This window comes from Manihot esculenta, chromosome 14 (assembly GCF_001659605.2).
Source record: "Manihot esculenta cultivar AM560-2 chromosome 14, M.esculenta_v8, whole genome shotgun sequence".
Lineage (NCBI taxonomy): Eukaryota > Viridiplantae > Streptophyta > Magnoliopsida > Malpighiales > Euphorbiaceae > Manihot > Manihot esculenta.
In genome coordinates, this window is record NC_035174.2 from 6677577 (window position 1) to 6748343 (window position 70767).

Consider the following 70767-nt stretch of genomic DNA (forward strand, 5'->3'; position numbering starts at 1 on the left):
ACATTTGATGACCGCCGGGTCTTACACGTCTAGGAAAGAGACCAGGCTTACAAAGGTTATCCCAACTCAAGACCCGATGAATTTCTCTATTGGGCCAGTCTGACTCCTTCAAGTCAGGCTCACAAAGGTTATCCCAACCCAAGATCTTAGGAATTTCTCTATTGGGCCAGTCCGACTCCTTCAGGTTAGACATAGTCTCAGAGGGCGGACCGGATTATCCACCAACCCAGAAACACCAACCACGAGCTTAGTCCAATGACGTGACATAAGGAAGGACAACAGGCTCCATCATCTCACAGCTCTGTCTGCATGAACACCAAGGAAATTAAATGGCCGCCTGACGTGGAGAGGACATCTAACACTGTCCATACGTACGGACATGTCCAACAGAGACAGATGATACTGTAACAGAAAAGCCGTTAGGAATAACTAGTAGATAAGCAGAAAAAGAATAAGAAGGGGAATACCTTCTAAAAAGACTAAACTTAAACAACCATAAATCTTATCGTATAGATCTCAAAACATCAACATTTAAATAAATAGTGATTATTTACTATTAAATTAATGATTATCAACTATATATTTAAATTTAAAGTGTTAAAAAATTTAATTTTTAAATATTACAAATATTACTTAATTTAATGTTAAAATGTAGGTTTTTTCTATTAAAAAAAATTAAGTTTACATCAACTTGAAAGCTTTTAAGCGATTCTAAATTTATTTTTAATAATTTTAATTAAAATAAAATAATTAATAAAAACAAACAATTTATCATATAACTTTAACATTTTTAAATACAAATTTATAATTATAATTGAATTAGAAATCATAATAAATTCCTTTATATTAATTAAGATAATAATACAAATTTAGCTATAGTGATATTTTTTATTTTTTTATTAAAAAATTAATTCACATCCATCATTAATTTAAAATTATTTTTATATTTTTATATGTATTTTTTTATTTAATTCATTATTTTTTTACAAAATACTTTAATTTATAATAAATTTCAATAAATAAAATTTAAATATAAAAAATTATAACAAAATTTAATAAAAAATATCTTCAATTAATTTAGATTTAAATAGACTAATAATATAATTAAATAATTAAATTAAAATTTTTTAACTAATAATAGAACATAATTGTTTTTTAAAAAATATAGTTTAACTTATGATAAAATTCGAATACAAGTAATTTAAATATTAAGAGATTTTTTTTTTAAAATTAAATAATTAAATTAAAAAATTCAAATAATAATAAATTTATAATTAATAAAATATAAATATATGTATGCATATATTCATGATATTTCATTCTGCCACACATATATATAATGTAGCTAATAAAAAGACACGTGTAGAAATCTAAATGAATAGAGTAGGTGTGAAAATTAAATTTATTTTTAAATTTAATTAAAAATTAATATAAATTATCTAAATTTATTCAAATTCGATTAATAATTTATATAAAAATATTTTTTATTTAAAAATTTTAATATTTTTTAAAAATATTTAAATTTAAAATTTTAAATAAAAAATATAAAAAATTTTATAAGTATTATTATAAAATATATATTTTTATATTAAATAAATTATTTATATAAATAAATTTAAATAGTGAATATCTTATAAATAAAACTTAAATTCGATCCGAACCCATCATAAATATTACTTTTCATATTCGAATTTATTTTAAATCTAATCATAACTATATAAATCTATCTTATCGAATATCCAAAAATATCAAACTAAAAATATTCAACTGTCTCAATGAATTAAAACTGTGGAGATATTAAAAATTTATCTCAATAAACTCCTTATTTAAAGGTATTTTATCCCAAGATAGCAATGAATGATCTTCGTCCATATCATTCTTTGTAACTCATCGCAAGAGAGATAAGGATAGAGAAAAAAATCATATAGTAAGTTCTTAAGCCACAGATTTTAAAAGAACTTCTTTTTCGTCTGAGATTAAAACTTTCCTTATTTGTAGAGACTCTCTTCCAAATCTGATTCGATAAGAGATGGATGTCTCAAATACCTACAATGATTAAAGGGAGAAAAAACACCCAGATGATGATAAGCCATATTCTTATCCTCCTTAAAAATTTTGACACTAAAGCAAATTTCTGATTTTAAAAGTTAATAGCTTGCCCATAAGCAAACTCATAAGTTTGCAAAATATTTTATATAGTTCTACACTCATTCACACTAGCTTTGAAGAAAAATAAACTATCATTTGTGAGGAGCAAGTCAGATATACTAGGAACCTGTCTATAAATTTTATAATTATGAATATTTATTCTGAAATCTAATAAAAAAGATTAGACAAGCTTTTTGTTTTGAAATCTACTGTTGAATTCTATATCGGTTGGAGTAATGTGCCATTTATAAAGATATTAGACACTCCTCCCTTTGAACAGGCTTTTGGAGTGAGTTAAGTTTTTTTTTTTTTTTATTTTATTTTATTTATGTTGGTGTAACCGTGCACAAATGCACCCATACAAGTCCTTTCCTCTAGTGAGGTTTTGAAGTAAACAAAGGAAGCTAGAAATGGAATGGAGCACAACTAAAAATGGATAGGCCAATTAAAAACCTACCTCTTGCTTAAACAAGACTACCAACAATCAGCCTCTTGTATTTACTAGGGACCAGACCCTAGTCAAGCTAAACTAAGAAGGATTACAATGAATTCCTACTTAAGAGATTTTCATCAACTTATTGGGATTAACCATCCAACACATGGGTTATTGTATATGGATATTAATTTATGTCTATAAATAATACTCTAAAATTATTATTTATATTTGTTCTCTAATATAATAACATGTATTTAACATGAAATATATTAAAAATTTATAATTTAAATATACATTTTATTTCACGGTTACAAAACAAATTTAAAGCAATAACTCTAATTTGTTATGTTATATATTTTAACTGTAATTATAGGTTAATAATAATAGTTTGAGAACCGCTGTATCTATTTTTATTGCAAAATATAAAATAATAGTTTAATTACTTTTTTGCAGCAAATAAAAATCGCAGCTAAAATAATGATTTTATTAAAGATAAAATAAACTTTTTATAAAAGTATGTTATTATACATAGTTAAAAAAATAAATTTACTTTATAACAGTTTTAATTTGGTGTTGAACTATTATTTTAGTAGTATTAAAGTAATAATTTCATAATTATTGCGAAAATGTAGCTGCCTAAATACTAAAATGTAGTAGTGTTTATAAAACTAAAATGTTTCACAATGAACTAAATAAGAGTCTACCAAAAAATAAAGATCAAAATGCACACGCTTTTATTTCTTGGTATATCCCTTAATATGTTTTATTGCTTATTGCAATTTCTATTTAAGAAATGGCTTCATGTCTTCTTATATATAAAAAAATACTAAGGGATTTGTCCTTTAACTATATGATGCGTCTATTCAATATGACATTTAATGGTTAGGAGATATATCTTTAGGATGGACACTTTTTTGACGGTTTGGAATTGTGTTAACTCATATGGATGATCCATTCCAATTTTCAAATATTATAGACATAAAATACATAAAAATAAATTTCAATTTATTTTTTTATAGTAACTCTCAAATTTAAAAATTAGCAAGACTGAGATATGCAGATAAATATCCGTTTGAAGATAATAAATGAACTGATTTAGTAAATGATGGTAGTAATCAGAGTAGTAATAATTTTGGGTATGAAATTTTCAAATGTTTTAAGATTTTAATTAAAACGAGTTATTAGGTTGAAAAAGACAGTAAATTTACATGCTCGATGATGGGAGGGGTATATATGCCTGATGTATGTCTTCTCATAGTAGATCATTCTATGTTTAACATAGATTTTTTTATATTAATATTCTTTATTTTATAAATTACAAGTAAAAAATAAGAAATAAATTATTTTTTAGAAAATATTTTCTAAATATAAATTATTTTTTAAACATAAATGGAAACTTTATTTAAATAGTAAATCTAGATCATGAAAATTAATTATATGTAATTAGATAAAGTTGTAATTTTAACTAAAATAACTTGGTAGAAATAATAAAGCCGCACATGTATTTGCTGATAAAACTATTATTGAAAAATACCATCATACTATTTTAGATATTATTTAAAAAAATAAATTGTATCATTTAAACATTTTTATAATTAAAACTCATTAAATTATTTATAATCATCGGATAATATGGCCAGAAAGTGCCATCTCTACCCAATATCAATGACCAGTATATATAGCCCTTGCCCATCACCACCACCACCATATCTCTAAGTAAGAAATAATATGTTCTTGATGAAAACTAATGAATCCATGAGTTTTCTTGGAATGATGTTGCTGCTCCAATTCATTCTTGTTTTTCTTATCAGAATTCCTCGAGTTTGAAGTAGTTTATATATCTAACCAATACAAGCTTCAATTCTTATATTATATTTGGCTTCTTCCAGTTTTAGCATCAGAAATTATGGGAAGGACTCCATGCTGCAATGCAGACGGTTTAAAGAAAGGTGCTTGGACAGCTGATGAGGACCAGAAACTCATCGCTTACATTAAAGAACACGGGGAAGGAGGCTGGCGAACCTTGCCTCAGAAAGCTGGTACCATCAGATTCTTAAATAATCTTTTTTGTGTTCTTGGAGCTAGGCATAATGTGACCAACACAGCAGACAAGGTTCTTGAGGATCTGTCTCAGAATGTTGATTGTGTTCTAACTTGTACTGCTGGTTTGTTGTTTTACATGAAATAGGTCTTCAGAGATGTGGAAAGAGCTGCAGACTTAGGTGGGCTAATTATCTTAGGCCTGATATTAAGAGAGGAGAGTTCAGTAAAGAAGAGGAGCAGAAGATCATTGAACTCCATGCTTCTCTGGGGAACAGGTGAATAAATCCATCCATCTACACCTTTCCTTTCTCTGCTTCACTTTTGATTGCATTCTCTTCAATAATTGACTTCCCATAAAGTTATCAAGATCCTGAATCAGCTTTATTTTTCATTCCCACTTCAATTCCATTTTCACGTTCTACTATATATATATAATCAATACCACTTAACTTTCATTTTCGTGGAAAAAAATTTAAATTTTAGTTTCTTTATGTATTTAATACAAATTCAATCTTATAATATGAAAATAGATTTTACAAATTAAATTAAGTGGTAAACTATTAATACAATTAGAAAAAGCATTTATAATTTTCAAATCTTATTTAATTAGAGTTACTCAATTATGAAACTTGAAGTTTTCAGAAAATAAATTAATAAATATATTTACATGGCTAACCAAATCTGATTTGTTTGGAAAATGACTTTAAAGTAACTGGTTTTATTCATGTCCTTGGTCGGGTATGTGCTATGACTTTTTCAATTTTAAATTAAAAATCATAATAACCAACCACACCATAACACTTCATATTTTCTTTATAATAAATATATTACATCAAAAAATTCATAACAAATATCTTAACTCTGTATAATACATGTAAAATATTTTGACCCTTTGAAAATTTCACTTGGAAGTATTTTCTTTATTCTTGTATTATTTTTTTATATTTAACATGTAGATTACAAAAATACAATACTTTGCCTCCTTTGAAAAAGAAAAAAAAAAAGTGTATTGTACTATTTTTGAAAAGGGTACTTAACCCATAGTGCTATCTTATGGCCAGGTGGTCCGCCATAGCCAGGCATCTCCCAAAGCGAACCGACAACGAGATCAAGAATTATTGGAACACACATCTCAAGAAGCGACAAGCCGAGAAGGGTAATGATCATGTGTGTTACAATCCAGATGATCCTTCTTCTGCTCCCTCCAACACGTCTCCTGTCTGTGAAACTGAACTTGCACCTGCCCAGCCTACCCCTTTAAGGCCTAGTTCGGCTTCAGTCCACCTGCTCAACAAAATAGCCGCTAAGCTTGCGCCATCAACTTGCCTCGAGACGCTAAAAACAAGCCAGAGTATTGCAACAGAAGCTGATACAGATGTTGTGGACGTTAGTATTATGAACACACGTCACTCGGAGTCTCCTCCTTCCTTAGCTATGAGGTGCCCAGATATGCTGAGGCCTGCTTCCACTTCTGCTAGACTCCTAAACAAAATGGCCAGTAGACTTACCAACCGTTTACACTGCATCGACACTATAAAATCTATCTTGTCAGGCTCTTCAGATAATCATGATATTATGCATCGTTCTACATCTGTATCCAGCCTTTCAGAGACTGCCTCTGATATGTCAAGATCCATTTCCACTTCCAATGGAGGGATACACGATCAAATGACTACCCATGATCTTTCGTCATTAATGGACTCTTTTGATCTTGACCTGCTTAATAATTGGAATGGGGTGAGCGACGGCGGCGTTTCGAGTGGTAGCATGTGTGATACCTATAGTGGCTGGGAATCTCCAGCTTCTCCTCTCTATGATTTTAGCAAGAATAATAATAATAATAATAATTATAATGATAGACTGACATTTTCTGGTTGCGAATCAATGGGGACGTGCAGTGTTGGTGAAGTTAAGGATGCATTGACGACGACAACAACCACCTTTGAGAGTGAGATGACAACTGGTTCCCGAGATGCCACCAATCAGTTGGAGAAATATTTCGCCGATGGGTTCTCAGATTTTTTTATTGGCGATTCACATGTCGTGTCTGCTTTCAGTGCAGATTCAAAGGATGGCGGTGAAAGTAAAGCCGAGGTATTTGAAGAAGGTACATATTCCTGGGAGGACCCCCTTTTTGAGAATTATCAACCGTCGGATTCCTATTTCTTTTGATTTTCTATAATAATATTTGTTATCATATGTATATTAGGTTCTCTCTTAGTCCGATTTTGTAAATATATAAACGCATAAATATCTTATATCTTTTTTAAATATAAATATATGTAAAGATTAATATGTATTGCCATCTCAGCTGAGAAAATAAATATATGTCATCAATGTATAATAAATTAATTTTTACCTATTAGCCATGGGAGCAATGTTGTTTTCATTTAACTGGAACACTGAGGGATCGAATGTTCCTATTCGCATTTTGGATATTCTGAGAAGAAATAATAGTCATAAGTTCCAAAAGACATGTACATGTAAATTAAACATAATAATTTTTCTGAGGATTTTCTTGTTTGGATTGTATTGCTGTCTGTCACAATGTTAGTTTCTTTTATTCGGAAAATGTACTGGAGTAATAATTGAATGCATTATTAAGTTATTGTTATGTTGTATACCAAATGTGTAGGCTTGTTTTTTCTGGGCTTCGCGTGAACTCTTTTTTATATGTTATTCTGTACTACGTTTTCGATTTATATTGATTTAATGTGAATTTTATTATTATTTTTTTATGTAAACTTATTTAATACTTAATATATATATTTGATTTATTAAAAAATTTAAATTAAATTTAAATTAAAGTATGGATTTCTCCGATGAAGATTGTCAGAGCAATGCTCTCAAATTGAGGCTATAAAATGGTTTCATGTAAGAATCATCTCTTGTCCTTGTTATAATGAAATCGGACCGAGTTCAAAGCTGCTCACTCGACTGGTTTTCATTGCTTTGTATTACACTTCCGACAAAATCCTTTAAAGTTGATTTCGGTCCCTTGTATAATTCAGTCGGTTATATATATATATATATACGGACACAATATATATTCAATAATATTAGATAATTTCTTAATAATTGTAACGTCAAATTGCGGCATGTCTTTTCCTCTGAAATAACAACTCTCATCTGTCACCTTTTTTGACATCACGTTCTTGTGATATATTTCCCCGATTTATTTTTAAAAAATTTATTATTTAATCTATATATTATAAAAGAATTATTAATTAATCTTTTATTTAATTTTAATTATTTTATAATTTAATTTCGTAATTTAAAAAATTTATTAATTATTTTTTTAATTATGTGAGAAGTTTATGAATTAATTTATTCATATTAAAATTAATAAAAATATTAATTAATAATTTTTTTTATAATTCGAATTAAGATCTCATAATGTCCTCTTTCTCGACTTTTCTTTTGTTTTTTCTTTTAACTGACAAACTAAAGCTTGTCAACTGATCACACGTATCTTCTTTTATTTATTTAATTAATTATTTTTAAAATAAACATAAACATTGAATTATAACATTTCATGAGATAATTTTTTTTAATTTTTTTTAAATTAAAAATTAAAAAAATATAATTTGAGACCTCTCAAATTTATTCAAATTTCTTTACCATTATACTAAATTTGTGAGTAATTCTTTCTTTGATTTCTATAATTTCTTTTATCAAAATAATTATGCTTGCTAGAAAGAAATTAGGAAAGTCATTTTATAAAAGAAAATGCATTTGAATTTGATTGATAAGGCATATGTTTAGTATATGTAATGCAATTATAAGTTTTGTATCAATCTGCCAAATATGCTAATTTAAAAAGTTTTTCTAAAAGAAAACAAAGAATATTTTCTATTATAAAAAGCTCCTTCAAATAATAATAATAATAATAATAAGTCTTTTAAGGACTATCTCTGATAATATTAATTATTATAATAACTGTAAATGGGTGTGAAGTCTATAATTATTTAGATATTAATTAATTAAATATTAAATACTATTTTCAAAAAACAGAATTTAAGATAAAAAAATTAGCTCAAAATTTATATATTTGAGAGATTTAATTTAATTTTTTAAAATAACGTATAATTATATCATATTAAATTATAAATAATATATATTATAATTAATTAATAAGTTGGGTGGTTACGACATATTTTCCCTAAAGGTGAATTTATTAGGTCATAGGTAAAGAATCTAATTAATAAAGCTTTGAATGCATAAAGTGAATATGCATGCTTAAGAAGTGATTGAGCTGCCTACATATTCTTGTACTACATAATTAGATTTGTCGATTACGCTTTACATGATTAATAAAATAATAAATTTTATGAAATATATGTTATTTAATTTAAAATAATAATATATATAAAAAATAATTAATAATAATATATCTGTAATAAAATTTTTATAATCACTAATATAATAATTTTAATTAATTTATTTAAAATTTAAAATTAATATAAATTTACATATTTTTTAGTTATTTAGCTTAATAATAATAATAATAATAATAATTAATTGGACTGTTCATTTGGCGGCTACCACATTATTCACGAGCGCGGCTCCTATAATTTCATCTTTCCCTTTTGTTTGGATGATTAACGTGTACGTGTTTGAGGCATTTTGTTTTTTGTTATGTTAGGAGGAATTGCAACAGGACACCTCATGCCTTAATAAAACATACCTTCAAAAAAATTTTGCCTTTTCCTCGACTTTGTGGCTCAACGTTCCTTTGGAAGGGAGCTTGTTTCCCTATCATTTTCAGTAATGATTCTTCTCTCTTCCGAAAAACAAAAAAAAAATCCTTCATTTTCAGTTGAAAATTTAAATAACAAATTATCAGTCTATTATTTTATCTTATTTTTTTTCTTAAAAATATAGATTTCATTAAAGAAAAAAAAAAAACAAAACTCTAAACTGAATACAATGAAACAATAGGAATGAAGCCCATTTTAAGAACCCTACATCTGTTGCAGGTGACCCAACCTAAATTCTATTAGAATCAAAACATCATTGACGCCTCCTCCCTTGAAATCTAGGGCAACTAAGGGAAATAGAACCTAGAGAAGTGAGAAGAAGGTCCAGATGGTTTGGACTTGCAATTAACCAACCACAAGAAGAATATCTGGTAATCGAGCATGTGCAATCCCCTTTAATTGAGCATCTGTTTTAATATATTATTAAAAATTAAACAGTAATTTTTATTTAAATAAAATGCGGAGGACAGTCTTAGCTCATAATAGAAGAACAAGGGACAAAGTACATTGATCCTTTCAATGTCATGTGAATCTGCAGCCTTACCCACCCATTTCACTATGATTTTGTTTCCGAAACAGATGGATCTGCTTTTGCAATAATTCAAAAATTAACTGAGCATCAATTGTACAAAATGCCACTTATTGTCCAAAAATCAATAATATTATCAGAAGACCAGCTTTCAATAATAGTTGGTTAATCTGTTGGTGAATTATGAAGCCCACCTTTTTTTATGGATCTCCATTTAAATGTTCACACCTACATCTCTCATTGAATTTCTATAGAAAATATTCTAGAATTATAATTTTCAAAGTCACCCAATCCTAATTATTTTGAAACTCATTTTTTAAATAATTTCATTTTACTATCATGATAAAAATGCCAATTGAATGGCAAATAAATTTAAATTTAAACTAATTGGAATGAATCAATTTATATAATTCGTCTCTAAAAATAAATTAAATTTATTGAGTGAAAAGTGAAATTGATTCAGAAATGATTTTTTTTTAGGAGGGAAACCATTATATTATCAAACGAAATCAATAAAGCCCTAATACATTTGCATCCAGTAATCATTTCACATCCCTATATGGTGTATTTAACTAGATAATGTTGTATTCAACAGCAGAAAACTTGGTAGCAAGCAATCAGCTACCATGTTTGCTTCTTGAAAAAATTTCACCACTTCAATGTTTCACTTCCTCTTTAACATCTCTATTATATTCTTCACTAAGTTTGCAATACAGAATGCACTTTGTCCTTGGCCGAACAATCTGTTTGGATCAGCAACTTCCTCCAACCTCTATTCCAAGCTATCCTCAAAGCACTTACACTTCGAAAGAACCACAAACCCTCAAAGTGAGCTTAAAACCACCCATCCAATGACTCACATGATCACGGACAACACCTGCACAACCCGCAGATCCTCCCTTGACACTTCCATCCGTGTTAATTATTAACCAGCCAACGGTTTAGGTTGCCAACTAATCAATGTTAAGTGTCTGACAGAATTATTACCAATTCCCATGCACTTTATAATTCTTTAGCTTCCCTCAAAATGAAATCAGTAGAAAGCAAAGGAATAACCTCGCCAGGATTAACAACTCGAAAATTTCGATGCTTCCATATCCACCAAACACAAATTGTGAATAAGATGTCCCATGCTACTCCATTGAATTGGCCATCGAAAATCTGCAAATTTGAGGTCAACCAATCGACCACGTTATCAACTCTATAAAAATCCTCATTCAAGCAACTCACTTTAAATTTATCTTAGACTTAGTTTCACAAAATAGCAGTCTCTTGAAGTATGGATGATCGTTTCTGCTACGAGATACAAAGCCCACATGTATCAATATTTGTGAAAGTTCTCATTTTCCTCTCAACATTACTCATAATTTTGCCATAAGCAACTTCCCACAGAAAAACCCTCATATGTTTAGTTCTTCTAGCCTTCCATGTGAGCTTCCATATTAGTTGGTTGGGATCTCTGTATTGATTAGTTAAGACCTTAAAACCCAATTTAATTTAATAAATACCTGAAAGTGTCTTGCTCCAAACCATGCTATCTCAATCTGAAACTATTTCCAAAAGAACCATTGGCCATAAAAATTCAAGCACATAATTCGGGAGATAACGATGTAGTTCCATCCAATTCCACCCTTCTCCATTATCTCTCCAAATTGTCCACTTTTACCATGAAGCTTTTGGACCCCCCAGATATCTATCCAAATTGTCCACTTTTACCATCCTGGACATAGACACCAATGAATTTGCCAGGCCAATATCAACATTAGGAGATACATACAGAGAAGAATTTGAGAAGTTGATACGTTGCCCATATGTAAGAGAGAAACAATTAAGAATTTGCATAATAATAATCAACTGTTCAATCGAGACTTCCGCAAATAATACCATGTCATCTGCGAATATAAGGTGAGACACGAAAGGACCTCTTCTCGACAACGACACAGGATTCTACTGCCCATCATTCACTGAAGCCCATATCATATTACTCAATTGCTCAATACATAAAACGAATAAGTAAGAGGACAAAGCATCCCCTTGTCTTACTCCCCGGGTTGGACTAAAGCTCTCTAGTTTCTGTCTATTCTACAAAATTCTCATAGAAGCTGAATTGACACACTTCATAATATTTGAAACCTATAAATTCGAAAAACCTGACTTAACCTGTACTTATTCAATGAAATCCCAATGTAATCTATCGTATGCATTCTCTAAATCGATCTTCAAAGTCATAAATCCTCTGTGCCCTGTTGTTTTATTCATGGTATGAATAACCTCTTGGTAGATAACAATATTGTCAACAATTTTTCGACCAGGAACAAAACTACATTCTTCCTGACCAACCAACTTCGGCATAACATCCTTCAACATGTTAACCTTGGTCTTTGTTATAAGCTTATACAATACGTTGCATAAACTTATGGGTCAAAACTGAGCAATAGAAGTCAGAAATGAAGGACCCCACTACAAAATCATATACATCCTGACCCAATACACTCCAAGTACGCTGGAAAAAACCGGCGGTTTATCCATCTTCACTAGCTGCTTTATGCGGAGCCATCTGAAACAAAGCTTTGGCAACCTCTTTATTAGCAAATGGTTTCTCTAAATCAGTCCTCATATCCTCAGGCACTCTTAAATAAGAAACACTATTCAATACAGAAAATCAAGGTTCAGCCTTTGCAGAAAAGAGCCCTTTATAGTACTTGAGAACCAAGTCCTAGAGAAGAGCATCATCAATAACCCAATGACCCTCCAGATCTGGTAGTGCCGTTATTGCCTTTTTCCTTCACTTTAGCGGCTAAAGGGTAATACTTAGTATTTCTCTCCCCATAAACAATTCAATCTTTCTTAGAGCATTGAAACCATAATAATTCTTCCTGTTGTAGAATAACTTCAAGCTTTTTTTTTAGTATAGCCTCAAGCCTTACTAAATTAGGGGCCCTACCCCAGTACGTAGAGAGAATATATTGCACACCGCCAATACGTCCAAGAAGCCTGTTCTTTTGCTAAAAAATATTACCAAATTCCTTTTTACTCCACTTTTTCAATCCTTCTTGCAAAAGATTAAGGTTCTGCCATAATCTCTTAGACTGACCCCACAAACTCCGAACCGAACTCAAAAACCTGGAATGAGCAAACCATGCCGCTTGACAACAGAAAAAATCACTTCTCATAAATATTTGCTTAGTCACTTCAAGCACTAAATGACAATGATCCGAGTAAAATTTTGGAGGGTGGATGATTCTAGCATCAAAGACCCTCACCCTCCAATTAGAGGAACAAACCCCTCTATCTAATCGAGCCATTTTATAGCTGCTAGCTTCATTAACACGACTCCAAGTAAAAGGAAGCCTTTAAATCCAACATCAATTAAAGCTGAATCGAAAAGCTAATTCTAAAAGTCCATGGATCCAGTAGTATTAAAAGACCGATAACCAGCTTGCTCTTCCTTTGAGATTACTGCATTGAAATCTCCTAAAACAACCCACTCCTCTCCAGCATCCAAATCAGTAATCTTTAAATCCTCCCATAAATAACGGCTTAGAGTATTATTGGGACTTCCATACATAAAACTTACAACCTAAGAAATCCCCTGGGAAGGAGTAATTTTACAAGTAACAAATTGTGTATGAGTTGCCAAAATATCCATGACAAAGCTATTATCATTCCAACAAATCCAAATACCACCACTAAAACCAAATGTCTCAATCCTAATCCAATTGATCAAATTCGAGCTTCTTACAAATATTGTGAGCTTGAGACCCAGAAACACGAGTTTTCATTAAGGCTAATACATCAGGTTTATAACGCCTCCTATATTCTTTAAGTGCTCTCCAAAAATTAGATGACACAACACCTTGATAATTTCAAGACAAAATTATCATAAAATAATTAAAAAAGAAAAGAAAAAATCGACCAACAACTAGAAATCGACTTAGTTACATTAACTTCTCATAGGATCAGCGCCCTCCCTATCATCACCATTCGTAATGCCATTAAAAGCATCTATAAATGTTCGAGCCATAAGCAGAATAACATCGGTATTATCTCCTCCCATTAAGTTATTATCTGGAGCAGTAGGATGAGGAAATTACTGGTTATTATGGTCAACTAATCTTTGGTCAAGATTATCAAAATTAACAATGCCAATCGTCTCATTATTATGGGCCACAACCCATTTATTAACCTCATTTGACCCCTTATGACCACTAACCACCATATGCTCATTTTCTGCCACAGCTTGTCTCAGCCCATTAGGCAAATCTCTACACTGCTCCAAATTAACTGCAGTATTCAAAGAAGAGGGCATATCCCTCGTAGAAGTAGCACTCTTTGTTCTAGGAGTAAAATTTGTCTTACTCATTTTAATGTTATCCACTCTTATACCATTTTCTTTAGGCCCACTTTTACTAGTAATTGACCCAATTGTTGCATGGGAAAGGACATGCACGTGATTGGCATCATTAACAACATCTGTATCTTCCTCATACAAATCATTTAAGGAATAAAACCTATTCCCTCCTATTGCAAAATTAGCATTATCCCTATTTCCCTGCTGATTAGAATAATCCTTTCGATTCGGTTGCCTTCCCTGTCCACGCGGTTTCTTCTTTTCTCCTTGTGAGCAATCGTCTACCCTCCATAATCTTCCAATATTTTCGGGTTAATATGCTCAAATCTCGAAGCACTTTCCTTGTCAATTCTTGCCTCCTCTGCACACTGACCCACTCCAACTTCTTGAGCATTATCATTGGCCTGATTTATCACTGGACAATGGTCGGAAACATGACTAAATTTCCCACTTTTAAAACAAATCATGTGAAGCCCTTCATACTCAATCCGTCGAACTCTCTTCTGCAGGTTAAATTTTGAAAGGAGAGTGGCTTCGAAAGATCAACTTCCACACACATTCTCGCAAAATGGCTGCTAGTAACAAGACTAGTCTTAGTATCAACTTTAAAAGGTTTACTCACTTTAGCTCCAATCTTCAGAAGAAAACTATTATCATAATACCCGATTGGTAAATAAGAGAAACAAATCCACACCGTAAGAGTATCAATGGTGGCTTCAAAGGGGTCAAAATCGGGATACCATCTGCGGACCGTAAGATAATGATTCGAAATAATCCACGGACCCTCCTCAAGAGCATGATCATAATCATCTGCACTATTAAACTTAACAAGATAATAATCATTCTCAATCAAAATGACTTCAATAAGGGACACAGGTTTACACATTTCCTCACTAAATAAGTATAGCCTATCGTTCTACCTATTAGTTTGATAATTAGGACACGAATCCAAGGCTTGTGGAGCCACCTTCTCTCCTCCTTAGTTAAATGAATAACAAGGCAATGGTCATCTTCTTCCTCCTCAGCCTCGAAATCAGATAGGACATCATCTCCCTCAACACCATCATTCACCTCCACACTATCAGGGACCATCGACTCCTTCCCCACGCTACCATTAACTAACATGTCTCAAAACGATGATAGCACACCAAAATTTCCAGTTTGACCTTCCTCTATATCCTCTATAGCATCATCTAGCGAGATAATACCATCCTGCTCTTTACTTCTCTTTCTAGTGCTCCGGTGAACCAAATCATCCTCTTCCATCGATAGAGGTTGGCCATTAGGGTTTTCGCTCGAGAGCGCCATCGAGTCGCAATTGCATTAAAAAATGACTTCAATATGGATGAATAAAATGATTTTATTTAAAAAATATATAGTTAATTGCCAAACAAGAAACAACTGCAATTTATTTTCAAATTATAGCCACTTGAATATTTGCTGAGAAAATTATGTAATTAGAATCGCCTTTAAAATTAAAAAATCTCAAATTTAAATTTCAGTAAAAGTTATATGTTGAAACTGTTTTGATATGGTTTTATCTCAATTTTTTTTAGTAGAAGGTGAATGCTAGTGGCTCATTAAGCAAAAGCTTCATAATTACATTTTTTTGGCAAATATAATATTTCGTATAAAACATATTATAGAACGGTAATTTAATAATAGAGACATACATTCACGTACATATTTATTTATCTGTACTTAAGTTTTCATATGAACTATATTCTTTTGTGATTTGTCCAAATGCTAAAATTATTAGGTGGCCCACTGCAGATGGGGTTGATTGGGTTTACGACCAAAAACCCAATCATGCAATTTGATTTTATTTACTTTTTTAAAAAAAAAAAAAATTATAAAGACAATAATTAATTATAAAAAATTTTATATTTATGATTTTATTATAATTATATTATGTATTTTTTTAATTAATTAAATTTTAATATATTTCAAATATACTTAACCGTTATAAAATTATTATGCAATGTCGTTACGTGACATCAGCAAAATTTATAATTAATTACTAGAAAAATCTTCATTGCAATTTTATTTTATTTTTTTTTTATTTTTTATCAATTCGTTTAATATTAAACTAAATACACAGACTAAATACATTCTGTAATTATTTCTACAAGTATAAATTTATAAAATTATTAAGTTATTTTTTGTTAAATATATTTAAAAATTATTATTTATATTATTTTTTTATTTTTTATCAATAATTTTATAATAATAATAATTTATTTTGATATTATTTTGATTAAAATTATTATCACTTAATTTTTTTTAAATTTATTTAATATCCTTACTATTTAGTATTACTTTTTAAAATTATAGTTAAAAATATAATTTTATTAAATATATTAATTATAAATTATTAAAAAGTAATTTAAAGTAATATTTAACATGATTCAGTTAAAAATATTAAAAATAATAAAATATTTTTTTAAATATTTTTTTAAATTATTTTTTTAACTCTTACATATAATACTAATCTACTATTTTTTAAAAAATTATTCTAATATTTAGAGTGAATTTAAAAAATTAATAATATATAGATTAAATATTTGGTTAAAAAAAATATATACATTATCTAATTTTATATAATTTAATTTATTTTGATGTTGAGTGATACATTACGTCACCAGGCCAACGCAGGGTTAAAATAATTTTATAAAATTAGAATTTAGTTAAAAAATATAAGATATAATTATAATAAAATTAAAAATATAAAAAAATTTTATCATTAACTTTAAAAGTAAATTTTTTTAATAATTTAATTTTAACGAAATTAAAATTTAAAGATAAAAATATTAAATTTTAAAAATAATAAAATAAATTTATTAATTATATTATATTTTAAAAATTAAAAAATAATTTTATCTTTTGATGTTATGTGATACATTACGTCACGAGGCTAACGCAGGGTTTTGATTGATAACACATTCGTGTAACGCGTGGGGGTGGGTGTCAGTGAAAAAGGCCATAATCCTTTTTGTGTTCTTTATTAAAAGTAAAAAATAAAAAATATCAGTTTTGCTTAGATTTTTCTTGGTTGCTATTATGGACATTATTTATTTTAGACTAAAAATTGACATGATGGCTATGAATGGAGAGTGCACTTCCATCAAATATCTTCCTCATGGATTAAAAATTCCAAACTTTTTGATGCTGTGTGATTTAAAAATCATAATATAATAAATTAGGAGGACTGACTAAAAGTTTCCATTTTTCCACTAATGGTTCCTTACGAAGGTTTCTCTTAACTTTAATTCTACACTGTTAGCAATCCAAAAAATACAAAAAGGTGAAAGCTAAATATTGTTATTTAAATTGATGTATTTATTTGTTTTAACAATAATTTTATATTTTATATTTTTTTAACAAGATAAAGATTGCATTTGTTAAAGGTAAAAAATATTAAAAAATACAAAGAATTAGTCCAAATTAAAATAAAAGGCAAAATACAATAAAATTAATCCAAAATTAATCTTAAATCAGTTCAAAATTCACTCAATCCGACTATAGAGGAAATACCGATAGTCATCGTCACGGAAAATTGAAACCCATCAATAGCATCACCAATCAAAATGGAGAACTAACCAAGCGTGAGCAACAAAAATCATCAACAACGAAAGGACAAAAGGTCAAGAAGCAACCACGCATATCCAAACTGAAATCGCTGAGATGAACACAGATCTAAAGCTGCCCATACCAGAACTATATTGTACAAAGAAATGCCACAGAGTCTATGGCCAACATCGATCAATCGGAATGTGATTTTTCGAGTATAGCGGGCAATGCCAGGATACCAGCACCACAACAACGAGATTCTTCTCCGACATTAAAAGAAGTTCTACTAACTCTAAACAGGTCTGATAGAGAAATCAATTCTCACTCAGAAAATAACCTGAACCTGTAGTAAAATCACAAAAACAAAAACAAAGATAAAATAAACCGGCGTCAAGACGAGGGAAATCAAGAATGACAGATCGCCATCCTTATTCGAAGGTAAGGAAAATCAAAATGATCTAAAAAAAATCAAGACGAAAAGAAACAGAGAATAAAACCATGGGTTAACCTTTTATGCATTTTTATTTTGAAAATTTTATTTTTTTTTTTTTAATAAATGATTGAGAGGTAGAAACTCAAATATAAATCTACAAAGTAAGTTATATAGATTTAACTATTAAATTAAATCAAGTTAGTAATATCAAATCTGACTTCTTTATTTTTTATCATATAATTAGAATTGCATTAAAAAGTACAAAAAGTAAAAAATATAGAAAGCTATATAAAAATATCAAATGTCTAAAAAAATATAAAAAAATAAATCAAAACTGAATAAATCAAATCAAACAAATTCAAATCATAATAAAAAATCCAACTAAACAATCAAACAGAAAAAAAATAAATAACTACATAATAGAAGCCAAGCACTCAAATAAAAAAGTCACATCATCACACCGCTATATTGTCGGAACACCACACCGTCAAGAACATCATCATCCTTTCATTCTAGTTGCCAACGAGACAAGAAAAAATTAAAAGCGTAGAGTCCAGTCGAAGAAGGCCAACGGCTATAATAGCTACTAAACGTATTTGTGTAGTTTCGAGTTATTGATGTGCATGTATAAATTTTTTATTTTGATAATTTAAGATGGATTTGATAATATCTTTCTCGATAACTTTAATATGGACAATTTAAAAAATACAGATCAACGGATATAATAAATAAAAAAAATCGGTATAACCATATACGACGAGAGAGAACCGAAATGGATAACTATACTCACACTAAAGGGTAAGTAACACAAAACAATACAAACCAATCAAACTAATAAAGAAAAGTAAAAGTAAAAGCAAAGACAAAGATGCGGCAACCGCTCCTTTGAAATGGACTTCCAGTTGAAATTAAATATATAAAAAAATATTAATATTTTTTATTTTGTAATTATATAACAACTTGCTAATAGTTATAACCAAATAAAGTGAACCTAAAGTTGAGTATCACTAATGGAGGTAGTTACAAGGTTTAAAATTCGTATCCTAGAAAAAAATTATTTTAAAATTTTAAAGATAAAAACTAAGAACCGCACTTTGATTTCTTTATCCATTTTACTGTGGAACATTTAGTAAATTACTGTAGAAAAAGTAACAACCTTTTAAAAATAAAATGATATGTGCATTCTTGCTATTATTATAGTTATGTATTTTCAATTACTTTATTTTTTTTTGAATTAGTATATTGACATAGTAATAAATTTATAAATATTGTAATTAAATTTTATTTAAAAAATATTTTATTATATGATTAATCGGTAATTACTCTATCGAAATAAGTTTTTTCTTTTTTTTTTAATAAATTTCACTATTTTTTTAAACAGTTTTATATTAATTTATAGATAAAATTAAAAAAAACCTTAATCTTATCAAAAAAGATGATAGCTTTTGCTGTTTTTGTTTTATTTTCCTAATTCTTTTTTATATTTTCATTTATCCGCTTTATTAATTTAATAATCAAATCAAATCAAATCATTTTTTCTTTTATCCGCTTTATTAGTTTAATAATCAAATCAAATCATTCAAACGAATTATTTCGGTTTGTAATACCGACTATGTGCAATTAAGGGTCAAAAATAATTTTTTTTTTTTAAATGGAGCCAAAAATAATTATCTTTACATCTAAAGTTAATTTTTTTTAAAGAAAAAAATATATTGAACCCCATCATTTCTTTTTAGACAAACGTCAATTAACTTTTTCAACTCTCACACGTGCTTCACGATAACGGGAATCGAACCGGGCAGATGCAAAAATCTAAGTGTGCTTATAGCCTGGAATCAAACCAGATAGATGCAAAAATTTAATTTGAAACCTTACTTTGAGCAATAAAGTTTGAATTATATTTGTAATAAATTAGTTTAAATATTGATTGTGGTAAAATTATTATTCTGAAGAAGTTCTAGAAATAAATTAATAAAATTAAGCACTAAATACAATTTTAATCATTTAAATAAGTATAAAATTCTTAAATTTTTATTTTTATTTTTTAAAAGAATTTAATGTACTTTAAAAAAATCTCTCTCCGTGAACATATAATCTTTGTTTCGTGTACATTGCTCTTAAGAAAAAAAAATTGAATTTTATTAATAAAATTTAATTTATTTTTATTTAAAAAATTTATTAATTTGAAATCAATTTAAATATAATAAAATTTAAATAAACTCTTTTATATTAAAAAATTAATAATAGATTCAAATTGATTTAATTTTCATCATTTTTATTATTTTTAAACTAAACATAAATATTTATTCTTATAAAAAAATAATTTTTATCACATTCATTTAAAAATTATTATTATTATTTTTATAATATCTAAAATCTGATTTTTACATAATTTTATCATTAAAAATATAAAAATTATTTTTTAAATTAACAAAATAATATAATAAATTTTTTAATATAATTATAAATGTATTAAATATTAATAGTTAATATTAAATTAAATAATTTTTTAAAGATTAATTATTAATTAAAAATAAAAAATAAATTTAAAATAAAAAAAATAAAAAATAAAAGATAAAAAATTTCAAGAACTAATTAAATAATCTTGATATAAATAACATTAAATAAAATCACTTTTTATAAAAATTTTAGTAAATTTTACTTTTAATTCAAAATTAATTCTCATAAAATTAATTTAAATTATTCAAAAAGATTAACTTTTTATATTATTAATTTTATCAAACACAATAATTTTAAAAAATAAATTATTTTCTTTTGATTTATTTTAAAAATAACCCTTCCTAACAAATGGCATATGCTCAGAGCTTGGGGATTAACACTCTATAATCAATCTATAATTATTTTATATTACATTAATACTGTTATATATAAATTTAATATTTTTATTTTTTAAATTATACTAAAAAATAATTATTTTATTAGAAAATATTTTTATTAAAAAATATTTTTATAGATAACATTTTCTATAAGAAATAATTTTCATATATAACTTTATTTTTTTATTATTCTGTAAATAAATAAAGTCTTAAAAGAGAATTTAAAAAAAAAAAAAGCTAATACATGGATAGAGGAATTCTACAGATTAAAGTTCATATCCAAATGAAAAAGAAAATCATTATTATTAGTTAATGAGATTTGTATATAAGTGAGAATTAAATTAATCGATTGAATTAAAAATTTAATTATTAAATAAGAAATTTATAGATATAAGAATTGTTTATATTTTAGCTATCAAATATTTATTATTCAATACGTTTATATAAATAATTAATTTAAAAATATTTATAATTTTTATATTAAAATTTAAATATTTTTTTAAAATTTACAATTTTTAAATAAAAATTATTAATAAAAAATATTTTTATATAAATTATTAATTAAAATATATGAGATTAAAAAAGAAGTCAAAGGATGCATCGATAATAAATTAATATAAAAAACAAACAAGGATTCTCTGTTCGTTCTAATTTTTTATAAAATTTAATATATTTTCAATTTTATTTGAAATTAAAAAAAAATTACAGTCGAGCAATGTGGCATCTCTTTGGGAGGATTGACACTGATTATTGCAGGTAAAAAAGTATTACATACTACTGTTGCATTTACGAGCATTAAATATTAATTATAATAAAATTATACTAACTTTAAAATTGAGGTTTTTAATTTAAATTTACCAAAATTATTTTAAGAAAAAAATATATAAGTGAGATAATGCAGCACGTGGTGCATGTCATTGTAGCAGGAGTGCAAAATAGATTAGACTGTTAATAAGCTACACGTGGTACATGTCCTTGTAGGGGCTGGAGGTAACAAGGCTCAAACAGGGCTAGACATGTGGACTAGTGATGAAAATGTGAGGCAATAAGTTCAGTGTTAATAGTTTTTGCTAGTCTTAGCTAATAGGCTTAACTAAGTGCTTCACAACTTGAGTAAATTCTTGAGTTAGAATTACTGTTATCGTAACATATTTTTACATAAATTATATGAATAAACAAATTATTTTTTTTAAAAGAAATATTTTCGTATGATAAAGGTGATTTTTAATATATAATGTTTAAGTGTTATTGTATGTGTTATATTGCATGTGTATTGATAATAATGAATTTCAAATATTCAGGCTGTTGGACTCACGAAAAAGATCGGTCTGAGTCTTGTAATAGTTAAATACGCCAGTCCACTTTCAAAAATATGGTCTGAATCTCATGCCAATCAGTCTGATCGAATAGGGTCGGAGCACAATAAAAAGAAATCCAATTCAGCTAACTTAATAAATTGATGAGACAACAGACTACATAGGTTTAGGATCGTATTAAGGTAGACAATAAAAAAAATTAAATAGTCACGTAACAATTGAGAAAAGGACAGTGTATATGTATGTATGATTTTATATGATAACGACATATGTAGCAATTACACATAATAAAACGATAGAAAAAAAGATAAAAAACAAAAAAAATAAATTATTTAAATCAAACTCACACATGAACTCTAGTCCTATACTTTATTGGATCCGAGATCATTGTACATGGAGCTCAACTATTGCTCCTAGAGACAGCTTCCTACACGCACCAAGACAAAGAGGGTGGTTTTGTTAGGACACCCCTATTATGCCGCTTGCTTATATTTTTTTGCCTTGATTTCCTTTTGGATCTATTAGTTTTTCAATATGCGTTCTCTTTTCTTTCTTAGTGACTGACTAACCTCCCTTTTTGATTTTCTACTGTTTTATAATATAATAAATACCATTTTTATTACATTTATTGTTATTATTATATGATATTTTGATATCTAATACTTTTTAATATATTATATTATTAATATTATACTAAAAATTTTATTATTAAATAATTTTATTGTATATTTTTTATTTTAATAATAAATAAAATATTAAAAATATATTTATAAAATTTGAGTTAGCACGGTATAAAAAATTCACATTTACCCTGTAGCAATAATTTTATAATAAAAGACCATATACAAAGTTTTTATATCTCATAGAATTATTGTCTATTTATTAGATAATTTTATAAAATCATAACTAATATAATTTAATTATAAATATTCTGTCAATAATTATATAAAATAAATATATATAATTGAGTAAAATTATTATAAAAATATTAATTATGATAAAAATATAAAATAATTAAAAAATTAATAGAATTAATTGTATAAAATATTATTAAATCAAAATTTTATTCCATTTAAATAATTATAAAAAAGTTAATAAATATAAATAATTAAAGTATAATAAAAAATAAAATTGTAATTCTAAGACTTATTTGTTTTATGAAAAATATTTTTTAAAAAATATTTATATTAAAAAATTTAATCAACAGAAAATATTTATCTAATCATATTTATGTGATTAGATGAAAAATAAATCATTTTAAAAAAATAATTTTCTTGTTTTTTTTTAAAATATTTTCTACACCTTAACATTTTTATTGAAGTATTTATATATAAATTTTTTTAATAAATTTTATTTTTAAAATTAAAAATAAAAAATAAAAAATAAGTTATTTTATTAAAAAATATTTTTTATTTTTTCAATATAAATTATTTTCTGTAAATAAATAATCACTAATATTCTAAATCAATTGTTATAAGAATTAAACTTAAATTATTATAATTTATTATATTAATAATTAGAAATAATTTATCTATTCACTTTCTATAAAAATATAACTTTTATTATCCATTTTATATAAAATGCATGAGAACAATCTCCATTTTATATATTTCTTGACATCTCTCTATTTTCAAATAGCTCTTATTTTAAATTTTTTTAATTATTTTTTTAATATCTAACCTGAAATATGTATGATTGCACTACATGTAACAACCAACTCAATTCTATTAGCTAAATTGTAATTGGACGATGACTCTGGAGAAATTATATTATTATTTTTTAATGGTGAAATATATTTATATTATGATTGTTGTAAGTCATTCGTATTATTATAAAATAATATTCATCTAATATAATTGATATATTTAAATATTGAGCTCCTCTCCGCAGCCATTACTGTCAATGTTATCTATGATGGTTAGAGTTTAATAAATTTTATTTTTTAAAAAATATGAAAATTATTATTATATATTAATAATATATAATAATAAGTAATTTTTTTATTATAATTGGATTTGTATGAATTTATATTTATTATTATTTTGAATTTGAAATTTTAAAGAAAATATTTTACTCTCAGAATGAATTTATATTAAAAATAATATTATTTTATAAAATAATATCTGAATATCAAAATTTGTAATAATTGTGGGCAAACCACTAGTTATTCACAAATTTCATTTACTATCAAAATAATAACTACAAATAATACAAATGACTAATATATATGCAAAACTGAATTTAGAAAAATTACTTAAACAACAGCCTATAATTAAGTTATTAATATACCAAAAATCAATAATTGTGGCCTTTGAAACTATATAAATATAAAATTATTATCCACAAGATTTCCTTCCGATAATATAATATTATTAACCCCAAGAATTATTTCCGATGATGTAGTGCAAAGAAAAGAGAGATGATGGCGACGAAAAAAGAAAAATAAATAAATAAATAAAATAAAATGACACGGGAGGTAGTGATTGAATCGACCCCATCTCCTTCAAATATTTATATGCAGGTTGGTGTCTCCTTTCAGTGACGAAAATGAGCAAAATCGTCACATCTCTGTCAATGTAAACAGGACTCATATCATCTTCTGCCGGAATTAATAAGAATGATCGATTTCAAAACTCGTCTACTTTAGGTTTCTAATTCATCAGCACCACAATTCAGATTTTGTTTCAAATTCCATCTTTAGTTTACAAGTATGGGAAGAACTCCATGCTGCAACGAAGCTGGGTTAAAGAAAGGTGCATGGACGGCTGACGAAGACCAGAAACTCATCGCTTATATTCAAGAACACGGCGTAGGAGGGTGGCGGACCTTGCCTCAGAAAGCAGGTTAGATTAATTCTTTACTCATCATTAATTGTTATTCTTCATTTCAAAATCAAAAACTGTTTTCTGGGAAATGTAATGTGATCTGCGGACACACAAATCTTCAGGATGTGAATGTGAGATCTCAACAGTGAGAGCTTTCTGATTTCTTGAGTTGGTTTCTTGGTGATATTAATGACAGGTCTCCAGAGATGCGGAAAGAGCTGCCGATTGAGATGGGCTAATTATCTTAGGCCTGATATCAAAAGAGGAGAGTTTAGTACAGAGGAGGAGCAGCAGATCATTCAACTTCATGCTTCTCTAGGCAACAGGTAAAAAAGTAACATGCCATCAAGCTTAGGATCACTTGAACATAATTCAATTTCTGGGTAGAATTTTAATTTTCAATTTGAACCACGATATAGTTTTCTTTGTTAAAATTCTCTGTAATTTCATTTTATGGAAAAAAAAAAAAGAAATTGTAATTACATATACAAGTTGGCAAGTGAGTTTATTCTCCATTTTTATTGATTATGATTGAAATTCTGATATGGGAATTCTTAGATTAAAAAAATAATTAAGTGCATGAAAATTGACGCATGATATTATTAATATGAATAAATAAATAAATGCAAGATTCATGAAAGAGGATGGATGATCATGTATAATGGTGAGAGCTTACGTCTATCTTGGGAAAAAAGACACAGCCTCTTCTGCATAACATTGGTACTTGAAATAAGTGGAGAAAGATTGCTGTGACGACTTAAGTAATTTGATTTTTTTTAAAAAAAATGTTTTTGTCTAGGTGGTCTGCAATTGCGAGGCACTTGCCGAAGAGAACGGACAATGAGATCAAGAATTATTGGAACACACATCTCAAGAAACGATTGGTTGATATGGGCAATGATCCTGTGACTCACAACCAGATTAGCCCTTCTCCTACATCATCATCATCCGTTGATAATCCCGGCAGTGTGGGTGAGCAAAGAAGTGACTCTCAAATCAAGCCAATCCAAAGGTCTATCTCAACTTCAACTAAGTTGATCAACAAAGTATCTGCAAAGTTTGCTCAAATGCAGCGGAAAGAAATTGCCACCAAAGTCTTAACACCTTCACCTAGCCTTGATGCAATCAAGGCTGTTTTACTTAACTCAACTAAAGATACCATTACTTTTAGAGGCTGTACCCGCCGTGACGACGGAGGCAGCGGCGGCGATGGTGATGATATTGATGTTGAAATTATAGCATCTAGGCCTGTTTCATGCTCAAGTTCAAGTCGGATATTGAATAAAATGGCTACAAAACTGAAACCATCAAAGAATCTTGACTTGCTTAAGGATAGGCTAAGTGTTCCATCAAAGCAATCAATGGCAAGTACGAGTACTGGTTCTGATACTAGCGCTGCTGGTGGTAGTTACAACAACATCGAGTCTCCCATTTCAATATCAGACTTTTTGGAGAGCTTGCCAACTTCATCTTCTGCATGCGAGTCATCAGAATTTACAGGAAATTTAAACATGGGTGATGATCAAGTTAACGAAGCACTGGCAGCTTTTCATCAAGCAATGGAGTTGGAGACTACAACCACCCCAGAATCTCCCATGTATACACCATATGAATTAGAAGAGTTTTTAGAAAATTATGGTGGTGATGGAGAAGATCATGGGGCAACTTTTACAAATGATGTGAACCAAAGCAAAGCATGTGATTCTCAGGTCGCCACATCTATGGAACCCACTACTGATTTCATTCAACAATTCACAAATATGCCTTTTGATTGCAGAGATAATGAGTACTCCACAACCAAATGCTATTTCTATGGTGAAGAGGAAAGCAATGGTGGAGATTTGGAAGTGAATATGAATTATTGGAACGAGGATTATGGTTGGTGAAATTCACTGATTCGATATTCGGACAAATCAAGAGTAAAGCGAGGGGACAAAATTTTTAATTCATAAATTATAATATCTAATAGTCAAGTTTTGTTAGTCAAGCAAAAGTTCCAGTATTATTAGCCGAAAATAAAAACCTACACGAAAAATAAAATTAGACTCATTACTTGATTTGCATGTGAGCAACTAGTTTACTTAGTTTTATTCTCGCCAATTTCAAAGATCAATTTGTTGCAAGTACCATCAAAGCAACACAAGTAAGTACACATTTAGAATAGTACAATGTCCTTTTGATGTTTCCTAAAGTAAAGTCAGAATAATTAGACGATTTGAATGCTAAACATCCATATCTGGAGGACGTGCAAAAGAGGTCATTATAATTTATCATTATTATTATTTTCGATCTTTCAAAAAGATTACGAGTACAATAATCTTAAAAATTTAGATAGGAAGTGAACCTACCGCTAGCAGAAATAAATTATCAATTATAATTACAATTGTTCCAATAAGGTCGAGAATTACAAATGTGATACAAACGTACATTTGCAGGCCACAAGATTATTGCGATTGATATTAATCCTTCAACAAATCATGCTTTTGTAATTTTGTCTGTTTTAACTATAAAAAAGCTAAGACACCAGACAGGATGCGCTGGTTATCTCTGATTTTTATTTTTTTTACCAACTTACGTGCTTTTTTTTTTTTTTTTTTTTTTTTCTTTTTCTCATTTGCAAGAAGTGAAACTGGTCATAATAAGTTTGAGCCTAAAAGTCTAAACTGGAGCATGCCTCATTAAAAATGGACAACCCAAGTTATCGTTTGATCAAAGGGATCACCTCCAATGCTATGAAGCCAAATCATCCAATGCTACACTCAAAGACTTTTACACTTTTGGACATATTAAGAAAACTTTGCCTTTGTCCACATCAGGTAATGGTACTTAGAATTGAACCCGCGAGAGCCGGTTCGATTCATTCTCCTCACCCCAAAACTTATGGACGAAAAACAAAATAGAAATCTTTCACTATTATAATTGCGATAGAAGATTTGGCCTTTCGAATTACCAATCAACGGAGAAAAAGGATGGGAATGGGACAACTGTCTTCAAAAGAATATATTTACTAAAGTGATCAATAAATAAGCAACAATGGCGTCATCAACAACTTTATCATCAAATAATTCATGGTGACGACATCATTGACAACGTTCACTTCATCTTTTTGCTATTCCTTCTTAATGCGCATCGCTTTCCTAAAACCATGGGATCGGGGACATGCGCCCTTTTGGATGTATATGACAATTACAACGGGTGAATTTTATTTAAACTCCGCCACATGTAAAAACCAATTTTCTAACTATGAAATTAAATAGTCGTATCCAAATTGTGCATAATTAATTAAAATATTTATACTAGTAAATATACAAATCTAAATTATTGTTAAATTCACTTTCATTCTCGTGCTCTCCCATTTCCACAATCTTACCCAACTTGGTCTGATCTAGAAATCAGCAACGACCAGTAAATTCACCTTAAGCTTTTTGCCATTTATGCTTATAAAGACTCTGAACCACACGCATGCCCAAAGGCCCAAGTCGCAGAAGAAAGGTCCAAACTTCATAATCCCACTTAGAATGTGGGTCAAGCCCAAAGGTTCAGTCAGTTAAAGTGAAAAATTAAATTATTTTTTTTGGGCATTAGGATCGTTCCTTTCCATCATAAATACATGATAAAAGCAGAGAGGTATAATCAATCCTCCTCCCCCAGTCAGGCTCTAAAAGACTTTGATGCCTAGTATAACTATTGAAACTATTCAACCTAGCTGTGTGGTTAACAAAATCAAACTTTCAGCTTCTGTAGCTGCCATTTGATGTCACTAACAGCTTCAGAACTACCCAAAACCAATCCAGCACTTACTAATCAGAATCAGAATCTGACATCGGCATCTGGTAAGCATTTTTTGGTTCCACATCTGTTATGGAGGGAGGTATATCCTTACTGGAGGCATTTCTTCTTCTCTCTCTACGTTTTCGCATAATTTCATCCTGTAAGAATACACGTCACTAGAATTACCTTAAAACTGCTCTACAAAGATTGCAGAGGATCAGATGTAGGATATAAAAACTGAAGGCAAATCCCCTAAAATTAACAATTACATGTGTGTACTAAAAGCTGAACATCTAAACATGCAGCTAATGCATGAAGCGTGACAGAGAAAAAGGTAAGCGCCATTATAATCAAAAGCAGTTTCAACAACATTTGTATAGTTGATCTGAAGTGAAGTTAACAGTTAGAACTATGCAGATAATGCTGACTTTGCAAGTATGAAGAGGAACACTTTCACCTTTCTTTGCTTTTCACAGATACTATTTCACACGCTCTGTAAGCTAATGTAGAAAACAGAAAGTGCTTTCATGAAACCCTAATTTCCTGCTGTGCATAGTAGTTGAACACCATTCTAAAAATGCGTACCCATAGATGGCTCACTCACCTTCACATTTGATTGTCTTGGTTGGCTCGACTTACTCTGACGAGTTGGTTGATTTCTCATCAGCCATATAGTACCAAAAGCCATTAAAGCTCCCAAAAGTAATATTGGACCAATCCTTGGATCTCCCATGTGATCGAACGTTTTGCTTATGACTCTGCGGATGATGTGCTTGATTCCCACACTTCTGGATAGAATGGTTTGTGCTCCTTTTGACCAGAAAGGATCTGTATCTTCAGGAACAAGATCAGGAGTTTTTATTTTCTGCATTGGGAACAAATTAAGTGCTTAATGGAGAGAACGCACAGAAAAATATTATCTATAAACTTCAGAAATATTTCACATTGCAGCATTGACCATTACTTTGCGTAGGGTAAGGACCACTTCCACCTTATATCTGTCTACTATCAGATGGTTCTCCAGGTTCCACCATGATATAGATATCTTACTACATCTTGGTAGTTTAAAAGTTAAGCCCACGTTCACCATTTTAGTATATTGTTTAACAATATTAGTGAAAATGCAGGTCCAACGGCTTAAGCCAAGTAACGAGATGTTAACCCACCATCTAACAAAATCTGTTTCCATAATCGAAGTATTTTATGGTGCACAAAAAAGATGACCACTTAAAGTCAGTAGCATTGTTTATTTCCCTTGTTACTGTACATCTAATGATATATATAGATTATATATAAAACAGCCACGCTATGGGAGATCAACATTTGATGTAGCAATTTCGGCAAAATTAGGCTTAATAGGAAAATTTTGAAGCTTACAAAGAATGGGAGGTCCCTAGTCTCGCCATCCCTAATTGTTCCCGAGATCCACTGAATGATCTGTGCCAAAATTAGAAAACAAAGAACACAATGAGAAAAATAATAAGTATACGTCATAGTTTCCTTCTATTTGAGATTAATCTCAATAAAAATAGACATAACAAAATTTAATAGATCCAAAATGAATTTTAAATTACTTTAGGAAGAAAATCGCTATGAAGTCCTTGTACCTGTGCTATTTCGTTGGAACCATTGTACCTTGCAACAAGCTGTGATGCAGGATCTGCTTCCTCGGTTTCAAATACATTTTTCTTAACCCTGACATTATCTTGAGTAGCATTCCTTTTGTAACGTACAATAAATAACCTAGGTACATCAGTCAGATCCCTCCTTGGTCCACAGGTATCATAGCTGGTTTCTGAATGGAGATAGAAGAAGCAATATTTCTGGATGAAAATAATAGTGTTAATGGATTTGGTCCAAATATGATGGAGATGGTTCATAGTTGCTGAAGCATATTGCGAGGGATGGACGGAGGGGGGCAAGGGGGAGCATTTGCCCCCCAACCCAAAAGAATGTTGTTTAAATATATATCCATGTAATAAAAAATTATTTTAGTTATTGGCCCCATAAAAAATAATTATGTTACTTTATCGTGTTGTATGTAACATGAAATATGAGAAATCAGAATATATAATCTCTTTCATGATTTATTTAATAAATTTTATAAAATGCCACCATTTTTTTAGCTTAACTACACTCTATTATAAAATTTTTCAAATATATAATATTTGCCACTCACCTCAAAAGACAGTGATATTAACTACATATATAGCATTGCACCCCCCCCCCCCCCCAACCCAAAAAAAAATTCCTGGCTGCATCCTTGCATATTGCAAAAGTTCATAGCTAACATCATTTTTTTTTGCAACTGATTTGTGAAGAGGGAAAATGGATGGTGAAATAAACGTGATACAGGTAATCTCAACAAAGAATATTAGCAATAAGTTGATATATTCCACAACAGATATCGTATTATAAGATAACAGGGCATAGTGGTCATACTTCATAGAGATCAAAGTCCATCCACTTGGCCAATTTAGGCATGCATGATTATATTTAGCATTGTGGCCAAGGCTTAGTTATTGTTGTGGTGGCCAATTTATGACATTTAGATATACAATCAAATGCCATGAACTTGGTGCAGCCTCACTCATCTGTCCTCAAATCCAAGTAATTATCTAATACGCTACAACTCATATTCTGACATGCATAATCTTCATGATACAACTTTACCAGCTCTTATAATGTGCATTCAACAGGCTTAGTGTAAAATTAACAACATAATCCAAAAGAAATTAGATAACTCACTTGTTGGGCTTCTCCATCAAGCCAAGCAAATGTCAGCCTTTTCTTTTTCAGTTCAGTTGCCAATGATATGAATTGATCTTTATCAACATCATTCAACTCTACATCATTTGATAATATTTCTTGTACCTTGCGTACGGTCTGTGAACTCATGCAATTCACTCATTAGATACCACAAATACATGGGAATTGGACAGCACACCACGAGCTATCAGACAGCAGAAAACTATATTTAAGACAGCACCAGACTCCTATTAAAAATGTTAAAAAGATAAAATATATATAAAAGAAATCTATTATCGTATAAAGTATTTCCAACAATGGACATGACAGATACACTTCAGTAAATGGAGAGGAAACACAGTACTATATTTACAATTATACAGATAGTTACACAAGTTTAAATATTAGTAACAAACATAAGACATGTAGATAAATTACAAACCCACAAGGCATGTCACGTGTATTGTCAGATGGAGACTGAGGTTCATGCATTTGGTAAAATTCTCCCAAATAAAAAATGCAAATTTATTCTTGGCCTCCATGAAGTTTAGCTTAACCCATAAAAGATAATCTGGATAAACATACTTACTTCACGCATCCTGTTGAGTTCTGGGCCCAGCCTTCCTGCTACAAGAACACAATACCATGACATGGTATCAACTCCAGCACGAGAATAGCCTCGGGCATCACAACCTAGCTCCATTGAATTCACACTTCTTAACTGTGGAAGTTCTGAAAAGGCAACAAGTCAAAATTAATTACAATAGTCAGATTATTTAAGATTGTGTCCTAGTCTTATGTAACAGCTATTATGTTTGATATAAGAGTTTCAGCATTTTATGAGAAGTCAAAGTTTGGTGTAATCTTATTTAGGCAAAAACCTAAACAAAAGCCCTTCAAGGTTTTGTGTTTTTGCTGCTAAGCCCTTCATTTAAAGATCTATTTTGGATCCTTTAACTATTTAATTTGGTGCTACTGAGTACTAAAATCATTATAAAAAGTACAATAGTGTGTAGTTACCGAAATTTTTAAGTTTTTGAAATTCTTTGATATTCATTCAAAATGCATGCATGCATGCATATATATATATACACACACACATACAAACACCAATTGTACTTGTAACCATAATATTTTAAGGTTTTATTATTTGATATCAGATCATTAGTCTTTCTTCACCGAACTTCTGCTGTTAATGAAAATTTTGGCAAATATTATCAACTATAATGCTAAATATATCTTCTAATGTTAATAATAGTAAGACAGAGCAGTTACATCAACTGGATCTAATTCATCGAGGTATATAGAACATGAACATTATAATGGCATGGAATTCTACAAGAAGAACTAGTTACACAGTAGCAAAGCCAACAAAACTGTCTGGCAAGTGGCTGATCAATGAGATCCCCATTCCCAAAAGAGAAGTATTTAATAAAGCTAGCAACATAATACTGTGCAGGTCAGTTATCAACTTGTCTGAAAAAGACAATTCAAGTCATCAAAGTGCCAATTGTCATTCCACTAAATACAAGTGATATGAGTTAGTTAAACTGAACAGCAACTACTTATAAATGAATAGGAAATACCTTGCTGTTTATTTTTTTCCATGACATCTGCAAACCAGGAAGTGTTGAATGATCCTGCATAGTAATACACAAAGGTAAGCCTGCTTCATGCAAAGAAATCTATAACGAAGTTTTTTTATGTACGAAAGCCAAACATGAAAAACTAAAAAGAATACAGACCATGGAAGATGACAGGTTTAACGCCTGGATCTTTCAAGAACACAATAGCAGGAGCAGATTCCACCTCAAACCTGTAATTGACTTCTATTAGTAGATGTAAAAATCATGGTTAAGAAAAAGACAGCAAAGGATATCTCCTATGTATGCTAGGAGTTACAACGTATAACAATCTACATATACACACACACAAAAGTAATTGGAAAAGAATTTCCTACTACCCAAAAGCGAAGTCCGCTGCCATTTTCTTTTAACTTCTCCAAAGGTTTCCATGATCTGACTTCTAAAAGCCCTTAGATTCTTCTCACTACAAGTTAAACACAAACTAGCCATGGGAAAGGCATTGGCATCCCTTCTACAAAGTTTCAATGTAAGCCTTTCCATGGTCGATGCAACAAATTCCATCTCCTCATTCTAAATATAAAACTGGTTTGAAGCATTAAAGAATATCACCAAATTATGATTAAGCAAATGAACAAGACTCCTTTTGCATAAGGGAAGGAAGTTGCCATGCATCTTCCCTCTCTTCATCACTTGAATGATTACAAAAATTCTTCCCCACAAGGTTTTCCAATAAAATGAGAGAATTTTGAAGGCACTTCTACTCCTGAAATAGATCTCCATGTATAAGAAACCTGTTTGTACTTCTATTACCTCTGACAAAAAAAAAGTGATAAGATTCCACATTAAACTCCATCGTCATCATCATCCATTTAAATTGTTGAGGCATGGAAATTAAGCTCACCCTCCTGTTGCATTCTTGAATGATTAATCTGACTAGAACAACAAGAAATCCTAATCTTTGTAGCTCATGCTTCTTTTCTTTCTATACAGGGAAAATAGACCACTCGATTTTGGTCAACATAATTGACATATCAATAATGATCCAAGGCTACGAGAGGGACACCTAATTAAAGTTATTCAGAATCAAAAGCTTTTCATATCCTTATCCTCCTCTTGCATGTGCACTTCAAACAAATAAAGGGCTATCTCATCATCTAGACCATCTCCCTCTCCCAAACTCCTAGTTCCCTCTATCAACAAGGTTGCACACTCCCATTTCAAACAATTGAATAAGACATTGATGATTAAGTCTGATAGAGGTGAAATATGCACCAATCATGCCAAAATGGAGGGACCACCCTACACCTCAAAAGAACTGCAAGTTAAAGGTGAAGTCTCCCATGGTGTTTGTTACACAATAAAAAGTCTTTTTTCCCAGTTTAAGAAAATAAAAAATTTATCAGCGGCACCTGGCCAAAAAGGAGTCCGTACAACATACCAAAGACAACGCATTCAATAATAGGATACTTATGAAACAATAACCAGCACACAATGTAGCGAAGGAGAAAGCACATCGACTTACGTATTCCACCAAAAGGAGAAATCCTCCCCTCGCCAAAGCACAAATGCAAAGCAGGCATAAGCCCAATAACCTTTTGCAGTTTGACGTACAAATGGAGTTGCACGCACTCCTGTTTTTGAGAAGAAAATGACTTTTACCTGTAGTAAGGAAAGCCTGGTAATTAATAATATTATTAAAGGTATTGCCACAAAACTGCATGCACATTAAAGAAAGACCACTGACTCACAAAACTATGCTAGAATGACCATTAACAGGTTCATATTAAATCTTTCCCCTCTCTTTCAAGAAGAAAAAATTGGATGAAACGGCTGGTGGTAACTTAACCCTGAGACACCATGCCAGCAGGCCTCATAGAGTGAAGGCAGCCCACCATGAGAGTACCATAACTCAACACAAGGATTTAGTAAAAAGAGCATCACATAAGCATCCATTGCTGAAGATCAAAATATTGGAATTATGCTTCTATTGTCTCAAAGACTAACACAGGGGGATGAGTAAGAAATACCTTGTGTGGACCACACTTCGCCAGGAAATTCTTTCCCTGATGTCAAAATATAATTTCATGTCATTCCAACAGTAGGGATACAAAGTACAAAAGAGGTCATTAGATATGAAGAGGAGAAAATTAATTAAACTTCTTATATAAAGATTTAAAATATGATCGTAGGATGTACCAAAAGCAATTTACGCATATGTATGCACATGGCTGTAGTTATCCATATGCAAAATTTTAGCTAGAGTGAAGGTTAAGGCATATTATCACATATAACTACACAGCAAAAGCTGCAGATGTATGGTAACCAGTCTTTCTAATTCACGATCCAGAAATCAACTTGTATATACAAGTATCTGAAACTGATATTAATTTTAACTACCTCTCATATGGTTCCAATATATATTCTTAGATTTATTCTAAGATGATTTTTCCATGGACCTCAGTTTCTGCTTTTCTTTTTCCTATTTTTTCTCCCAATATTATTTCCATTTCCTCATATTGAGCTAAACTGCAGTTTCCAAACTCACTTGATATCCCCTCAGTTTTATAATCTCAAACTGCAAGATTTAAATTGTCATGTCTCAAAATCAGACAAGTGTGATTAACACCCTGGGTGCACTTCCAACTCTTCCTCTCTGTGCCTACCAGTTTTCAGTACTGAAGAAAATGTTAAGAAATAAGATGAAAGATGAAAATATAATGACAACACTACATTGCTAGCAAGCTACATAGAACACTTGGCAGTGAATGAAGGAGACGAGGCAAAGCACCAGAAAAGAAATAAAATGCTTTTGCCCTCATTCATAAGACATAGGCCAAAAGACATCCAATATGTTAGAAATATCCACATCCTTATCTTTCTTTATGTTCCATACGGTGCCTTATTAGGAGGAAAGTAAAACTGATGGGCTGAAAAAAAGGCATCATTGTGAAATGAGGGTCCATTTAATGTGATCTCTTTCACACGGGCTCTCACATGTGGTCAATAATTCTGTCCCTAACATCTAAAGCAAAAATAACAAAGATTTTTTTTTTATTTTAATCAAAACAAGTATATGAACTTTAGAGAATGTCTCCAATTTACCAGCGACTCTTTGGAATGATACAAAATGCGAGGTAAACCAAGTATGACAGTTGCAAACCAATCAGTAACAGCATCAATGGAGAGATCTCCCTCATACCTAAAAGAAAAATTTTAGTGGCATTCACTAATATCCAGTTATAAAAGCTCCTATTTACTGAATAATTTTTTTTTTTTTTAAAAGGGAAAAATTGAGTCTCCAACTGCCAACTTACCTAATAAGGCAATCTGAAGTTTTACACCCCGATGGAAAAGCAACAAGTGAAGGAAGTCCTGTAATCATTTCTAACAAGTTAAAAACCAGAAACAATTGTTGTAGTTGGCTCTAGAGCCTATAACTAAAGTTAATGGGGGAAAAAGTTTGAAATCTATGAGAGGCATACTTCAAAACATCATTAAATATGTTTAGAAACAAAAGCAGCATATAAAATAAATCAGAACAATGACCCCAATAACGTGAGTGGGGAGCTTGAAGGGACCGAAAAAGAAAATTCTGACTCTTAAAATGCACAAAAGCTTCTGACAGTTTAACTTATTCTCATTTCATCAATCCCTACTCCACCACTCCTACAAAGTGCTTCACACTAAAGGTGTTTGTAGCACAGTAATGGCAAGCATTAGGTTCAAGACTTCAAGCATTCACTACTGTTAGACAGCCAATCGTCCCATTTAAATTGAATATGGAAAGCTACACATGCATCTTGTCCTTATTTCTACACCTACCCAATCCATTGACATATTGAAGTACTAAATAAATCTTTCTAGGTTTGTTATCCATCAAAAATTTTCCTTTGAATAAAATAAAATTTAATATAAGCACTTACCATTCCTAAAGAAGAAATGTCCTGTTGGTTTTCGCTCAGCAAGGAATGTCGCAAGTTGAGCATCACCAAGTTCTACCATACCAGTGTTTGCAACCCCTTCCAATAAAGAAGCTGAATGTACAGAGCACAGATAGTAGAAAATGAATCCCAAAAATTTAACTACATTTCATTTTATTAGAGATGATGAACCAATATAAGCAGAACATTGACAGATCTAGACTCCTGGAAGAGTGCAAAATTAATGAAAGACAGATGTTTGCAAAAGAGAAAAAAAAAGGTAACCTAGAATTTTATTTATATTTCCAGTGCAAATATTTTTTGTATAAAACTATAAATAGGTAAGAGGAATTTCAAACCAGAAGAGGAAAATATAACTTGGAAACAGAGAACTTTCAAAAACTTTGATATATTAGTAGTGAAAACATACTGATCTCTTTCCAATAATTAAAGAATTGAGCACAGCGGCTGCTCCCTTTTGAATATATCTGCAACCAAATTTTCAACCTGAAGTCAACAACAACATGACAAAACACATATATGACATGAGATTTTATCATTCCATGTTTGATGCGTCTTCCAAAAACTTCATATATATGTAGTAATGTAAATGAGAGTTAAAAAACCCTTCTCAAAAAGGAAGAAGGGTAAACAAGAAGAGGAACAAAACAGAAACTGTTAAGATTTTACATTCAATTTTGATTTGTCAACCAGAAGTCCAAATACACAGGTGTCTCTAAGCATAGAAGAAGACAATTACTCTCTGCCAAAACACATATGCATGTGCAGGCACAGTGTATAGAGCTTCAACTCTAAGTTATCAATGATCACATCTTCTACCATTTGAGACTAATTCCACATTTTATTGCTAAAGTTTAATGTTATACTGGTCTCTACGCATATCACGACATTTGATCCCCATTACACTGACCAGCCTCTAAATTCCAAATCTAATTATACACACACAAATAAGGTTTCACAAAGAGATCTCCAATGTTCAGAGTACACCACTTTTTTTTTTGTACAGGGACTTCACAGATGAAGTATACAAAAAGATGCTGCAGTAAATAATTTGGTCTAAGAAATAGACTATATTTTGATAAATGGAATTTATTGGAAAAAAGTCCCCCAAAAAAATGCATAAAATAATTCAATGAAATGTCATGAATAATATTCTACCTGAACAAGCCATGTCTTAGAATTACTAAACATAGACCCAAACTCCTCAGATGTAATGATAGTGTGAGCGTGATCTCCAGGATCTGATATCAACATAAGATTATTTATTTCATTATATTACTTCAATGATTTCAAAAGTTAAAAATTTGAGCACTGAGAAATGTTTAGTTTTGGAAAAATGTAAATGGAAATAAAATTTAAAAAAGAAAAAGGTCTAGGAATGTACTATTTACTAACCAAAATGTGTAGCTTCTAGTAAGGGAAGTCCAACACTTGAAAAGCTTTCCCCAGCATATAGCTCTTTCAACTTGTCAAGAACAAGCTATGACAAAGAAATTTCAGGTCACTATAAAAAATGCACAACCTGGAAGACAGAGGGAAGTGTTGGGGATTTGGGAACAAACTGGAGGTGCTACAGTAGCAAGTAACATTCCAAGAGTCAGCTACTCACAAATTGCTCATCAATGCCGAATATGTCATAGTCCCTTTTCCATAAGGGATTCGTCAACAACTCGTAAGCATATTGTATCTGACAGGACACAAAATTATCAAAATAATTCATTGAACATAACGATAAACCATATCGTGGCAACAATCATATCACCACATTCAGCAGATAAAAGAGGAAAAAGCACTTGCTTCGGTTATGATCGCCATTTTCCATTCTATAAAATGAACCTGTTAGTCCACTGGCGATCACTGAAGCATAATGAGCCTACTATTTCAATAGGATTTAATTTCTTAATACAGTCTCAGTAACAAACATCTGTAGAAGTATGATGAAATGAGGATAAGCCTTTAATTAAGGAATCCAAGTCAACTAACCTCTATGAAATTAGCAGCAGCAGGAACCTCGATGCCTGAATTCCTGCAAAGAAAACAAATTTCTCAGGTTTCAGCATTCTCAATAAATAAATATACCAAAAAAATAAGCTAATCAAGAACTTGAAGCCAAACAAGTGCGAAAATTTACCACTTTGAAGACAGTTTCTCGTAAGCATCTTTCACTTCTTCAACGGAACTATACCTTTTAACGCCCAAAACTGCGCAGACTTCCAGGTTAACAAAAGAAAATCATAATACCATGTATGAATAATCATTGATCACACACTGACCATCGTAGTGAGAAAGAGGAAAAGAGCGAGGAAGAACAACAAGCTGATAGAAAAGAGCAAGGGCGAAGAGAAGGAGAGGCACGGCGTAGGCTATGATCGGTGGTAAGATTGACGAGGTCGCCGCTACTCGGGCTCCTCCTGTAGTCATCGCGATACAGAAACTTTTCTCGTCACTACCAGTGGCTCCCGGAGAGTATAGACTAGGCGAAGAATCTTAAGAGAGTTATTGGGGGCTTATGATCAGGAATGGTCGGGTGCAGGAAAAGGGCGTAGTTCTAAGTTACAAAGGTGAATTTGGGTTTTTTATTTGGATGGTTATTTTATCTTCGCTTGCATTTTTTTTTTTACATTTAATTATTTTTTAAGTCTGAATTTATAAATGTGTATAGAATCAAACTGATTATAAGGAGTAATCGAACCAAATAAAAAATAAATAAATATTGATTTGTTTCAATTTAAACATAATTGAAATTAATTAAAAAATCAGGAAGTAAATTTCATTGTTCTTTTTTTTTACTTTTGAGTAATATCAACTAATGGTATGTAATTGAAATCACATTGATAATAAAGGAAATCATATGTATAATTGTCTAATTCCGATTAATTAGGAAATATCATTTACGATCATACTATTTAAATTAATTATTAATTTATACAAAAATTATTAAATGTCACAATTTGAAATAAAAATAATATCAACTAAAAATATATACATGTATATAGATTTTAATCTATTTAATTTAATTAATCGGACAAAATATAAATATTTTGAAATTAATAACTAAATTAAATTAAATGAAATAATTAACTGAATTGAAATATTTAGTTTGACTGATTTTCCATCCAAAATAAAAACTGCTAACCACTATTATGTTCCTTAAAGATAGGTCTATAATTATTTTGATATGAATTAAGAAAATATAATTAATATAGTAACAAAAATTATGTTTTTTAAATATATCTTTCTATTCCTATTGGTACATAACTAAATTATCATTGGAATTAACAAATTTTAATTTTTTCAATATATAAAAGATTTATTAGAAAACTAATAACTATATTAGAAAAAAAAGGTAATTCCATATATGTAAATTAGGATATTAATTAATATCGAGACTAATCTCGTGTAATTCGTATTGGGCTGTCTCAGCCCCTAGAAAAAGCCCAAAATTAGTTAGGCTTACTTAGGCCACAAACTCGTCTGAAGGGCAAACCTGTAATTAGGTTAAGGAATTGGCTAATTCAGTGGCTTGCTGTTGCATCAGCAGTTAGTCGATCTTCTTGTAGCTACTGCTCGCTGATTTCTGAGTTATATTGCAGAAGCTTTGGTCTCTGTTTTGAGGTAAATTACCTAACTTTTTTTGGATCTCTTCTCTCAATCGCTTCAGATATCATAATCCTTCTTTTACAATGAGACAAATAAAATTATCAGATATATGTGTTCCAAGTGTGTCTTTCAGTTAATATATGGCTTCTCAATTTGTAGTTTCTGTAATTGGGTGTGGTTGGATTCTTGAAAAGTTAGTAGTGGTTGAATGATGGGATATGGATTTCATGTGGGTAGAGTGGGATTTTCCCAATATGGAAGAGACTTGATGTTGGTGTTGTGTGGTTGAATGTTTCCAAGTTCTTATTTGTTCTTTATATATCTTATATATGTGTGCTGCTGTTTTAATGGAAGTAGCACAGGATGATATATGGGATTTATTCTTTGCTCTTTTGCTGATAATCTTACTGTCAATTAATTAAATTTGATTGCTGACGAAGTATTTGCGATATGGTCTATGGTAAATTGGATTCTGAAATTACTAGGAACCACGTTGGTTTATAATTTAGGAGTGAAATGTAAAAATAATGGAACTTCAGAGGATTATTTCTAAAAGAACAAGAAAATAGAAAGATGAGAGTGACACAAGATTGCACGTTAAGAAACAATTTCTATTTCCTAGGAGGTTTGAGCTATTAGTTTCCAGTCTCTCCTCATTCTGTTTTGTGTTATGTTCTTATTAGGTTATTCTAGCAATGGGGAAGGACTCAAAACCAAAGGATGCAGGAGGGAAGGGCAAAGGGAAGCAGGCAGGAGGTGCAAGTGATGATAGTGCTTCAAAGGGTAAAGGAAAAGCTGGAAAATCAGATGGACTTGGCACCTGCACATATGTAAAAGGTTTTTCACCCCCTCCACCCCCACTTTTTTTTTCTCTCTCTCTTCCCTGAAACTTTCTTTATCATACGTTTTTAAGATCCTTAATATCAAGCAATTTATTCTGTTTTTTATTTGCTTCAGCAAGGCATATCTTATGCGAAAAGCAAGGTAAAATCAATGAAGCATACAAGAAACTGCAAGATGGTTGGCTTAGCAATGGAGACAAAGTGCCACCTGCTGAGTTTGCAAAGGTGAAAATGAATCTGCTAGATTTCATCTCAGAATTGTTTGACACTTTAAGATCTACTTTAAAGTTGAACACAACAACTTTTTTTTTTTCAAACAAATCAAAACCAGTAGTCATTCCAGTAAATTCGTTGATTATGCATGTGCTTGCATTAAATTAAATAATCACGCAGAGAATCCTTTTTGTTTTATTTTTATGATGTATCTGTTTTGGTCTAGGTTGCTGATTTATAAATTTTAGAATTGAATAATCTCTATAAAGTTGGAAATCTTTGTAGGGATAAATTTCAAATTTATAATTAGGATCACATGACAAGTATTTCACTCTCAGAAACCAGTGAAAACCAGGGGTGACGTGAGGGAACCTAATTGATTTTTTAGAAACAGAATAGTCCCTTGGTTTATGAATATGGATCCAGATGATGTAAGGGTACAAAACAAAAATAATCTAATTAGGTCAGAGTTCAAAATAGAAATAGTGGTTATTGAGTATGATGTGGCATTGCTGCACTACTTTCTTCCTCTTCCCGACATCTATCTTCTTCTTTCTGATGTTGGTACTTTTAACTTTCAAGTTTCAACTATGGCAACCTATTTTTACACTTTGCTCTTAAAACAGCTAGCCAAATCTTCCGCAAGGTTGGTTTTAGGTGTGATTCTTCAGTGATTTAATGTCATTATTTAAGTCATACATGGCATTTTTTAGATGAAGGAGAAGGAATGGAATGGAGAATGTTAATGGGTTTAAAAACGTTTAAAAGCTCTAGATAACTTCCAATTGAAGGGATTTAGAAAAATAGATGAGGTTAAAGGATATATATATATATAACCTCCATTGACCTTTCCTTTCATATTAAAATAATGGTGAATAGCCATTTGTCCCCTTAGATTAGGTCATACTAAATTAAAAGTTCCCTAATGTTTGAAATTTTAACTAATTGGTCTTGACATTTGATTTAATGGACCATTTAGTCCCTCCATCCGCTTTTCCATTAGTCAATAATTAAAATCAGTTAAAGGTCATAAATGCATGTGAAAATTGAAAATTACCATCTGTTAAAAATTTTTAATTTGATCATTTTGAAATTATTCTTTAAAAGAAACTAGAAAGAGGAAATTCTAAAAATGTTTTGACGATGTTTCTTTAAATGAAGTCTTGAAAAATAATTTTCTTCGTTAATGAAGATATTTTTGGAATTTCTCATACATTTCAGAATTTTTGACACAGTTGAAAAATGAATGAAAGGGCTAAATAGTTAACTAATATAATTTGATTTTCAAACTGTATAGACCTGCTACTAAACCTAATCCCAGGAGGTAAAATGTTATCTACTGAACACTCACTTAGGATTTAGGTTAACTTTTTTTTTTTTTTTTTTTGCAACTCTTCTGATGTGGATGTTTAAGTTGTCTATTGATATTTTTGGCTGAACTGAGCGGAATTGATAACTACTTTTTCTTTTATTATCATTTCATGTTTTCATTAGCGTCCATTATGTAATAACCTTGTTGCCCCTCAGCTGGCAGCTGAATACTCTGAATGCCCTTCTGGGAAGAAGGGTGGAGACCTTGGGTGGTTCCCACGGGGAAAGATGGCTGGTCCGTTCCAGGAAGTTGCCTTCAGCACAACTGTTGGAGCTACCAGTGGGCCATTTAAATCAACGTAATGAGTTTCTAGCGTTCAACCCTTGCTTTCTACTCTTTATAAATCTCCATTCGTGTTGCATATTGGTTGTGCAATTGGTTGACTAATTCTAGATTCCTGTGCAGTCATGGATATCACATAATCTTATGTGAAGGGAGGAAGAATTGATGAGGAATGCGGCATGCGCATCAAGGGGCTCAAAACTAGTGCACTGTAGATGGGTTTATACCTTGGATAACTAGGTGAGGTTCGTGAATGTACCCCAGCAAGCAAGATTTTCATGGATATAAAAGTGGGAGTTGAATGTCTGAATGTTTTGGTCAGTTTCTTGCGTTTTCCCTTATCATTTCAAATAATGATGATATAGTTAAGAGAATTATGTGAAGCCCTTGAAGTTTGATGAAAGTAAGTTATGTTTGTTTGGGTTTAATGGAATGGAATATAATGTATTCTACGTCTCTGTCCTCTTCCACTACTTTTAAAGATTATAAAAGCAAAGGCTAGATGCATCATTTGGTTCTTGATTTTAACACAAAAATCAACATCCTGACTTTTTTGTACTTAACATTTAAGATTCACCTTTCGTAAAAGTGTCATATTTAGTCTTCAAACGTTGTAAAGTATACCTATTGAATCCTTGATTCATTCAAGATCAGATTGATTTTCGATTTCAACTTAATCAAAATAGATGACAATTTAAAAAAAATATTAAAAATAAAAAGTAATCTAACTTTGATTTAGATTGAATTATCAAAATTGACCTTATTTAGTTTAGTTGGGTTAAAATAATTTTGATTCAATTTAGTGTCAAGTGATTTTGATCAATCTGCTGCCAGTTCAAAGTCCGACAGTATTAAAAAAAAGTTTAATCAGAAAAAAGAACTTAAAAAAGGATACGCATAAAACTGTCAGCAATCCATACAAAATTTAACTGATACAATGCTCTAAAAAATTATTCCAACTAACGGTGCCGCTTTCATTTCTAGAACCACGAGAATTATGATCAAAAGAATTTAGATGTACGAGAATGAATCGCAGATTTTGATTTACAACTTAAAAACATGGATAAGTATGATTACAAAAATAGACAACTGACTACATCTCATCGGTAACATTAACAAGCTTGAGACCCCAGCTCATGTCCTCACAGTGCCGCACATGAGGCACCAGTGCACCAGTGTCAACCCCTCTCCGAACCTTGCAGTCATAAAATGGAGGTGAATGGAAACAAGGCTCCATCGACATGGCTCGACCACAAGGTGGATCAGGGGCTGATTGATTCTCAGGTTTGTAGAGTATCCATGGCTTCAACCCTCCAAGACCTTGAGCCACATACCCAAAGGTGGACCACGAGCTTGTGATCAGCACATCGGTAAAGCTCAGTAAAAACATTTCTGCCAATGCCTTTCTGTTGTGAATCTGCTTTTCTGTTTGCTGATACTCTTCATGACTTGGCTGGTAAATACCAACTAATTCGCCTGTCGTGGATGGATGTTCCCAGTACATGCTTCTCATCTGCTGAGAGTACCAGGAAGTTAAAGATGTCACCAGAACAGCTTTAGACTTGGTTCCTGATGGACTGGTGATGGAATCCTGCCTGCTGATTTCAGGCAGCAGATTCTCCTTTACAGCACAAGCTAGGATCTGATCCAACACATATTGGAAAGGACCAGAGCCAGAATCAAAGATTCTGATCTGGATCCCTATTTTTTCATTTGCTTTGGCTAAATAAGCTTGATAGTATCTGGTAATAAGTCCCCATACTGAATTTGTGGGATGAAAAAGATATTGGCCCAAGAAGTGGAAAACTGTTTCCTTATTTGGGAATAGATTTTTCAATTCTTGCTCAAAAGATGGCATCAAGAATAGAGATGGAATGAAGTAGTCATCTGTTTTCATTATCAACCAAGGTATTTTCTGAAGAAAATCTTGATTTTCGTCGCAGAAGAAAAGTTTATCTTGGTCATCATAATCATGGACCAGATGAAGATACACATGACTTGGTGGCTTCAGTCCATGTAAATTTGCAGAAACGTTGTCCTTAAGCATTCTTCCGTAACAGCTGGGAGAGTTCTGATTAAAGCTGTTGAATTGACCCTTCAGGGGGAAATCCAAAGGAAGAAACCATGAAACCTCTGGGAATGGTTCGCAAAAGAGATCAACCATGTCAACTCCAGGATCCACAAGTAGGACTCTGTTTGTGAGAAGAGCATAGAGAAATGCTGAAGCTAATGTCAGTATCCTATTCCCTAGTCCACTAAACGAGATCCATACCACATAACTACAATCAGAGGATTCAGGCTGACGTCCAAACTTCAGCTGTTCAAGCGTTTTGTTGTAGGATTCTGCATGTGGTCCACATTTTTCATGGAGAATTTCATAACGTCGCAACCTAGAAATGAGGTAAGAAGAAGGTTTATGTGGCATTTTCTTGCGAAAAGCGACTGATTGATACCTGCTGAGACAGGTTCCTTCACTGAATCTAGCAGAAAGCAGACCACCTAGCAACTTGTCTTGATGAACCCCGGCAAGCTTCGAGAACCTTTCTGAACCTAGGCCTTGGTAAAATAAGGGATCAAATCAAACATAGTAAACCCAAGAAGAGAAAAAAAAAAAAAAAAAAAAAGGAAAAAAAACTGAAAGAGTCTACATCCAATAAAAATTAGCACAAGATCAAAGTGAGCTTCAAAAGCAAGTACCTTTTTGTTCTTCAGCTTCAATGGCTTTTGGCAGTAAAGATTCCAGAGCATTATCAGATGGTGGGTCCCTAAGAACTACAGATGCAGAAAACACAACTGAAATAGCCATTAAAAGGACCACTAAACCACCCATCATTCTCATTGGGTTAACTCCACATTTCCTTTCCGTCTCTTCCACAGAGGTCTGCCCATCAGGATCCGAGCGGTTTCCCGGATCATTTTCCGGATTTCTCTTGAACCGCTTCATGCTTGATAATTATTCATCCGGTATACCGGTCAGGTCTCTTCAGGATCAAATCGGTCGTTTGGTAATGGTGGGTTTTGTCTTGCAGGAAGGGACAGTTAAGAGCAGAGAAAATGAAGTAGAGTGGAGACTGGAGAAGAGAGGATTTGATATCTGATGTCGGTAGAGTTAGAGTTGCTGCAGAGCCTAACAATGGGCATTTTCAGTTAAGCCGAGCTACAGCCCAACTTCAAAATTAATGATTGTTAATTTTTGAAAAAAAAAAATCTTTAAAGGGCACAAATTAAATGTTTTAAGGAAAATATATTAAATTTGAGAAGGAAAATTGAGGGGAGAAGTTAGAGGTAATCAAAGAAATTTAGATCTACAATGGAAGAAAGGTTTACCCTAGGGAGCGTATGCAACCCAATCGAATAAATTGAAAATTAAAATTTTAATATTTATAAAAATTGAATTAAATTGATTTTTTAATTTGATTTTGATTAAAAATCAAATTAAATCAAATCGATTTGATTCAATTTAATTTATTTGATTTGATTGGTATTAATTTTTAATAAATTTTTTATTTTTTATTTTATTTTTAATATTTTAAAATTTAATTAAAATATTTTAATTTTAATATAATTTAATTTTTTTATATTATTAAAAATAACATAATTAAAATATTTTAATTTTAATATAATTTAATTTTTTATATTATTAAAAATAATATATTATTATCACTGATAAATTTGATTTTTTTAATTTTTTATTTTTTTTAATTAAAATCGAATTGAATTGAAATAATTAAAATTTTTAAAATTAAAAATCGAATATAACTGAATTGAATAAAAAATTAAACTAAAATTTTAAATTAATTTAATTTAATCAATTTTTTTAATTTAAATCAAATACGGCTAAAACTATTTAATTATGTGTTTAAATAAAATGAAGAGGGAAGAAATAAAATAAACTGAGAATTTTTTTTTTCATTTCTCATCTTCTATTTTCTGTTTATGTTTTGATAAAAAAAATGGAATGTTTTTTTTTATTTTTTTAAAATCAGTATTAAATAATGAATTTATAAAATTCACCTATATGCTCGTATCTTATTGACTTTATTTTAGGTATATGTTCTCCAATGTTAGGTGAATTTCCTGTTAAATAGTTATTTTTTTTTTAAAATACATGTTTCTATTAGATGAATTTCTCAATAAATTGGTTAAGGAAACATACACGTCAGAAACGTAGAGCGCCAACCATTGCAGATAAGCAAAAGCGCCTCGAAAACCCAAGAGGCACGTGTCATCAACACATTTCTTCTCCTGAATTTCTCTGATATTTCGAGTCTTGACCTCAGACTCATCTCTGAAGTGTCGGTGGCAAAGCAACGAAGAAACCATTGACAGACCGAATTTTGTTTCACTGCCTAACCGTAAATAGGACTAGGAGCCTGCCTTTTGAGTGAAAGAGAGAGAAAGAGAGGATGACAACGGCTTCTTTGTGTTCGTCAACTCAGATCAATGGCTTTGGAGGAGGTCTTAGACTCCAAAAGACCCACCTCTATCAACCCAGTCCATTCACTCTTACAAGGTATTGTTTTTCCAACTTATTTTCCAATGAACTTTATTGGGTTTGGGGATTTATTCTTGTTTGGATGATTGAAAGGAGCATTAATGTGTTGGGAAAATCCATTTCAGAAATGCTATTATTTCCATGGGCAATTTCCTCGAATCGTGTGAAGTCATTCTTAATATTCTTTGAAAATATTTTGGTTCTGTTTGTGTGCTGTGGATGTAAATTGTGATAACCGAGATGAATTTTTGCTTTTGATGTATGAGTCAGTAATAAGCATAGTTTGAATGTAAATGTGTAACTGGGTTTTGAATTGAAATATGCTGCTAGGTTGAGATTCGCACCCTGCGTGTTTGTGATTATGCCTAGCTGAATATCAGATTAGAAATTTGATCACTGCTTGCGATATAACCCATGTATATTTTTGAGATTTAGTTGTAAAACATTATTAAGGCTGTGTTTGGTTCAATTCCAATTCCTAAATTTTTCATGGAATTCAATTGAATTTCATGTTTTATACGTTTGGTTTGAATAAAAATTAGAATTCAATTCTAGGAATTCAATTCTATGGAATTGGTTATAACTAAAACTAATTTCTATCAAATTTGATGGAATTTGAAATGAATTCCACAAAACTTACACAACAATATCTTTTAGACTAAAATGCCCTTCCCAAATAATTTTCTCTCAATAATTTATCCCTTGTACTTTATTGATCATAAAAATGATAACTATAAAACTAGTTTTCTATTTATCTATTATTATTATTATTATTATTATATATAGATAATATATAATATATTTTCTTTATTTTTCTAAATTTATAATATTTAAGTTTATTTTCTCTTACTAATAAGGCTGTTTATTTTATTATGTAAACCTCCAAGTCATGAAAATTTATTAAAAATTTATTAATACATTTTTAATGGGTTTACATTTTTATTAGTTATAAATTTATTAAATATAAAATTTTTTGATAGAGTAAAACTTAAGGGTAGTTTAGGAAATGAAAAGATGAATCATGTGCAATTCAATTGAATTCTGCATTTTAAGTTGTGTCATGCCAAACAATGGAATTCATTTCAAATAAATTCTATTTGGAATTCAATTGAAATCCACATAGTTTTGTAAGATAGAATTGAACCAAACACTATGTAAATGCATTTATGTAATCATAATCCTTTCTCCTATCGGGAAGCAGACTGTGTAAAACGGAAGCTCAATTAACATTCTGTACTGAAAGTCTAAACACTGAGTGACCATTGATCTTAGCATTAGATCTCAGACTCTGATCGTCAAAGATTGCATCAGCAATTGGCCTTTTTAGTTGTGAAACCAGATCAACCCTCTGTTTGACATTACTTGATAAGATCCAGTGTTTCATATACAAGCTACTAGCACATCTTGACTTTTTACCAACTTCTTTGATCTTCATGACTCATATATCACCATATGCCACTTGATATTTAAATGATGTTGTCCCAGACCTATATTAGAATGCTCTGACAACTTTAATTCCATAGTATGGGAATTAGTGTTGGCCAAAGTGTATTCTTCTGGTTGATGATGACAAAAATCTCATGCATCTTTGACCTTTTTTTTTTGGTTCACAAGTTTATTACATATCCTCAAAATCATATGACATCATTTTCCTAAGGAAGTACATGTTAGTGTTTGATTCATGTTTTCTAAGCATATATACACACATGATTGTGTTGGAACTTTTTCTCCACATTGTAATCTTCATCAAAATTTGATTTAAATAGTTCTAGATATTATGCGGTTTCATTCCTGATAACTTACGCTGCATTTTTTTGGTGGTAAAACAGGAGAAAAATTCATACTGTAGTGAAGGCAACAGCTCGGGTTGATAAGTTCTTAAAAAGTGATATCATTGTTTCCCCGTCCATCCTCTCTGCTAACTTTTCAAAGCTTGGAGAGCAGGTAAAAACTCTTATTTTTTGCTACATTCGCAATGTATTAGACTATTAGTGTTGTAAATGTTCTGTTTTATTGCTCTAGATAACAAGTGCTTATATTGTTGGAGTGCCTATTCTATAATATATATGCTCTGTCTTATTATGTGAGTGCGTCCTTGTAGTTTATGTTTTTTTCCATTTCTGTACTGTTGGATGTTCTCTGTGGTCTCCATGGTACTTCTATTTATTTATTATTTGTTAAGTTTTCTTTCTTTCTTTTTATAGGTGAAAGCAGTAGAGTTGGGAGGTTGTGATTGGATCCATGTTGATGTAATGGATGGTCGTTTTGTTCCAAACATCACCATTGGACCTCTTGTGGTTGATGCTTTACGGCCAGTGACAGATCTTCCTTTGGATGTTCATCTGGTACTTTCCATTTGCATAATACTTGTATGAGCTGCAGCAAGTTAATCTCATGTACTTTTCTAACATTAGATTAAGCTCTGCAGATGATTGTGGAACCTGAACAAAGAGTGCCAGATTTTATCAAGGCTGGAGCTGATATAGTCAGTGTTCACTGTGAGCAATCCTCCACCATCCATTTGCATCGCACAGTAAATCAGGTTGGATTTTCATCTAGTTCAATTAGTTTATGTATGCTAAGCTATTAACATTTTGTATCGTGCATAATAAATCAGTAATCAAGACCATGTTACCCTTTCTAGAAATTGCTTCTACGACCATGTTACCCTAATTAGAAACTGCTTCTGTGATTGTTTAATATTTTATTCTTATTGTACAGATAATGAAATTGTTAACTTCTTTGTGTACCTCTATTATTGTGTTGTTAAACATGCTTAGATGATTTCATAATTGCAAATTGCTTTCCTCATTTACACTATATCCTTTGACATTCTCTTACAAATTAGATAAAAAGTCTTGGAGCTAAAGCTGGAGTTGTCTTGAACCCTGCTACCCCACTGACTGCTATAGACTATGTACTTGATGGCAAGTTTCTATTTCGGCTTTCTCCTAAATTTACTTTTATCCTTTTTCATTTCTTTCTGTTACCTTTGATAATTTTCTACATGATGACTGATGATTGTCAAGGCTCCTCGGGCTGCTTGCTGAACTGGAGGTTAGTTATGGATGCATGTCTGGCCCTCTTGTGTTTGAGCATTAAAAAGAAAAGGAAATGACAAAATTAAGTTAAAAAAAAAAAGGCTTCCATGATAACCTCTAGTTGCCCAGATGAACTATGGCATAAATGTTTAACCGTTGGGATAGGAGAACTAGTATATACAATTAACAGTCACATAGTTAACATCTTTTATAGAAGTATGGTATAGTTCTTGTTGTTTAAGAGGCAGATCTCTCTGACTCTCTCTCCTAATTTGCATGCGTTATGAGTGTCTTTCATCATTCTTTTACTGTTGTTATTTGAGTCCTGGACTTCCTTAGTAAATTGATATACCATTACCACCTTAGTAATGCTCCGAATGCCAATATTGTTGAAGAAGTCCATGTTACAGACTGAGAAGGGGCAAGGGTGTTTTATTTTACATCTGCGGGCTCACATGGGTTAGATGATGATCGAAATCATTGAAATAGAGACTACAAGGGGATTATATTTCACCTACTTATTCCATAGTTGACTTTGCCTAAATTTCCATTCAAGCTGGTTTTAGCCATATAAATTCTATTCCATTCAAGCTGGTTTTAGCCATATAAATGCCTAAATTTTCATTTATAGAACCTATTTCTTACTAGAAATAATAAATTCATTCAAATACAGCCCTGAAGTCAGTACAATACCTTATGCATACTACTCACCTGATCAGGTGAAATACAATTTGACAGAATAAATTTTTGGGTTTTGTGACAGTGGTTGATCTAGTCTTGATTATGTCTGTGAACCCTGGTTTTGGTGGGCAAAGCTTTATTGAGAGTCAAGTAAAGAAAATCTCCGATTTGAGAAGAATATGTGCAGAGAAGGTATACATGTATAGATATATATATTTTTATGCAAGTATTTACACATCTTTAGTTAAAAGATGTTTTTAAGTTCCTATTTACTATTCTTTGCTTGGGGACTGAAAAATAGTACGTTATGCTTACATGCACAGGGAGTAAATCCATGGATTGAAGTAGATGGTGGAGTTGGTCCCAAGAATGCATATAAGGTGCCTATTGTGTTTCCTTGCTTTTTCAGAAGACTAGTGTTCCTGTTTGAAACATGCTTATTTATTTTACTGTTGATGTCATTTCGTGTTTGGATAATGCTTTTCTCGTCTTTTTTTCCCCTTTTATTAGGCAATTAATTTGTATTTTAATTTACATTTTAAAACCCAAAGATATAGAGTAATGATCTTTTTGTTGATGAACTTTCAAATATTGTTCCTACCAAGATGACGTAAATAAAGCTCCAAAGTAATCCATGCAAACTCTACTTATCTTTCAACATTTAAAACTACTTGTATGTTATAGTTTATTGCCATTTAAGACGACTACTTTGAATGATATTTCATATAATATTTTGGTTTACATCATTCAAATTAGAAAAAGAAATAGGGTTGGGGACTGGGGACTCGATGACCTGTTCAACTGGAAAATCTGTTGGCACAAATGGAAGTAAATGAGTTATGAGAACTCCTGCTGTGATTGATAAAATCTGGTTGATTTTTTTGTTGGCAGGTTATTGAGGCTGGGGCTAATGCTATAGTTGCAGGTTCTGCTGTATTTGGAGCGAAAGATTATGCTGAAGGTATGTGGGGAGACAATTTTTGTGTATGTTTTATGTGCATTAGCTAATGTACTTTAACCAATATCTGTAATGTTGAATTTTTTTACAGCTATAAAAGGAATCAAAACCAGCAAAAGGCCAGTAGCAGTACCAGCGTGATTTATCACCAGAGGATCTCATTTGATTAAAAGTGTGACCTGTATTCTTCATTCTTATGTATGTCATGTCGTCACTTAGCCAGAGTTCCTCAATTTGAATTTTATATTTTTCTCTTAAGTTTGAGCATCTTAAATTTCTTCAATGAATTTGTGTGTACATTGATAAATAGGAACATGAATAAACAAAAAGTTCTTCAAATATCATCCTCTGTGTTTCTTTTAAAATATAGTTTTGTAGCTGCTTAAGTGCTGCTTATTCTTGATACTAAACTGGGCTGGTGATTTCATTTTTGTAGGTTATTCAAATGGTAGATAAGCAGCTTATCGCTACCTTCATGATCACTTGTTTGGTTGATTTCTCTGGGGTTACAGATGAACTAAGGAATTAATTTCTGTGGAAAGAGTACCCGCTGGGTATGTGATGTGTGCTACCACATATGCTTTATAGGGATTCAATAATTCGAGCTCACTTGAAGCTCTTTGTAACGATCAATAGTTCCATTAGTATATTCAATCAGAATCTTTCTAATCCTTGTTTCTTTCTTTTTTTTTGCCCCCTCGTCTCTTTAAATAAATAAGCAAAATATGGTTGATACTATCAGAACCTACACTAAGCATCTTTGTAAACATTCGATCATGCTTGTGCAATTAGAGCCTTCTGCAGCATGTGTTGATAAAATTCATGCTAAGCTTCTTACTATCGTGGCCACATTGAGCAGGACGCAGGTGGGAGAATGATTTAAACCACGTTAATGCGAAATGCATAATCTCACTGCAAACTGGACGTTCTGCAGGATGAAGTCGTGAAGCTAGGCAGTGGTTTCACGATGCTGAGAACTGCGGAAAATACCGGAAATCTCTTTTCTTCTGCTTGAGGCTGAGGCAAGATGAGAAACAGAGTTTAGATATCCATCCTTAATACGATCTAGAAAAGGTTAACTTTAATATCAACAAAAATTTGGGGTTCATGAATAGAGGAAAGGAGTGTCATTTGATCCCATCATGCAAAAACTTTAGGCAACCTATGCTCCAGCGCACCAATCAAGTTCCGCAATCTTTTCTCTTCCTCAAGGACTGGCCACCTCATTAGCTTCTCTTATATTGTGAAGGTATTCGCTCAAATATCCAAGTACCTATAAAATAAGACTGAAACAGCACCGTTTTTCAGGGAGGTGAAGCACGTCGTCATTATTGCTGATTCCCACAATTGAAACAATTAGTTAAGAACCCAGGAATTTAACCCATGCGCCAATTCCTCTCTTTAGGTTTTCTAGCGTATCTAGAAAAATACCGATTAGTGAAATTAGCAATGCATCTAGCAGTTGACCCTTTTTTCCCTTTTTCTTTTTAGACGTGCCATTTTACTTTGGTATTCAAGCAAACAGCAACAAAACAAGAGGTTACTACTGCTAAAACAACTGGTTAAATACACAGAGGATACAATAAAACTTGCAAGGAACATTGGAACTCAAAATCTCTAAAACTATGCTCCCAAATACTTTCTTCATGGATCATGAACTTACCTTCCATCTGACTTGCAAGGTTGATTTGAGTCGACCAAACACAATAGTGATCCTGAGGATGGGGATCAACACACTTATACCTGGGACATTATCATAATCAAAAGGCAAGGATGCTATAGATAGAAACACACCTGTACACAGAGCATTAGGAAAAGTACAGAATGTACACCAGAGTACATCCATGACATTACCTTCAGGCTTCAGCAAAATTTCTGTCTGACAGAATCACTGGACTTGTCAAGTGCAATCAACCAGCATATTGTACAAGTTTTCTCCATATATTTCAGTACCAAACTGCATTACTTTACTCCAGATCGATTCACCGATAAATAAGATAAAAAGACAATAAGCAAAGTATATTACAAATTATCCTAATTATCTTATAGACGACCTACAGTGAAAATATCAATCCGTCCTGTCAGCAATTATATTTTGACAATTGCTTTGGAAACATTATGCTAAACAACAGAATTACATAAATGAAGTGCACAAGTACCACCAAACAGCTTAATCACAAACACTATATTACATAGCAAATATATACATGTATAACAGTTTGATCTCAACAGTCTACACATCCTGCCTGCATATGGGGCATGATACATGTTGCATAAGCCACTTGTCCACACAGGTTAAGTGGAACGTATGGTGGCAATGGGGTAATCTCCTTGCCATTTCCCCTATTCTCATATCCTAACAAAAAAAATGTTTTCATTATCATCGATAGGTTGATCAACCATAAAATCTACAAAGAAAAAAATATAAAGGTCCACATTTGAACCATCTAAAAGCAAAAGGAAGAAGGAGAGGTGAGGAGAGAAAACCTGCAAGCATATTGTACAGCAGATGGTCTGTTTTGCCTTGGTTTCATCCAAGGTGTAACATGGCAATTTCTTCAATGAATCCCCTGACAATCCTCTGGATACAACTTCACTATCATCATAATGGATCTCATCATAACTTGTATTAGAAACGTTTACCTGCTAATCCAAAATAACATTAATGACTTGAATATAAAAAATAAGCTGCAACTAGTTGTCATTCAGTTCTAGAAAAACAAAAGATATAGATATATTGTTTAGTCTTCCACCAAGACGTGTATCAAAAGATTTTTAACAGAAGATTTCCACAAAGATAATACTAGTTTGTCAGATAATGCACAAGATGAGAACTAAATCCTACCGCAATAAGCCACCCTAGATGGCAAGCATAACAACCTCAATTTACAGAATAACACATTCACTAAAATATTCTCATTCAAAAGTTTGATAGAGGCGAGGAAAGAACATATAAGTTGCCTAGATCTTGAATTCCTCATTAGCAGAATCAACAGTTAGGAATGCCTAAATATTTAATCCTCCTATTCTAGCACATACACATCATGAGTTCACACTTCGACACTCGGGTTGTGGTTTCATTTTTGACAAAATGATACCTCAAACTTTACTCCGTAGCATTTAAGGGAAAATGCTCTAACACCATTAATTTTGCTAACATGATGGTGTTCAATAAATAAAATGAAATTTCCATATTCATTAAAAAAATGCTAACTTAACTTGTTTTTTTAAATTTTCATATTAGTTGTGGGACCTATGACTATATATATATATATATATATATATATATATATATATATATATATATATATATATATGTACAAATTTTATGACACGCATTGGTAGACTAGCAAATTAAAGGAGTTGGAGCATTTGTTATTAAAATGCCAATAGAGTAAAGCTTAAGGTACCTTTTTTGAAAATTGAACCACAAGCTCCTAACACTACGTTTGGAAAGTTTTTTAGGGGGGAAAGAAAATAAAGAGAGGAAAATAAGGAGGGAAAATTTAAAAAAAAAAGTTATTTTCCATCTTTTGTTTGGATGACAAGAAGGAAAATAAAGTGGGGAAGTTATTTTTTTAAATAGTAAAATATCTATTTTGCCCTTTATTTTGACAATTAAAATAAATTACTACAAGAATAAAAATGTAATTTCAATTATTTACTATTCACTTCCTCTCCAATTTGGAGAGAAAATTGTCTATGGGTCCCACAATTCACTTTGTCAACTTATTTTCCTCTCTTTCTTATTTTCCTTCTATCCAAACAAGTGATGGGTGGAAAATAAGTATTTCCCTCTCCAATTTTCCTTCCCCCCTTATTTTACCTCAATCCAAACATAGGCTAAGTGTCATAGTTGCAAAAACTAAGCTTACTGTTTTATAATTTGTCCTAATTTTTATTAACATAAATACAAAGAATGCACTTTTTGCTCACAGAAGCTCAAATCATAAATCATAAATATTTCCTGCAACTATCTTAACCTAACACCGGAATCATAGATAATTTGAAAAGGTCCGTGGTATTCGAAAGAGATAAAAGAACAAAAGGTGGACATCCAAAAGCCTAATTGCAGAGAAGTATCTTGAATGGAAGTGCAATTTTGGAAATTTCACAACCATAGTCGTCAAATCGAGATTTGAATAGAAAATCGAGATTTGAATAGAAAATCGAAATTTGAATAGAAAATCAAAATTTTCATTTCAGGAATTGAGAATCAAGAATCGAATCGTAAAATTCGCTAAGACTTCCAAAAATCAACTAAAAATAATATATGTTCTAAAAATAAGTTAAAATATATCATAATGACATATTTTGATAAATATAGAATTATCATTTATTTAATTAAAAATATTCTTCATAATAGAATAATATGTATGCATTATGTTATATAGTTTTTTATCAAATTATGAACTTTGAAATTATAGACAACAGTTATCATTGTACATGTACTGAAACTCTCATTTAAATTTGATCAAACAATTAAATAGTTAAAAAATTAGCAAATTAGAATATTATAAATATAAACTGTCAAAACTTGACAACTATAAGTAAATTAACTAAAAAAAAAGAAAAAGACAAGAAGAGGGAGATGGAAAAGAATGATTGGTGAAAGAAAAATATCTAGGGAAAGGTTAACAAGACCTTAAATTTTGAAAATCTAAGGGCTAACAAACTCTATAAATAATTAATTGGACCGGATGAGAATTCGGTCAATTCATATTAATTCACCCCATTCATTATCAATTTTTTTTTTATTTACATGTAACTTATGTATTTGAATCACTAGGATCTAGAATTGAATCAGGAATAGGTTGATTCGAATCATGAATAGTAAAATTCCGGTACATTTAAGATTCACTCCGTAGCTTCCAATCAATTTGTCCGTTGTTGGAAAATAGATTTGAATGGTAAGATTCTAAAAATATTGTTCATAACTATTTTGTGCATATTACAGTGAAATGAAGGAGGCTTTCATTCCATATATACAATACATTAATGAAAAACCAGTAAAACTGTAAAACTTCTGGCATCGGAAAAATAAACAGATGCCACTAAGAAGCCAAAAAAGGGGCTCTTATCCAATCAGTAGTATAAAATAAAACAACTACCTGCCAATAATAAGCAGTTAGCATTGCTGGTGAAAATTGTTCATCTATGAACCTCCCACGAAGAAGCTCTTCTATGAAATCTGCCTGGACTAAAAGCACGGACTATTAGTAAATATTTAAAAAGGGCTCCGCATATTTCCCTCCAACAGAAGCATAATACAATTAGACAAACCATAGATGAAGAGCCCCGTGAACCAGATTGTTCAAAACCCCAGTAAGCGCGAGAAGCCTCCAAAACCTCAACAGAAAGCACAGCACCTGCAATGGCTCCTATTCCAGCCCCACGAAGAAAACCACAACCAGAAGCCCCGCCAGCAAAAGCACCAGTAATAGCTCCTGTTAAAGCTCCAACTACAACACGAATACAAAAATATTATACAGCTGCAATCTACTACTAAAGAAAACAGCTAACAAATCCAACACATACTAGGGTAGCGGGCACCTTTCAAATTTATCTATTTCTTTAAGCTATCAAAAAAAAAAAAAAACACCTAAATATCTAAGAAAACAATTCTAGCCTTCAAGTTCAAAGCTTGGAATTGAAAATTTAAGACACAGCTGCTGTAACAAAGGGAGAAATATACCCAGAGCAAAAAGCCCCGTGAGAGCCCCAGAGATAGCGGCAGCGACCAATCTGGGAACGGAATAGAGAACCCGATTCCCTTCAGTTTCCACTATTCTTTCCATGATCGGACCAACACAGATGCGCATGAACACCACACGGATTAAAATTGGGTAACGGTGTAGTGAGGCACAACATCCATGAAGAGGGAAAATTTTCAGTAATTCAAACGCAAAACAGAGGACCTCAAAGTTTGGGGAAAAAAGGGGATGGAGGTTGGGCAGCGGGATTACTCGATATGATTAAAAATAAGGAGAAAATTGGAGGGTGAAGATAGATTTTTGAGATACTAACAAAGGAGGCAGAGGAAGGAATCATCTTTCCCCCTTTTTCCTGTTTCGACATTTCACCCAATCTCCCGACGCTACGCTTCCGGTTCTGGCTGCCATGTGGAGGACGTTGGTACAGGCAGCGAATTTTTTCAGTTTTTTATTTTTTTTGTTAAAGAAAAAACAAAACTTCCCTAAGATGGCTATCATTGTGATTAACTTGGGGATCCATCTGAAGTGGGCATGACTTGCAAGCACAGTGTAGTATTACTGATATTGGGACATCTTTTTAATGCAAAATTTGTTGTACCGTGGCATCCTTTCATTGCTAAAACAATATAAGAAAGTATATTGATCTCGTTCGCCCATATTAAAATGGCAGCATTCTTATGGTGATGTCTGACGATGAAGTGCATATAGCATTCTCGACTGGTGTTGTCGACATTTTCGATTGGTGTTGTCGATTATGGAGTTCTTTTACATACTCCTTACACTTAGAAAGTATTATTTGTCGAGAGACTCTCATTCTTATAAAAAATAGAGATTTGTGCGAGATTATTATTGAGAGAGATTGTTAGTCACTATTGAAGTTTGTAAGGGAGAACTAGCAACATTCTCGATTGGTGTTGTCGATTGTGGAGTTTTTTTACATACTCCTTACAGTTAGAAAGCATTATTTGTTGAGAGACTCTTATTCTTGTAAAAAATAGAAATTTGTCCGGGATTATTATCGAGGGAGATTGTTAGTCACGATTGAAACTTGTAAGGGAGAACCAGCACATTTGGATATCTAAAATATCACAGTTGATGTCTTGGATTTCTTTAATTATTTTTAGGCTATATTCTTCTTCTCGGTGTGTCAGAACCTTAACCAAGTTGCAGACTACCTTTGCAGGAAGTCATTTCTAATTATCAAATGAATTTTGTATTGTCCTTGCCATCTTAATGACTCCTTTAAGAATCAATATCTTTGAAACAAAAAAAAAAAAGAAAAAAGATGAGAGTCAAAAAAATTTTCTCTTTTAGCTTTTATTAATGAACTTACTATTTATCCAATAGGTAAAGTGTGTGATAAATCACCAATACGGGAACATTAGCACAACAACAATAGTAGCAAGTAACAGCTCAGAATATATGATAGACTGATCGTGTAAACAGACTGATTGCCAATGCCTAGTCGGACCACAGAAACATGTCCTAATCATAAAAGACCTTAAACTTATATATTATCAGATGTCCTTTCACTTCTCCAAAGGCTATTTACAACAGTCGAAGGAGTGAGTCCATTTCGGCAGCTCGCTATCGACTGTGAGCCCATTTATTTTCTATGAGTTATGATGAGACGTCATAAGTACATGTAATGAGTGTGTGGAGCGTTCCCGGTACACATTTAATGTCTACTATCATTTAGGGTACTAAAAACATGGTGTTTTAAATGCACATTAATATTCGGTTTTGAGTATAAATTGAAGGCTCTCTCCTTCCTTTCTTACCTTTGTCATCTTTGTTGTGCTCCATTGTTATATAAGAGCTGTCTTCATCTCCTTCTTTTTCTCTTTGAATTTTTGAACTAAAGGTATGCATCCCTTCTCTAATGGCTCCTCTATTATTTTCCGTGTCGAGAAAATCGTTTTTAGAGTCACCCCTTCTTCTCTTTCTGAAGCCATTCCCTGAGCTTTTCTCTCTATAGAGACCCATTATATTCAGGCTTTGAACTTCAATGAGCGAATTACCCTATTCTCTTTTCCTCTGCCTCCTGACCTAGTGGACACTCAGTCTAAGAGCATGCTTGTCTTCTATTTGAAGCAAGTCAACTATGGCCTTTCCTTTTCCTTTTTTGGGGTTTTTCATTCTATTTTAAAATCTTTCAAGGTTACCCCTCGGATGTTGACCCTGAACTCCATTTTGTTTATGAGTGCCTTCAGAGTAATGTGCTGAGGGTGGGACTTTGCCCCTTCATTGGGTCTGTTTAGGGGCTTCTTTAAGATTTTAAAAGCGAATAATGACTTTTAAAACTTTTGTGGAAGGATCGGTCTAACTATTTTTACCAGTCATAAAGACTCCATAAAACATTGGGCGAAACACTTTGCCATAGTTGGGGCCAGAGAGAACTTTGACTGGGATTTAGACCTAGGATGGAGGTCATTGACACTTTCTGTAACTCTTTTCCTTTTTTTTTTCAAGTGGGAACATTTGTATTTCGCCCGGATAACCTCCTTACCCTTTAAATACAATGTCTTCAAATGTTTAGGTATCCAACCCATGAGGATTTTTACTCAGCTGGTACCAATTGTTCCCTCAGTTATTGTTCTTTATTATTTTTATCATTCTATAATTTTGTGTTTTGACTCATTTTTTATTTATTTTTCAGCTTTCATAATTCCTATGGACAAGATTTCAATGCCCTAAAATTTTTTTTTCTGAATCGGGACGCCGTCCGGATAGCTATCGAGGCCTTCAAAACAAGGAAAACCATGGACGTAGTGGTAGAGATGCTAGAGGATGATCCCACTCCAACCCAAATCGTGCCCTCCTTCACCCTTCGTTAAGGATAACATGGAGTTGGTCATGGTCAGTACCGACCAAGTTAAGGTTGTTCCTCCAGTTGTACTGGGCGTTTCAATTTCTGGGGGTAGCTCGGACGTTCCCATTGTGAGAATGGTGGTCAACCCGAACCATTCTTCTCCAACCAAGGAGATCGCTAAGAGCTTAAAGAGAAAAAACTCTCGATTTGGCTCAAGAGTCATCATTGTCCCTTCACGGATAACCGACAAGAAGAGGAGGCTGGTGAAGGAGTTTGAGCTGGTCCCTTAGCAAAAAGGGGTTGTGTCCTTTTTACCTCGGAAGAAGTCCTTATTGGACAAGGTGAGCAAGGGAAAAGGGAGCTCATCTTGGGGAGCCAACGACAACCTTCCAACTGCCCTGATTCGCAATGAGTTAGGGCTGCATCTGCTCAATAATCACGTCTTTTGGACGTCTTTGAATCTGACTGATCCTCGTATGGTAAGCACAAATTTTCACATAGTCCAATCCACCGAGTAGTCAGCTTTATTTGTTGCCAAGACAGAGGGGGATCTCTTTGGTGCTTCTAAGAGACAAGTCCCCCTTGTAAGTTTTTTTCTTACTCTTTTTCTTACTTTGTGAATCTTTAGTGCTTTTCTAACTTATTTTTTACCTTGTAGCTTCTTAATACTCTGATGGAGCTGGAGGATAAGATGGTCAGTGCTAGGGAGGCCGCCCATCACGACATTGAGAAGGCTAGGGAAGAAGAGGTTGTGCGAGTGGGTACCGCATCAAAGAAACAATATGAAGGGGAGATTGATCGACTGGAGGGGCTTCTTCGAGACAATTGAGCTCAGGGCAAAAAAATTGCCCTCTTGGAGGCACAGCTTGCTAAAGAAAGGTCCGCCATAGAAGCCAGCCTTGCTTAGGAGAAGGCCTCTGCGGATCAAAAAGAGAAGAGCCTCATCATTGCCTGGTCTGCCCAGCTTGAAGAGGAAGTATAACAGATGTCTAGGGAGTTAGGGGAGATGAAGCTAGAGTTGAGCCAGGCTCGAGAGGACTTGAGCGCTTCCGAAGCCATGAAGAGTCGACTTGAGAGCAAGGTCTACAATCTCTCCGTTCGATGCAAGGACTATGAAAAGAAGATTGTGGATGATTAAGGGTGTGCTGAGCTGGTGGACCGAAGCCATGTTAATAGGTATCTCAAGTCGAACGAATTTAAAGGTAAAGTTTTTAAGCAGTCTATTCATTTATATGCAATGGGCTTCAATGACGGCCGTCAAACTACTATTCTGCTTAGTACTCTCTGTGTTGTAAAGTATGATTTCGATGGTAAGGAGGTGCAATATGGCCCCGACGACTGTGCTCTCTCCAAAGTCCATCCTCCTACTTCTCAAGGGACTTTAGCCTGTCTGGCAGCTGAGTTTGATAACCGGTTAGGTTAGTGATGATACTCCTAATCCTGAGGCCACAAATGCCTGTACATATCCTCCTTTGGAAGGTGATACTTTAGTAGATTCGACTGTCGTGACTATTGATGCTTTGAAGAACACTGTAATACCCGGCTAGACTCTGGTATCGGAATTCCACCCGTCCGGTGGAATCTCCGATGTCGGAAGCCTCTAGTAGGGTAGAAACATGTTTTCATAAAATGTTTTAAGGTATTTCATGATTTTAAGTATAAAAATTAAATGAGTTTTTGCATGAAAAGTCTTTGGAGGAAAACCCAGGTTCGGCCGCCGAAAGTCAAGTTCGGCCGCCGAACATGCATGCGTTTTGGAGGCACGTTAGGCCCCCGAAAGCATGAGTGAGGGAAGTTCAGGTTCGGCCGCCGAAAGTCAAATTCGGCCGCCGAACATGGCATGCATGCGGAGGCAAGTTCGGCCCCCGAACGTGGCCTGGCCAGCCACTATAAAAGGGTCACTTAGCCGAAATGGGCGAGCTTTCTCCCATTTTCGGCCACAGCTAGCTTCCGACCTCCCTCTCCCCAGATCTAGTGTTCTTCCTTCAAATCCCCACCATTTTCTTGAGTTTTAAGCTTGCATTGAAGGTTTTGAACTTTTGAAACAAGTTTTGGAGCTGTGGGAACTCAGGAGCTCATTTTCATGGATCTCCAAGTTTAGGTCGTCTTCCTCTCGATCTTCAAGAGGTAAGGGCCGATCTTAAGCTCCTTATGTGTTTTAAGTAAGTTTTAAGTTGTTTTATGGGTAGAGATGCATGTTTAGGCTTGTTGGTGAGTTTATGGGTTTTGATGTTTTGATGAACAATGTATGTTGTTTGTGTGTGTTGAAGTGTTGTAGTTGGGGTATTTGATAGTTTGAGACCCCTAGAGGTGATGTATGGTGTTTATGCATGTTTTAGAACAAGTTTATGCATGATTGGTGAGTTTGGAGGCAAAAAAATGCTTAAGGGAGCCAAGTTTCTGCCCTTTGGCAGAAACCAGGTTCGGCAGCCGAAGGGAGTTTCGGCCGCCGAACATGGCTTGAGAGGCAGCTTTAGGCTGCCGAAGCTTGCCCCCGAAAGTTGGAGTTTCGGCTCTGTCCGAGACTTTCGGCCGCCGAAGGTGCCGCCGAACATGCATGAGTTTCGCCTCTGTCTGCGAGTTTCGGCCGCCGAAGGTGCCGCCGAACCTGCCTGACTTTCGGCTCTGGAGGGACTTCCGGCCGCCGAAGGTGCCGCCGAAAGTGCCCTGTCCAGCCTCTTCTTGCATGCTTCCTAGGAGTGTTTTAAGGTGTTTCTAGGAGGTTTTTGGGGGTATGTTTAGAGTTATGTTCTTGTTGTTTGGTGCCTCATTTGAGTCCACCTGTGTAGGTTCGGACCCGAGGAACCGAGACCCCCGGTTGTGAGATAGTCGTTCAGAGTTCGTTGTTAAAGCTTCAGTCACCAGGTGAGTGGAACAATCCCTTAAGCTTTAAAGTAAAGTAAATGAATAAATAAATGAATCATAAAGCATTGCCCATGCATCATTATGCCATGCAATATTTCAGGATGTTTGCATTAGAATTCACGAATATGCTGCATTGCATAAATTGATGTTGATGTGGATGGTTGTTGGGTGATCCATAGTCCTCTGAGGTTATGTTATGATGATATGTTATGGAAGACCAGTGAGGCCCATTCTACGCCCCTGGCACTATGTAAGAGAAAGACCAGTGAGGCCCATTCTACGCCCCTGGCACTTTAGAATGTTATGCCATGTAAGAGAAAGACCAGTGAGGCCCATTCTACGCCCCTGGCATTTGGAGATGTTGAGGACTAATGGTGACAATACCATCCTTTATGTGATTAGCTGTGATGTGTTGCATTTCATGAAAGCATGAATAAGAAAAAGTTAATTAATAATATACCTAAAAATGGAGGAATAATAATAATAATAAAATGAATAATAATATACCTAAAAATGGAGGAATTAAAGCAAATGTTTTTAGTTTCTGCTCATTGGGCTTTATAGCTCACCCCCTCTCCCCTAACCCCAGTCTTGCAGGTGCAGAGTAGATAGAGAAGTCAGCAGAGTAAGAGAAGTTTATGTAATAGCTTAGCTGTGGACATGGTTTGTTGGTAATGTAAAAGTATGAGATGTAATGTAATGTAATGTAAGTTTGATAATGTGCTTGACTAGAGTCTGTTGTATTCCCTGTACACATGGTCTTGTATGAGATATAATGTTTTTATGATGCCTATGTATTCCAAGCCTATGTTAAGTTATGTTTCCCCATTGGAGTATTTGATGAGGACCCCAATGAGAGGTTTATGTTATGTTTGTGCATGCACAGGCTAGGCTTGGCAAAGAAATGTTTGAATGAAAGAAAAGTTTTTAATTTTTATGTATGTTGTTGACCATGTATGGGATTAAACAGGTTCACAGGATGTATGTTTGGCTTGCTACGGGTTCTGGCGGCCTTAAGCCGACCTGAATCCTAGCGCCGGTAGCGGTCCGGTTTCCGGGTCGTTACAGAGTGGTATCAGAGCCCTAGGTTCATATGGTCGGACCTAGAGTGTCGGGCTCATAGATGTGATAGAAAGTCAAGCACAATAGGAAATCATGTCCACTAGGATAGGATGTAGAGTCCTGTCTAGAATGAAAGTATGATATGCCATGAGATATGCTATGTATATGATGTGGGTTCATGTGTTTCCACGTGAACCATTGGATGCTAATGTTTTGTTATCTGTGCTGTTTTTCAGTAAACAGAATGCAAGGAACTCGTCGATCAGCTAGATTGACTAGAGTACCACCGGAGGATGAGGGCACGAGCGCCCGTCCTCCAGCATTGCCAAGGGCAATGTCAAGTAGGTCCAGCAGGGACAGAGCAGTGGGAGACCCTAGAAGATCTCTGGATCTGGGTAGAAACAGATCAGTAAGAGGAACGGTTCAAGGAGGCAGGTCAGTGGATGTGGGAGAAGAGATGGATGTGGACCAGAGGAGGGATGGTAGTCTTGGTGTGAGCATGCCAGAAGAGGGCATGGGTGAGTCTCAGGGAGGCACTCAGGCCTCGGGGTTTGTTCGACCACCCCAGTACCCACCTTTTTCACCATACCCCGGGTATTCGATGGGAGGTACATCGGATTACCCCAGTTTTAATCCTTACCCTTCTCACATGCCATACCCACCTTTCTACCCACAGTATCCACAGTACCCTATGTACCCACCTCCATCCTTCCATCCAGGCACAGCAAACCCTATCCCAGGGGATGCCGCACCTCCACCACCAGCAGAAACCCAAAGACCTCAACCTACCTCATCTGGTGGGAGCAAGGCCAAGATGACCGACTATATGAAGTTGGGTGCTCCCCAGTTTGATACCGGTGATGATCCGTTTGTGTACCTGGAGAAGGTCAAAACAATTACAGATGAGATAGGGGCTGATGACAGTAGAGCCATTCAGATGGCTGGTTTCACTCTGAAATGCAAGAAGGCACGAGAGTGGTTCAAGAACTATGTGAAACCAAAGGTGGACAGTTTGTCGTGGGAGGAGTTTGTGAATGAGTTCGCAGGATGGGCTTTCCCTGACAGTTCCAGGGAGCTGAAGGTGATTGAGTTCGAACAGCTGAAGCAGACAGATGAAATGGGTGTCGATGAGTACACCGATAGATTTTTAGAGTTGTTGCCGTTTGCTGGGCAACATCTGGACACAGATCCGAAGAAGTCGAGGAGGTATATCATGAGGCTCAATTCCAGGTATTCCTCTTTGATTCAGTCAGCTGATAGAGAAAGTTTCCATGCCATTATAGACATGGCCAGGAGAATGGAGGCTAGTGCCGTAATAGAGGGAAAAGTCAAGCAGTCAGTGGCACAGCCTTCTGGTTCTAAGACCCCAGGAGGGGGAAGGATAGACCCTTCATCCTTGAGTTCAGCTAGTAAGAAGTGGGGCAGTACCACTAAGAAACCAAAGAAGAATAAGTTCTGGAGCAAGATCAAATCAGGTCTGGGATTAGGAGGTGGCTCAAGCTCTGGTGCTGATAATGCAGTGTGTGCAAGGTGTGGTAAGCTACACAGGGGGGTATGCCGGTTTGGGACAACAGCCTGCTACAGGTGTGGGCAAGAGGGACACATGTCTTGGGAGTGTCCGAGGGCAGTTCCTACGGCACAGCCCCAGCAGACAACTTCGGGTAGCGTAGCACAGCCAGCAGCTTCAGCCGCAACACAGGCTAGTGGCAGAGGCCGAGGGAGAGGGTCAGCCTCTTCTTCATCAGTCTACAGAGGAGAAGGTCCGTCAGCTCCAGCACGGATCTTCACAATGACGCAACAGGAGGCAAACGCATCCAACACCGTGGTGTCAGGTAATATCATCATTGGTTGTTCAGATGTTTATGCCTTAATGGACCCGGGTGCATCCCATTCTTTTGTTTCTCCGAGGGCGGTCGAGAGGTTGGGTTTGATGGTCTCTGGGTTAGAGTGTCCCCTATGGGTCAGCGGACCCAAATGTGACCCGTCAGTGGCAGAGTCAGTCTGCCAGTACAGTCCAGTTTTCATAGAGGGAAGATGCCTATCCGCCGACCTAGTGGTTCTAGACTTGACAGATTTTGACGTCATTCTAGGGATGGATTGGCTATCTACCCATGGTGCTACCTTGGATTGCAAAGACAAGGTAGTTAAGTTCAGATGTCAAGATGGGTCAGAGGTTGTCTTTAGAGGAGACAGGGGGAGTACACCTAGAGGTTTGATATCAGCCCTACAGGCTCGTAGGCTGCTCAGGAGGGGTTGTCAGGGTTATCTAGCTCATGTGAGAGAGCTAGACAGAGATGTCAGAGAGCCCGCCTCGGTGCCTGTGGTTAGAGAGTTCTTAGATGTTTTCCCAGACGAGCTGCCAGGTTTACCGCCTCCTAGGGAGATAGAGTTCGAAATAGAATTGATGCCAGGAACCAGACCGATCTCTATCCCTCCCTACAGGATGGCGCCAGCAGAGCTGAAAGAGCTTAAAGAACAGTTGCAAGAGCTGGTAGATAAGGGTTTCATCCGACCGAGTGCCTCACCTTGGGGTGCTCCAGTGTTGTTCGTGAAAAAGAAGGATGGATCCCTCAGACTTTGTATCGACTATAGACAGTTGAACAAGGTTACTACCAAGAACAAGTACCCGTTGCCTAGGATCGATGATCTATTCGACCAGCTAGCAGGAGTAGGTTGTTTCTCCAAAATAGATCTGAGATTTGGGTACCATCAGCTGAGGATCAGAGATGAAGATGTGCCAAAGACAGCATTCAGGACCAGATATGGGCATTTTGAGTTCCTAGTGATGCCGTTCGGGTTAACAAACGCCCCTGCAGCATTCATGGATCTCATGAACAGAGTATTTAGCCAATACCTGGATCACTTCGTTATTGTCTTCATAGATGATATCTTAGTGTATTCCAGGAATGCAGAAGAGCATGCCCATCATCTGCGGTTGGTCTTGCAGACTTTGAGGGAACATGGCTTGTATGCCAAGTTCTCTAAATGTGAATTCTGGCTGAGGAGCATTTCGTTCTTGGGACATGTAGTGTGATCAAGCATAATTTAGCCACATTTTTATTATATTTTCTACTGTTTATTTACACATTTTTCTAGCTTAATTTGTGTTTTTGATATGTTTTTACAGAAAAGGAAGAAATTGGAAAGTTAGAGAAAAAGTGAAGAAAAATCTGGAAAAGTGATTGGGTCAAAGTGACTTGCCCAAGTCACTCGCAGGAACTGGCCAAGTCGCTCGCAGAAACAAAGACAGAAACTGGACTAAACCCCAGGAAGCGATTGGGGCAAAATGAGCAAGTGATTTGCCCAAATCACTTGCAGAATCTGCCCAAATCACTTTAATAACAGAAAATACAGCAGAGGCGGGAAAAGAGCAGAAAATCCAAATTCAAAGGAAAGAAGTCCAAGTCCACTTCAAACACCACAAGATCAGTCCCAAGAGCCACGCCCCTCATTTAGAGAGTTCCATTCTCAATCAAACACAAAATTCAAAGAGGAATCAAAGACTACAAAGAAGACCAAATCAAATTAAGATTACAAAACCCTAATCAAATTGGACTTGGGACTCTCCAGCTATAAAAGGGCAGCATCAAAGGCATCTGATCATCTCTTCCAGCATCTGCCATCCTCGGAAATTCTCCAGCAACACAGCTGAAACTTTCTTTCTTTCTTTTCTTCTTTATTTTTGTATTTTAGTCACCATGAGTGGCTAAATTCATTATTTTCTAGTTGAAGTTGAGAATATTCAGATTTGTGATGAATTGGGAGGTTTAATACTTCATTGTTGAACTCTTGCTTGTTTCAATATTTATGCAATCTGATCTTTTCCATAATTATTACTTTGCTTTTAGAATCAATAAGGGCCCATTGCTTTTAAATTGCTTAAGTGATAAATTGTTTGAATGATTTAGGTCCGTAATTGCTTAAATTGTTTGAACATAAATATAATCAGTTGCATAACCTAGCCTTGACCACGCGGTTGGCAATGATAGAATTGGGTTTCTCTAAGTCTTAATGCGATCAACGGTTGTTCGATGCTAAATGCCCCAAGGACGTTCCTTGGCAACTTGTTGATCAGTGTTTGATTAGCGAACGTTTCCTAATCAAACTAGAACTAAGGAGGAATTTGGATTGTGAGAAGCGTCTTCCACAACCAAGACTGATTTATTGAAATCAAATAGGAGTCTTTAATAATCAATGATCAATTCTGAACAAACTGAATTAGGCTCACACTTCAGCTAGAATCTCTTTCCCATTGATATTCTCACTTATTTAAATTATTCTTCTCTTTTGCTTTTAGCTTTTAACTCATCAAAACAAACCCCCCTCTTTTACTTATTTGTTATTACTTGCCTTAGTCATTATTAGGAAGATACTTGGTGTCAATTCCCTGTGGTTCGACCCTATTGCCACTATCTGCAAATTTATTTGTTAATTGATAATAGGTTATTTTTGACGGCTTCGACAAACGCCTATCAAAAATTGGCGCCGTTGCCGGGGATTTGATCTAACTAACGTATTTTCATTTTATGACCAGGGCTGATCGTAAAGAAGCTCTTCTTTACGATCCTGAAATTGAACGCACTACCAAGACCTTACAAGCATGGCTACAGTAAGTACGTCTTTTCTCTCTTCTCAAATTTCTGAACTAACCTCTCTTGTGGATAGTTATGTCAAAGGTCGAGCTCAACACTTTCAGCCACCAAGATCATGTAGGATCTGTGGATATGTGGGACACCCAACTGATCAATGTCCCACACTTTATTAATATGACCAACCAGTGCATACATTTAGAGGATTCAATAGCCAGTCTGGACATGCATATGGAGGATTCTATGAACAGCCAAGACATGATCCGTACATTGACACATACAATCCATATTGGGGAGATCAGCCGAACTATGGCTACACTGAGGCTAACAACTACCAGGACCACCAAAACTATCAAGCCCAAGCAACACCTCGAAACTCCAATATGGAACTTGAAGAGTTGGTAAGGAAGTTGGAAATTTCTGGGCAAATTCTACAACAGCAAGTAGATCAAGCGGTCAACTCAATGAACGCGCACATATTAAGAAGAGAGGAAGAGCTTCAAGATCTATGGGACGATGACGAAGGTTCCCCAAAAACAGACCAAGCTGCTGGATCTACTGCCACACCTGCCACTGCTGAAATTACACCAGAAACCAAGTTCCAGATTACTGCAGAAAATCCAGCAATGGCAGAACCCCCTGTTGCACGTGAAGAAGCTGAAATTCAAGCTGAAAATCTGCCTGTCCAAACTACTGCAAATAGAGACAGCAGTTGCTGTTCATCTGCTGAAAATTCCACAATTACATCAGCAATTGCTGAACCTGCTGTCCAAAAATCAGCAAGTGCTGAATCTGCCACCATTACATCCCTTGTTGCTGTCCAAACACCAGCAACCTCAGAAATTGACACCACTGAACCAGAAGTTGTTGCACTCGCTGAACCAGCAACATATACCACTCAAACAGCTCCTGAACAGCCAGCAAAGAAGCAACAAGTGGGACAAATG

At 33.2% G+C, this 70767-nt stretch overlaps 7 protein-coding genes across 10 annotated transcripts; 4 read left to right on the top strand and 3 right to left on the bottom strand.

Annotated features, from left to right (window-relative positions):
- Window positions 1–4310: 4310 nt before the first annotated feature.
- On the top strand, window positions 4311–7029 carry LOC110631354 (transcription factor MYB41). The gene is made up of 3 exons (XM_021779153.2): window positions 4311–4623; window positions 4773–4902; window positions 5689–7029. Exons 1-3 carry the CDS (start codon window positions 4491–4493, stop codon window positions 6797–6799), a joined length of 1374 nt encoding a protein of 457 aa, XP_021634845.1. The 5' UTR covers window positions 4311–4490; the 3' UTR covers window positions 6800–7029.
- Window positions 7030–24845: 17816 nt separating this feature from the next.
- Window positions 24846–27201, top strand: LOC110599654 (transcription factor MYB28). The gene is made up of 3 exons (XM_021736156.2): window positions 24846–25266; window positions 25445–25574; window positions 26048–27201. Exons 1-3 carry the CDS (start codon window positions 25134–25136, stop codon window positions 27132–27134), a joined length of 1350 nt encoding a protein of 449 aa, XP_021591848.1. The 5' UTR covers window positions 24846–25133; the 3' UTR covers window positions 27135–27201.
- Window positions 27202–28727: 1526 nt separating this feature from the next.
- LOC110599653 lies at window positions 28728–39818 on the bottom strand. Its single transcript, XM_021736155.1, has 20 exons — window positions 39568–39818; window positions 39426–39495; window positions 39278–39320; window positions 38904–38981; window positions 38690–38774; window positions 38453–38535; window positions 37704–37761; window positions 37277–37387; window positions 36668–36725; window positions 36456–36552; window positions 35381–35416; window positions 34876–35012; window positions 33513–33583; window positions 33354–33407; window positions 32357–32499; window positions 31768–31905; window positions 30627–30842; window positions 30397–30456; window positions 29624–29884; window positions 28728–29177 (listed from the first exon to the last, which is right to left on the bottom strand). The coding sequence occupies exons 1-20, from the start codon at window positions 39713–39715 to the stop codon at window positions 29049–29051; spliced, it is 2076 nt and encodes a 691-aa protein (XP_021591847.1). The 5' UTR covers window positions 39716–39818; the 3' UTR covers window positions 28728–29048.
- A 956-nt stretch (window positions 39819–40774) lies between these two features.
- LOC110599913 (peptidyl-prolyl cis-trans isomerase NIMA-interacting 4) lies at window positions 40775–44059 on the top strand. The gene is made up of 5 exons (XM_021736530.2): window positions 40775–40909; window positions 41578–41731; window positions 41852–41961; window positions 43477–43619; window positions 43727–44059. Exons 2-5 carry the CDS (start codon window positions 41590–41592, stop codon window positions 43767–43769), a joined length of 438 nt encoding a protein of 145 aa, XP_021592222.1. The 5' UTR covers window positions 40775–40909; window positions 41578–41589; the 3' UTR covers window positions 43770–44059.
- Window positions 44060–44621: 562 nt separating this feature from the next.
- On the bottom strand, window positions 44622–46790 carry LOC110599912 (galactoside 2-alpha-L-fucosyltransferase). Its single transcript, XM_021736529.2, has 2 exons — window positions 46301–46790; window positions 44622–46159 (listed from the first exon to the last, which is right to left on the bottom strand). The coding sequence occupies exons 1-2, from the start codon at window positions 46545–46547 to the stop codon at window positions 44697–44699; spliced, it is 1710 nt and encodes a 569-aa protein (XP_021592221.1). The 5' UTR covers window positions 46548–46790; the 3' UTR covers window positions 44622–44696.
- A 954-nt stretch (window positions 46791–47744) lies between these two features.
- On the top strand, window positions 47745–53447 carry LOC110631268 (ribulose-5-phosphate-3-epimerase, chloroplastic). 3 transcript variants are annotated; one of them, XM_021779037.2, is made up of 10 exons: window positions 47745–48116; window positions 49928–50042; window positions 50303–50443; window positions 50527–50640; window positions 50947–51155; window positions 51903–52012; window positions 52144–52200; window positions 52712–52781; window positions 52870–52976; window positions 53215–53447. In XM_021779037.2, exons 1-6 carry the CDS (start codon window positions 48010–48012, stop codon window positions 51907–51909), a joined length of 693 nt encoding a protein of 230 aa, XP_021634729.1. In that variant the 5' UTR covers window positions 47745–48009; the 3' UTR covers window positions 51910–52012; window positions 52144–52200; window positions 52712–52781; window positions 52870–52976; window positions 53215–53447. The 3 variants fall into 3 exon arrangements, with proteins under 3 accessions (XP_021634729.1, XP_021634727.1, XP_021634728.1); XM_021779035.2 differs by having other exon boundaries at window positions 50947–51025; window positions 52138–52200; XM_021779036.2 differs by having other exon boundaries at window positions 50947–51025.
- Window positions 53448–54782: 1335 nt separating this feature from the next.
- On the bottom strand, window positions 54783–58977 carry LOC110631269 (NEP1-interacting protein-like 2). 2 transcript variants are annotated; one of them, XM_043950310.1, is made up of 5 exons: window positions 58474–58977; window positions 58062–58240; window positions 57890–57973; window positions 55266–55424; window positions 54783–55134 (listed from the first exon to the last, which is right to left on the bottom strand). In XM_043950310.1, exons 1-5 carry the CDS (start codon window positions 58598–58600, stop codon window positions 55012–55014), a joined length of 672 nt encoding a protein of 223 aa, XP_043806245.1. In that variant the 5' UTR covers window positions 58601–58977; the 3' UTR covers window positions 54783–55011. The 2 variants fall into 2 exon arrangements, with proteins under 2 accessions (XP_043806245.1, XP_021634730.1); XM_021779038.2 differs by having other exon boundaries at window positions 55266–55421; window positions 58474–58962.
- Between the last annotated feature and the right edge of the window lie 11790 nt (window positions 58978–70767).

Excerpts from the sequence above, each read along its gene's own strand:
- LOC110631354 (XM_021779153.2), top strand. The coding sequence starts at position 4,491 with ATGGGAAGGACTCCATGCTGCAATGCAGACGGTTTAAAGAAAGGTGCT. Across the intron at positions 4,624-4,772 it reads AACCTTGCCTCAGAAAGCTG|GTCTTCAGAGATGTGGAAAG; the intron begins GTACCATCAGAT and ends TACATGAAATAG. Across the intron at positions 4,903-5,688 it reads CATGCTTCTCTGGGGAACAG|GTGGTCCGCCATAGCCAGGC; the intron begins GTGAATAAATCC and ends TCTTATGGCCAG.
- LOC110599654 (XM_021736156.2), top strand. The coding sequence starts at position 25,134 with ATGGGAAGAACTCCATGCTGCAACGAAGCTGGGTTAAAGAAAGGTGCA. Across the intron at positions 25,267-25,444 it reads GACCTTGCCTCAGAAAGCAG|GTCTCCAGAGATGCGGAAAG; the intron begins GTTAGATTAATT and ends TATTAATGACAG. Across the intron at positions 25,575-26,047 it reads CATGCTTCTCTAGGCAACAG|GTGGTCTGCAATTGCGAGGC; the intron begins GTAAAAAAGTAA and ends GTTTTTGTCTAG.
- LOC110599653 (XM_021736155.1), bottom strand. The coding sequence starts at position 39,715 with ATGACTACAGGAGGAGCCCGAGTAGCGGCGACCTCGTCAATCTTACCA. Across the intron at positions 38,982-39,277 it reads CTGCTGCTAATTTCATAGAG|ATACAATATGCTTACGAGTT; the intron begins GTTAGTTGACTT and ends GTGTCCTGTCAG. Across the intron at positions 37,388-37,703 it reads TAATTATTGGAAAGAGATCA|CTTCTTTATTGGAAGGGGTT; the intron begins GTATGTTTTCAC and ends CTGTACATTCAG.
- LOC110599913 (XM_021736530.2), top strand. The coding sequence starts at position 41,590 with ATGGGGAAGGACTCAAAACCAAAGGATGCAGGAGGGAAGGGCAAAGGG. Across the intron at positions 41,732-41,851 it reads CACCTGCACATATGTAAAAG|CAAGGCATATCTTATGCGAA; the intron begins GTTTTTCACCCC and ends TATTTGCTTCAG. Across the intron at positions 41,962-43,476 it reads CACCTGCTGAGTTTGCAAAG|CTGGCAGCTGAATACTCTGA; the intron begins GTGAAAATGAAT and ends GTTGCCCCTCAG.
- LOC110599912 (XM_021736529.2), bottom strand. The coding sequence starts at position 46,547 with ATGAAGCGGTTCAAGAGAAATCCGGAAAATGATCCGGGAAACCGCTCG. Across the intron at positions 46,160-46,300 it reads TGAAGCTGAAGAACAAAAAG|GCCTAGGTTCAGAAAGGTTC; the intron begins GTACTTGCTTTT and ends TATTTTACCAAG.
- LOC110631268 (XM_021779035.2), top strand. The coding sequence starts at position 48,010 with ATGACAACGGCTTCTTTGTGTTCGTCAACTCAGATCAATGGCTTTGGA. Across the intron at positions 51,026-51,902 it reads TATAGACTATGTACTTGATG|TGGTTGATCTAGTCTTGATT; the intron begins GCAAGTTTCTAT and ends GTTTTGTGACAG. Across the intron at positions 52,013-52,137 it reads GAAGAATATGTGCAGAGAAG|GCACAGGGAGTAAATCCATG; the intron begins GTATACATGTAT and ends TTATGCTTACAT.
- LOC110631269 (XM_043950310.1), bottom strand. The coding sequence starts at position 58,600 with ATGCGCATCTGTGTTGGTCCGATCATGGAAAGAATAGTGGAAACTGAA. Across the intron at positions 58,241-58,473 it reads CACGGGGCTTTTTGCTCTGG|TTGGAGCTTTAACAGGAGCT; the intron begins GTATATTTCTCC and ends TTCGTGTTGTAG. Across the intron at positions 55,135-55,265 it reads GCTGTACAATATGCTTGCAG|GATATGAGAATAGGGGAAAT; the intron begins GTTTTCTCTCCT and ends TTTTTTTGTTAG.